The sequence below is a fragment of the Hydra vulgaris genome, chromosome 04 (genome assembly GCF_038396675.1).
Source record: "Hydra vulgaris chromosome 04, alternate assembly HydraT2T_AEP".
Classification (NCBI taxonomy): domain Eukaryota; kingdom Metazoa; phylum Cnidaria; class Hydrozoa; order Anthoathecata; family Hydridae; genus Hydra; species Hydra vulgaris.
Genome location: NC_088923.1, coordinates 36,769,492 through 36,841,580, shown reverse-complemented (window position 1 = coordinate 36,841,580; position 72,089 = coordinate 36,769,492). Strand labels below are relative to the sequence as shown.

The 72,089-nt window shown below is 27.7% G+C and overlaps 5 protein-coding genes across 14 annotated transcripts in view; 3 read left to right on the top strand and 2 right to left on the bottom strand.

The window, feature by feature from the left end:
- Positions 1–10,615, top strand: part of LOC101239749 (otoferlin) — a 209,604-nt gene extending 198,989 nt beyond the window's left edge. For 3 of the 6 annotated variants that reach the window (XM_065796214.1, XM_065796217.1, XM_065796218.1), the window contains 6 exons: positions 1,704–1,845; positions 1,944–2,043; positions 2,648–2,767; positions 9,010–9,145; positions 10,101–10,248; positions 10,350–10,615. In XM_065796214.1, coding sequence (XP_065652286.1) covers positions 1,704–1,845; positions 1,944–2,043; positions 2,648–2,767; positions 9,010–9,145; positions 10,101–10,248; positions 10,350–10,379 — 676 coding nt within the window. In that variant the 3' untranslated portion in view covers positions 10,380–10,615. Of the gene's footprint in view, positions 1–1,703; positions 1,846–1,943; positions 2,044–2,647; positions 2,768–7,284; positions 7,433–7,565; positions 7,714–7,829; positions 8,020–9,009; positions 9,146–10,100; positions 10,249–10,349 lie in introns of those variants that run through there. The other 3 variants (XM_065796213.1, XM_065796215.1, XM_065796216.1) reach the window with 1 other exon arrangement.
- A 7,889-nt stretch (positions 10,616–18,504) lies between these two features.
- On the top strand, positions 18,505–33,735 carry LOC101234926 (growth/differentiation factor 6-A). Of its 4 annotated transcripts, none has more exons than XM_065796209.1 (3): positions 18,505–18,713; positions 30,732–31,296; positions 32,385–33,735. In XM_065796209.1, the coding sequence occupies exons 2-3, from the start codon at positions 31,005–31,007 to the stop codon at positions 33,272–33,274; spliced, it is 1,182 nt and encodes a 393-aa protein (XP_065652281.1). In that variant the 5' UTR covers positions 18,505–18,713; positions 30,732–31,004; the 3' UTR covers positions 33,275–33,735. The 4 variants fall into 4 exon arrangements, with proteins under 4 accessions (XP_065652281.1, XP_065652282.1, XP_065652284.1 ...); XM_065796210.1 differs by lacking the exon at positions 18,505–18,713 and adding an exon at positions 27,745–27,900; XM_065796212.1 differs by lacking the exon at positions 18,505–18,713 and adding an exon at positions 30,322–30,448.
- Positions 33,736–43,269: 9,534 nt separating this feature from the next.
- LOC136079076 (uncharacterized) lies at positions 43,270–45,555 on the top strand. Of its 2 annotated transcripts, none has more exons than XM_065794802.1 (8): positions 43,270–43,444; positions 43,720–43,753; positions 44,119–44,207; positions 44,302–44,407; positions 44,788–44,893; positions 44,979–45,067; positions 45,181–45,288; positions 45,408–45,555. In XM_065794802.1, exons 1-5 carry the CDS (start codon positions 43,437–43,439, stop codon positions 44,800–44,802), a joined length of 252 nt encoding a protein of 83 aa, XP_065650874.1. In that variant the 5' UTR covers positions 43,270–43,436; the 3' UTR covers positions 44,803–44,893; positions 44,979–45,067; positions 45,181–45,288; positions 45,408–45,555. The 2 variants fall into 2 exon arrangements, with proteins under 2 accessions (XP_065650874.1, XP_065650873.1); XM_065794801.1 differs by having other exon boundaries at positions 43,272–43,444.
- An 11,018-nt stretch (positions 45,556–56,573) lies between these two features.
- On the bottom strand, positions 56,574–59,028 carry LOC136079382 (uncharacterized). Its single transcript, XM_065795117.1, has 2 exons — positions 58,104–59,028; positions 56,574–57,820 (listed from the first exon to the last, which is right to left on the bottom strand). Exons 1-2 carry the CDS (start codon positions 59,026–59,028, stop codon positions 56,574–56,576), a joined length of 2,172 nt encoding a protein of 723 aa, XP_065651189.1.
- Positions 59,029–64,370: 5,342 nt separating this feature from the next.
- Positions 64,371–65,399, bottom strand: LOC136079381 (histone-lysine N-methyltransferase SETMAR-like). Its single transcript, XM_065795116.1, has one exon. It carries the CDS (start codon positions 65,397–65,399, stop codon positions 64,371–64,373), a length of 1,029 nt encoding a protein of 342 aa, XP_065651188.1.
- Between the last annotated feature and the right edge of the window lie 6,690 nt (positions 65,400–72,089).

The window sequence follows — 72,089 nt, the reverse complement described above, 5'->3', positions numbered from 1 at the left end:
TGCATTAATTCTTATTATTGAAATTTATTTAACGATAAAAAAATAAATTTTTTTAATCTAGAAATGTTAAAATGTATGTTTAAAAGTTGTTTGAAAGATGTTTGTCTAGTACAGTCTAGTTTGCCTAGTAGTAGTATTTTGTTAAATTCAAGAAAATTATATTTTTCACTTGACTTTTTTTTAAGTTTTACATTCCATGAAAACATTGCATGTCAGTCATTATAATTTGAGAAAATTTACTGTTATATAAAAAAACCCCAATTTTATTTTAATTAAAACTAGAATTTAAAAAAAGTCACAAACAAATAGTTTTTATTTGAGATAAAAATTGTTAGAAACTTTGGTTAAATGCGACTAAGCACCAACTTTGAGAATTTAAGTGCAAATTAAAATATTCCAAAAACATAATTGCAGAAATTTCAAATTAAAGTATAAACTTGATTGCAATTTAATTAAAAAAAAAAAATTTACAATATGAAAATAATCACATCAGTTGAAAATATCTCAACCAAAGCAGTTTTAAAATTTTTTAATGTTTAACCCAAGGTTTTGAAAAAAAAGTATTTAATGGAGCTGTAAGCTATTTTTAGTACAAGGCTTAAAAAGTCTAATCCCAGGATTTTGGAGTTGTTAAAACCGCAGGATCATGATATTTGGGAACCCGGGATTCTCAATGTTAGTCTTTAAATAGCATACTATTTCCTGGTTTTACATTGGTTTTACATTGGTTTTAAAATGCTTTGATCCACAATCTAGTTATACTTTTCCCTAAAAATCTCATTGAGTTAAGCATTAAGTTTTCAATAAAAAATCTATTTGCTATAAATTCAACTAATAATTGGTGTTTTTAAAATAAAGTAAAGGTAATAAATATTAAGTGTAAAAATTTATAACAAGTACTGTCAGAAAAATTACATTGCTTTTTAAATGACCCTTCCTTTTTTTGAAGTCATTGTATAATAATCTCTATTTTATGTGCAATATTTTAAAAAGAAGCCTTGTGGCTGAGTTAAATCTTTTGCAAAATATACAAAAGCGTTATTGTTTTCTATTGATCAGTTTATCACTCTTTTAATGAAATGACTAGCTTGGTGATCACCAATAACAAATTTAACACTGTTAAGACGCTGCAGTGTAAAAAATAACTGAAAAATCGATTATGTCAGTTAGTTGATCCAAACAGATTTAAACAGATTTATTTTTTGGACACATTTTTAAAGTTTAAAGATTATAAAAGTGATCAGAGATTTAAAAAAAAAAATAATGTTCTCTAATGTAAAATTGCAAAACATTATAAATATACTTCTTTCTTGGTATTTTTAGATATTAATCATTTAAATTTTTCTATTAATGGATATTCATATATATGTTTGATTATTTTTTAATTTTATATTTCAATAGAATTGATATTTTCTATTGAATATTATTGAAGTTATTTATAAACATTTATTGTATTTTTTTATAAACATTTATTGTAGTTTTTTAGATTATTATACTTGTTATATTTTATAAAAAAATAAATGAAAACTTTTAAAGATTTCTTTAACATTTTTGAACATGTTTTAATAATGCTATTTCCTTAAGAGTTTAAGTAATTGTTTCAATCTGATGCCCTTTATGGCATTAATCTATTTAGCAGACCAGAACTGTGTACTTTAATACTTTTATTACTTAATTTTTTTTTAACTTTTTTTTAACTTTAGTTGGATTAAAGGTTTGCAGAAAAATAGTCAGTCAACAGATGTCCACTATGCTAGTTTGACAGGAGAAGGAAATTTTAATTGGAGGTTTATTTTTCCATTTAAGTTCTATAAAGCTGAAGAAAAAATTGCTATTGTTAAAAAGGTTTGAATCAATTTCATTGGTCATTGCAATTTTATTAATCTTAAAGACTTTCAGAAATTAAACAAGAATTCAGTTAATTTGTTTTTAAAAATTTTTAGGCTTCTTTGTTTTCATGGGTTGATTGTGAAGAAAAAGTTCTACCTAGATTAATTTTACAGTGTTGGGATTCAGATATTGTGTTCAAAGACGATCATATTGGTGATTATTTTTTTACTGATTATATTTTTATTTGTTTAATCTTTTATTATTTTTTTATTTCTACTAAATTTATCATTTAATAATTTTTTTATTTTTATCACTGCCTAATGTTTTGGTCTAATGCTTACTGTTCTTTCTTAATTTTTTTTTTTTTTCTTTCTTTTTTTTCTTTCTTATTTTAATGTTTTTTTCTGCTTTTCTGTTTTTGATTATTGGCTGCTTGTATATTTATATATTATAACTTTATTTTAATTTTTTTGTTTTTTTAAACTGGTTATTTTTTATTTGGGTAACCAGTTGGGTTGTAAAATCTTTCCATAGGAAATGTTTCGGACCCCAAAAAAATATTTAAATTAAAGTTAAGTTTTTGAAAAACTATTGAAAAGTCTTTCTGAAAAGCTCTTTTTCAAATTTTTTTAATTTCAAACTAAAATGATTTTAATTTTTTGTTTCTGATTATTGGCTATTTGTTGTTTGTTTTTTGTTTTATTTTGATTTCTTTTTTTTTTTTATAATCTGGTTAAAAACTGGTCAAATTAATTATTTTTTATTTGGGTTTAAAATTTTAATTTATTTATTTTTAATGTTTAAAAATTTTTTGAAGGTGATCTTGAATTAAACCTTACTAGCATACCTCGCCCATCCAAAACATCAATGCTGTGTGATGCAAAAATAATGGAAAACGAAGACACAGAATCAATTTTTCGGAAAAAAAAAATGAAAGGTCAGTTTATAACAAGCGTTTTTTTTTACTCAAAAATTAATAATTCTTAAAGTAAAAATAAAAACAAAAAGTATTTAGGAGTTGATTAATCAGATTTTAAATGTATTAAAGGTGCAGATCATTTTTAGAGCTACACTCATTACTTTATCACACCCTTTTATCACACCCTTTTATACAATCATAACACCAGATTTATAAGTTATTAATTTTACTAATAATTTATAAATCTGATTTCATACTTTTTTTTGCTTACATTTAAACAAAACTTTTTTTTGGAATATAAGTTTAGGCTAGGAGGTATTATTTATTTTTAAAACCAAAAAATCCAGAGATAAGTGTTGAAAGTAAGGTCATATTATAACTGCTGTTGCAACCAAACATTCAAAGGGAAACCAAGCATTAATCATTCTGCCACTCAAAATTACTAATAATTAGTTACCCTTTTAAGTAAATTTCCCAGAGAAATCAGAAGGCTAACCTTGATCATATTTATTTATCTCGAAACTTTATTTTTTATCTTTTTTTAACTTTTAATGACACTTCAAATTTTTTTTAGTATTTAACAAGCATAAATTGATAAAAATTCAATTTTAATAAGATTTTTAAGCTATGCGTTTATTTCTAATCGTAATATATAAAAATGTACACTAATAGTTAAAATGACAAGCTGGGTACGGGAGGGAAGGGGAGGGAGGAATGCTAATGGGTAAAGTATTATTTTTTTTAGTCCATTTTTATGATTAGTTCCATTCTACATTTTTTTTAGTAGTGTTGTATTGATTAATGTAACAAACTATTCAATTTCAACAACCTAAAAGTGTGTTAGTTATGGTTACGACTTTTTAACCTTTTGTGAAATAATAATTTCCTGTGTCTTAAATCGATGACCTTTGGCTCAAAAGTAATGAAACTGGGTTTTATTTTGATAAATTTTTAAAATGGGTAACCCAAAACACAAAATTTTTAAAATAGTATATAAGTAGTATTAGCATTATGACTTTCTGAAACCTAGAACTTTCTTGAACCTTATGGAACTTTCTAGAATTTTCTGGACTGTTCGGATATTTTTTGAAATTTTTGAAACTTTTTAGAATTTTCTGGAGTCTTTTAGAAGTTTATGGATATTAGCAGTATTTTAGACTATATAAGCTTTTAGACTATATAAGCTGCCTGAGCAACGTTAGTAATTATATATGAAACTGTAGAAACTTCTATATTATTTGACTGCCATCTGCACTGTGTGGCAGATGGCAGTCAAATAATATAGAAGTACAACAGCACTTATATTACTATTATTATTGACTTTCAGAATTATATTCGAGTATTATCTGCAATCATAATGTCCTATAAGTAAAATATTTTCATTACTGAAAGAAAAAAGACGATCTGGATGATGAATCTCGTACAATTTTATTGGTCGTATAAGAAAAAAAGAACCTTTCCACTTCACTGGAAGATAACAGCAGAATATCACTGGAATGGCTCTGCAGTGAGAGAGAAAAGATTGTATCATCTTCAGATTAAAAGCAAAGGACAGGTCGGGTATACAACTGGGAAAGCTGCTAGTTCGAAAAAATTATCCATCCGTTCAACAGAAGAAAAATTCTGAATGTCCTTGAAGCCTATATAATAACAGCAATGGCAACAGCAATAATGTCAACTTCCGAATCCGATTCTGCGGCAGAATATCAAGACTCTGAAGATTCAGAAGAACTGTCTACAAGTACCTGCAATAACTACAGCAAAAATTTATTTTTATATCTGAAATGTTCTCAAAATATCATATATCGGAAAAAAAAAATTTAAATACAGAAGTTAAATAGTTTGTTTTTAAATGATTAACTTAGAGATAAAAAAATAAAAAAATTAAGTTTTGAGTTTTTTCAAAATACTTTACTTGAACTGCATTTTATTTTCACCAATCTGAGCCAGTTTATTTTTACCAATTTAAACTAGTTTATTTCCACCTATTTAAACCAGTTTATTTAAAAAAAATATAAACAAGTTTAGCTGCCTCTGCCTAAATAAAAGTTTAGCATTTATTTTGAGGCCATTTTCTTTGTACCCTGATGTCTGGCAATTGATTATTTTTCCCCTTTTATTTAACTTTCCAGATTACCCATATCCTAACATTCTGCTAAAAAAGCAATCATGTGCTATTAATTATCTTATGAGCTTATCTATATGATTGAGACCCAACTATGTCTAGCCAAGTTAATATGGGGTTACATATCTAGTCTTTAAAATAATTTAAAAACCAACAAATTTAAATACAACATGAAAATTTTTTAAGTTCCTGATTTTTAAATAATTATTTAATTTTTGAATGATAATTTAATAGATTTTAGGGGTAAAAAAAGCAAGTGTGGCCATTTGAACTTACAACTACTGTGCATTAGAATGCAAAAATGACATAAGAACATATTTATTTCCACGTGACGACTTTAGGTGGTGAACGTTATAAACAAAATTGCTTCCATACGTATTACAATTTTTGACAATTTTGAACATCTTTTAGTAATTTTTGTGCATAGGTTTAATCAAATAGAAACAACAATAGACATTGTCATAAAATGTTTGCATATAAATGGTTTTAACGCGATTTTCTAAGCGACTTGATAAGAACTAACCTAATAAATAAAATATATTGCTTTTATTGGACACAATAAGAACAAGTTGCACCTAGTTGCCCAACATTTTCATTCATCGACTTTAATGGATATTTCAGGTTGTGTACATACAAAAAGTCCTTTGGTCTCAAGTTGTTTATTTTTCACTTTTTAGTCCATTTTTAAAATGTTGTTTTTAAAAAGTTTTTTTTTTTATATTTTTCATTAAGATGTTATTTTTAATAAGTCTTTTTTATATATTTTTTTTAATATATTGTATATTTTATATATTGATTTTTTTTTTTATTCAATAGCGATTCTATTTATGTTAAACTAAAACGCTAAAAGTTTGTTGTTTATTGTTTGTTTTAATTACTTTTCTTAACGATTTCATTTATCTAAATTATAAATTAAAGTTATAATATATAAATTTATAAATTAAAGTCTCTTTGCGTTGTTTGTTTTAATTACTCTTTTTAACGATTTCTTTTATTATTACTGCTGACCTCGTGTTTGTTTTGCGCGAACACCAAAAAATAATAATAATAAACAAACCGACAAGAAAGCAAGTTAAATAAAATGTTGTAAAAAGAGCATTAAAAAATGTTTATATTGTTAATTGAACTCGGATGAAGAAAAGTAATTTTTTTTAATGTTTACGTTTTCATAGCAATTTACGGATTCTACCATTTCGAATGCCGTAATAAGGCATGACGTAAATATTAGTAAATATTTCTTCACTAATGTAAAAACTACATCATTCTCTTGGCACGTCTTCGTAATGATTTTCTTATAAAATTCTTAATTATCAAAAATTCTTTAATGATTTCTTCTTAAATTTCGCAATGTTATCACCTCATTCAACATGACTGCCGATGCGATTGTTTTTGTTGACGTCAGAGCGACTTAATCAATAGCCACCATATACATATTTTTTGGAAATATTAAGACTTACCTTACCTTGATGACCATACCAGTTTGTGATAACTTCCCTTTCTCCTACTTCTTACCAAAAAAAAATTTCTCTTTCTAAAAAGCAGGGCTGTGGAGTCGGAGTCGTGGAGTCGCAACATTTTTAGCGGAGTCGGAGTCGCTAAACAAAATCGCGACTACAACTCCAATAGTAAAACTTCTCGGTATTGCACGTGCATGTACAAAATATTCAATTAACCTTATATTCATATTAAACCTTCAAAAAACTTTCAAATATTTGGCACATAAAAAAAAAATTTTAGTTATCGCGTAATATTTTTTAAAGAATTCAAAGAAAATTTCAGCGTTAGAGTGGAATCAGAGTTGGTCCGTTTTTTTTACGACTACACATCTCTGCTAAAAAGTAAAACAACTTTTTGACACCTAATTTGACTATATCTAAGGTTCACACAAAAACAATTACTTTTCACTTTATATTTCTTTCATAACTTCTAAAGGTTTAAGAATATGTAATATATTGTTGGTATTAAAAGGTTTAAAATGTAGATCTCAAATTGACCGACGGTTTTAAGTCAATAATTGGTTGCTAAATTGCTTCTTTAAATCTACTTTTCGACCAAGTTTGAAAAAATCTTGACGAGCTCTGATTAGCTTTGTGTTTACCGGGTGGTTAATAGAACATAATCATTGTGAAGAAGTGTGTTGCAAAATGGCGTCATTTCTACACTTTTTTTTAGGTTTCACGTCTTACAATTTATAACAACGAGTTGGTGTGGTTTATTTCATACTGTTTTGCAAAATTTTTTAAATTCATTTTTTGTTGTATCAGATAAATCATTATCATTATAAATTCGGTTCAAATTTTTTAAGTTTTGTACAATATATACAACAGCAAAGTTACTTTTTACTAAAGGTTTTCCAAAGTTTTAGAGCTGGCTACAATCGTCTTTTAAAAAAAGTTATTAACATCTATAGGTTGGTGGCCATTCATTTTGAATGAAGAATACGAGTCAAAAATTGTTGGCAAAGTTGAAGTTCAGTTAGAATTACTAAACGAGGATGAAGCTTTGGCTGAACCTGCAGGATTAGGCCACAATGAACCAAACTCTCTACCTTTACCAAAGTATGTAATATCATTAACTAAAAGCATTTTATTGAATAAATTAATTTTTTGGTTTGATTTTAAAGTAAAGTTTAAAAAAGTCTGGAAAGGACAACATAGTTAAAAAAAAATACAACTTAACGTTTTTGTTTAGTCGACCTGATGTAACAACCCAATGGTTAAAGACTCCTCTAAAAGCTTTAAAGTATTTTTTCTGTGGGCAATACAAGTTTTTCATTGGAAAAATTGTCATCATTACTGTTATATTAGCAATTATGGCGCTTTTTTTATATGCCATCCCAGTAAGAGTATTACCATTTTTTTTTTTTTTTTTATCTTTATGTTTTAATGCTTGTCGGTTTATATTTTTTTACAAACGCGTTTAATGCTCCTAATGATTTTTTATTGCGTTTATCAGGATGCCATAGTTGGTAAATTGTTTAGCAAATTTGGAAACAAAATACTATAATGCAAGAATGAATTTTACACCAGCAATAATAATGGCCTGAAAACTAAATACTACATGTTATAATCTTAAAGAACTTGATAATTCAACTCTAAAGCATTTTTTTGATTCTCTTAAAGGCGTGGTTAAATTACCAGTAGTGGCGTGAGTAAAAAAAGTATACTTTTTAAATACAGAATAATAACAAAGAAAATGAAATATTTTCCTCAACAACTTGATATTTTACAAATGATGTTAAGTCTTATACGAAATGATGTTAAGCGAAATGATGTTAAGCATTGTACGGAATGATGTTAAGCATTGTACGGAAAGTAGTGTTTCCAACTTTGAGTTTCCAACTGAAAAATTGATTATTATTGAGCTAAAACTAAAGAAATTTGTTATTACTTGATAATATATTAAAGGATTATTTAGTTTAACAGGGTATACATCACAGTATTGTAGAGAAGACGGTTTATCTACCTGTAATTGATAAAAGTAATAATCCAAGTTTTGTATAGAAGTTTATGGTATATTATATTAATTATGTAAATATTATACTATAATCATAATAAATATGAACTATATTAATTGTAGGTTTATTTCTTTGTTACATAGATCAAGAACTATTATCGTTACTTTTATTCAGCATTTTATTTTATGTCGAATAATATCAAAAATAAATAATGCTTTTGCTAATTATTTTTACAACAATAGAATAGTACCATGAACTATTCCACTCATAGTCATGAAAGAACGAATCATTCTGGGTCAATAGTCACATTATTTTCGCTTTGAACATTTAGAATATGTTATCAAAATTTATAAATTGTTGCTTTTATTTTTAAATTTCGAGGTTTGTGCAGCAGATGTGTTTTTTGTATTAAAAAACTTTAAAGATTTAATTATATCCCAAAAAAAAGTTAGAGTTAAAATAGTATCATAATTATTGCTATACTTTATATATATATATACTTATATATATATATATATATATATATACTTATATATATATATACATATGTATATATATATATATATATATATATATATATATATATATATATATATATATATATATATATATATATATATATATATATATATGTATATATATATATATAATATATATATATGTATATATTTTATTAAGGTTGGTGGCCGTTTATTAAAATTGGTAAGCTAGTTGGAAAAGTTGAAATGGAATTAACTTTGTTGACGGAACAAGAGTCAGCGGATGATCCTGCTGGCTTAGGAAGAGAAGAACCAAGTGGACTTTTATTTCCAAAGTAGGTGTAAACACGTTGGCAAATTTAACAGGAAGTTTGGTGGGTAACCTACCAAATTTGAAGTTTAGTTGGTTGACCCACCTTGCTCGTTATCGCAAACTTATGCGACCAATTATGAGTAGTTATAAATCTGAGTGAAACTATTATAATATGTAGTTACACCATTTAAAAAAAGGTGTAACTGGCTATATTTATTTTGCCTAAAATCAACACAGCAGAGTATAACTTTCAGGTTTTTTCAATATATCAGACCTTAGTTGCAAAAACTAAATATACTTTCAGACGTATTTATTCTTAGCAACATTATCGAAATTCATGTTCAAAAACAATGGCATCAGTTTAAATATAAAAAGGAAGGAAAAAAGCAACAGAAGGAAAAAGAAGTTGAGCTGACAACAATAATTGTTGACAGCTGGACAAAAAAAAAATTTTAACATATTGTATATCATCACAAATAAATAATAATTATAACATAGCTGTCCTAGTTTATTATGTAGCATTATTGATTTAAAAATTGTTAGCGGAGGAAATATAGTGAAAGTTGGTTTATTTTTGAAGCAATAAAATACTCTGTTGTGGTTAGATGTCTAAGGCTTGAATATAGGATTTACATATTTATAGGCGGATTTAGATTTTAGCCTATTAAGTGAAATTGATTTTAAAAGTTAAAAATTGAAATAATAAAATTACTTATAATTTATTTGTAATTGAAACAAATATTTTTTAAATTCTATTTATAATTATAGACAAAAAATAATTATTCGCAATTACATTATGGTATTTAATGTATGTAATTAGTATACTGTCTCCAAACATGGTCATTAATACTAATGGCCTCTAATGCTAAAATACATAGTTGTGAGAGCCAGACCTTCCAGTGTGTAATTTAAAATTTTAAAATTATATATCTTTAAAATGAATTAAATTCAATTTTGAAAAAAAATCTTCTTTATAGCCGCCCGGATTTAATGATGAACTGGCTTATTTTACCGATAAGAACTTTAAGATATGCGTTATGGGATTCGTACAAGTTCAAGATTGCCAAAGCGGTTTTTATGTTCATTTTGCTTGCTGTCTTGAGTTTGTTTTTGTATTATATGCCGGTAATGTTGTATGCATTTTACAATTGTTTGTTTTTTATAATATTTCAATACATTAATATGTTTTGAACAAAATAATTTTTACATTACATGGTTTTTTTTAGAGTACGATTGTAAAGAAAATTGTTGAGTAGACATATGGTGTTTGATTACGGGTGTCTCTCGGGTTTAACTCTGTTAAATGCAGATTTTTTTGCATAATTTTTTAACGAATAAAAGATGACTTAATTTAAATAAATCATCTGCTATCCGTTGACTCAAAGGTCTATTTGATTTTTGTTCTAATATATAAAAATAGCTTAATTTGTAGTTTGAAAAACGTAATAAAATTTTAAGCGTGTTAAAAAATAGTTAATGTAGGAAAGCAAAATGGTGTTTTTTGTTTGTGTTTTTATTTCTGACTTGTAAACTTTTTATCCTCGATTAAGCACATTTTTAATTTTTTGTAATTAAAAAAAATAAATTATCATTATGGACAATATTTCCACTGATAACAAGCAAAACTATGTGTTCAAAGATTCATTAAGATAATCGGTAAGACTCCAAAGAATAGGTTAATACAAATTAGCTTGAGGTATTATTAATCATATTGTTGACTTATATTAAATAGTTATATTGTTGACAAACTAGTTATAAAGAATACACATCTAGTTTGTTTAAAATTGTTAATTACTCATTTAATAAAAAATACATTTTAAATTTTAAGATGTTGGCGTGTTGTCTAAATGCTGGTCTTTACTGTAGTATTTAAAAAAGTAATAAATTAAAATAAAGAAAAAATAAACTGTCCCAAGGTATATATATATATATATATATATATATATATATATATATATATATATATATATATATATATATATATATATATATATACACGCACACACACAGTACTGGAAAAATTATTATGGGTTTTAAGAATTGCCACTAAGTTCCATTAATTGAGACATCCAAAAAGTTTTCAGTGGACAATGATATTCTTTTTTTTTTAATGTATATACAGTAAAGGGACTATTTTATTGTCAAATAAAATCCATTTAGATCTGTTTTTTTAATTTTAGTCTTATTTAAGGGCTAGACAAGAAAAGTTGCTGAAATTTACCTGTAAATTCTGAAATATGTTAAGTTGAGTTCGCGTCACTTTCTTTTACTCTTTGTGGTGTACGGTGTACTTAATATTTACTTGGACTCTACAAATTATAAAATGTGAAAATATTTCTTACGAAAAAAAAAGTACACCAGAAACGGATTGCATTTTCGAAACCACCGTACTTTATTCTGTTGTGACCTAGATTTTGAAAATATTCTGTCGACGTCTTTCAAAAAGTTTTGGTGTTCAAAATAGGTAACTTCCAGAGATGGTGCAAATTTTAAATTTTGTTATATTGATACTGGTATCAAATAAGAATGTTGTACAAAAATTTACAATGATAGGTGCCTGGGAACAATATTCATCTGAAAAATCATGAACCATTGTCCCAAATGTGGAAACAAAAAAAAAAAAAATTTTTTTATGCAATATCTTAAAATAGATCAAAAGTGATCGGGAAAATTAATTTATCTATATAAGATTTCTTATCGTTCATAAATGGCAACAAAGGAAAGTTTGAAACCCCCTCTATTTGAGGGGTTGTCAACTTTGTGAGGTCATAACTTTTGAATGTTGAAATTGTTTTTTACTAAATGCGAATTTTACAGATGAATTTTAGTCAAATTTTATTGCCTCCTTCTCTAAACAATATTTTGACTTTAGGGCCCCAATTTGAGGATAATATTATTCACAAACTCTGACCATCATGATTTTTTTTTAAACATGTTATTTGTGTTAATTTGAAAATGGATATCTGGAGGTTACTTATCTTAAAGAACAAAAAATCTTGAAATGGATGTCTTAGTATATATTCAATTGTTTTTTAATTAGAGAATGGTTTAAACGACACATGCTTACATTTATACTTATTAATGCTTACATTTATACTTATTAATGCTTACATTTATACTTATTTCCATTTACAATCAATAAAAGTTTATAAAAGAAAAGCATATATATTATAAGATACTTAAGATATTAAAGTAAAAATGTTAAAGAAGGTATGTCGGTAGTTGTACGTAACAGTGGCTTTTAGCAGACTATGTGGATAGTCTTTAGGCTACTAGAAACTTTGTATCCACACTCCCAAAGCTGTTTAAAAATCATAATGAACAAATTCAGAGGCCTGTTCAGACCAAAAACATAATCCTTTATTTGGATTGGATTTTTACGTAAGGGAAAGAAATTCACATGTATGCTTGATAAGAGCAAGCACTCGTAGACCAAGTTTAGCATAAGCATCTTTGTATTCGTTAATCGTTGACTCATATTCAGGTAACAAACTAAACCAAGAAATGCAACTTTAACAGATTTTAAACATTTAAAGGAATTAACTATAGAAATAATATGTTAATCTCTTTCCAGTTTGGAAGATTTTATTAATTCTTTTAACACATGCATATTTCTCACCAGTTTTGTATAATCTCCACCTTTAAATTAACCATTATGCAGCTTAGGCCTTTGAAAACCTAAAATTTGGTTCCACTGGTTTGCCGACAAGGTGGCATCCATAGATTACAAATGTTTTTCAAGATTATCGTAAAATCTGTTTGCATTTCCACACAGTAAATGAAGTTTCATTGAAGCAAGAATTTTCAATAACTTTTATGTCATCAGGCAGATCAACCAGTAAAAGGTTAACGCAATCAATATAAGATGCAGCTGAAAGCCTGGATTACTTAAAAATCTTTACAGAAGGCTTTAGAAGCATTAGCTAATGAACGGATACCTCCTAGAGTTCTGAGCTCACCATAATTTTTAAAATCTTGCATTTTTTCTTCGCTGTTGCACTAAAGGCGAGGATGTGTTGATGCTGCCTTTTCCAAAAAATATTGACCATTTCATATTAAATGCATAAAAAGTATTTTAAACTATTTAGCTTTAAAATAGTGATAATTTTCTCAAGATTTGAATGAGATTCAGCACGTTTTCTGTTTTAAGCCAATAATAAACAATTTGTTTACGCCACCATCTTTGTATTTTTCAGTACCTATTCCTTCCTCATAGCTAAACCTTTTTTTTTTGAAATTACATTCTGTCACTTTTTCTATAATGTTTTAAAAAAATTTTAAAATTCCGCCTCCAACATCAAATACCCACCTTTAAAAGGTAAACTTTCTTTCCTTTATTACTATCTCAACAAGTCCTTTAATGTTTTTACAATAAACCAACTGTCTGCAATCTTTTTCAAAAATCATTTCTTTAACATTAATATTATTATTTAAATACCTCTTCTTCCCTTAGCTTCTCTCTTACATTGCTTTCAAATAACTCTCTTCCCTTCCAGCTCCTAAATATACAAAGAACTTTGGCTCTTTGTGTATTACTAAGTTTACAAGTGTTTTTAACTTTGTTTATTTCCAAAACTAGGATTTTTTCAGCTGGAAAAAGCGCTTTCAAAGAGCATTTGTTTGTTCAACGACAATAATATCTTAATATCAAAAGAAATTTACTTTCATGTTTTCAGTTTTTATATTTCAAATATTTTATATATATTTCTTCATTTCAAGTTAAAGATATTAAATCAAAAATGAACGGTTACTCCTCCCTTTGTTAAGTTCTTCTGTTAAATTTTTTCTTCTCGTTGTGAAAGTGTAAGGGTGGAACAATCTTCGTCCAATAACAACCCTACAACTTTTACATATTTTTATTTTTCCAGGTGATGATGCCGTTACTCTTCCCAACTTGATTCTCCTCTATTTTCATATGTTATTTTTGAAGTAATTGTAGTTCGAGCAATTTCACAAATGCCACAAACACAGAATAATTGGTTTCTGGTAAGTATACTTACTTTGACTTTTGAAAATTCATGCGGTTTACTAAGAATGTTTTTCCTTTTTCAAGTCTTTATAATGCTTTTCTACATTTAGTACAAATGCCATTAGGAAAGTTCTCATTGTTCAAATCAAATGATTTTAAAAAGAAGTTATGTATTCTGTTCAATGTCACACTTCCTTCTTTAACTTTTGTCATACCTGATCCTTTTAAATAAACAAATTAGGCAGACTAAAGCTCTTTTATTTTTTTGAAAGTTTTTAATGTTTGGCATTTTAAAACGATATGAGCAATACTTATCAATTTTTTTATTAGCTATTGCAGTAGATAAAAAATGTTCATAGAATCTATTGATAAATTTTTTTTGCGGTATACCACAAGGAAGTATAAAAAACAGAGGAATGCTGTTTATACATTTAACTTCTAATGGAAACGCTTTTTTACCGTAATTAACGTATTGTTTAAAATTTTCCATAAAATTTGGGCCCCAAAGGTCCAAGTATGTGTTAAGGAAGGCGGAAATAATAGCACTTAAAAGAAAACTCTACCATTATGAACTCGACTAAAATTCATCGATAAAATTCTCATTTAGTAAAAAATTATTTCAACATTCTAAAGTTATGACCTTGTAAAGTTGACAACCCCCTCAAATAGAGGGGGTTTCAAACTTTCCATTTTCAAAATCTAGGTCACAACAGAACAAAGTACGGTGGTTTCGAAAATGTAATCCGTTTTTGGTGTACTTTTTTTTTCGTAAGAAATATTTCCACTAGGGTGTGCATGCCAGACATAGATGAGCCGTTGAGCATGAAAGTTGGATGCAAGAAGATTGGTCCAAGGTAATCATTAATTTAGCTTTCTGTTAGATCTCTGATAGTATTGATTTCTTTTAGTTTCATCATACTTTTTTACTAATATCAGTAGGTGTTAACTTGTTGATCATGACTATTAATGTAATGTAACCATAATTTCTTTGAAACTTATCATGCATTTTTTTTTGCTCAGGTAGTATTCTCAGATGAGTTAACAATTGCTGTGTTAGATGATATAATCCAGACAGTCAGAAGAAGGCCTGGAGAGGGGTTTAAACCTGAGTGTCTTAAGAAAACAATGAAGTTCCCCACTGGTATGTGATGCAATATCCATCTATCGAACAAGCCGTCACATATTTTGGAAGGAATGATGAACCAAAGAAAGTATATAGAGGTGTTGGAGAAACGTTTAGTTCCTTAAGTCAGAGACTGGTTCACTGAAAAGGAATGAAAGTTATTTGTGTTGCTGATGACCATTATGTTTTTTTGTATTTATCAAATACAGGGTGAATATTTTAATTTTTATGTAAAAAGATATTTTGGTGCTATTTTGTTTCTTAAAAGATGGTTAATCCAGCGACATTAGAGACATTCTAATGTCTCTGGGTGAATCCAAATATGTCAACATTGAAATCAATATCCATTGTTTTTCCATTAATTTTTTAATTCTAAAAAACTAATCAACCATAATTATTTATTTTAAATATTTGCAAATTAGAAATGTTTTTTTTTTGCATTTGTATTTAATAATACTTATGTCTCAAGGTTAATTTTAATTTTTTAATTCTAAAAATAAAAGTTTTAGGTATTTTTTTATTTTTATTTATAAGTTACCTAAAATGAGTATACTTCTTTCAAATATTATTTGGAGCCTACATACTTTATAGTCTTTTTTTCTGGGTTATTGAAGATTATAGTTACACAATGTCAAAGAAGACTCGTGATGTATTTCTCCTTGGATATAAGGATGACATAAGAGGTGCTAAATTACCATCAAAAGGAGATGTTCTCAGCTACTCTCTACATCTTCACAAAGAGAAAATTTTGACAATTAGAGAAACATCAAGTGATTGAACAAATTGCCCAATTTTGGGATAAAGTTAGTATTCCTATGGTAATACTAGCTCTATCCCAAAATTGGGATAGAGCTTTTTATAAGAACAAGATCATTAAGAAATTTGAAAAAGTTTACCAGCAACATGCTCTTCTCAAGAAAAATTGATTTAGAAAATATAAACCCCAAACGGTGAAAAAAACAGCTTTCAAAAAAGATCTGAAAAATTTGTTTGATGTTGCACGTGCAAATGCTCTTACTGAAACTAGATATGAAGAAGACCGTGATTTTCTCCTTGCACAAAGGGAGCATGGAAGTATACGAGTTATGGGATCAATTGATAAAATCTTAGATAGGTCTAAAGTTTTCGACAGAAATGCAGTGTTTGTTTAGAAAAAAACATCTAGAGCACTTGGACAAGATGTACAGACACTTAATGTAAATAGATCCTCAATATATAGAGAGAGCATAAAGCATGGTGCCAAGATTGATGACAAACTGAAAGCTGAGTTCAAAACAGATGTTCTATTGGTAGTTCACTGGGATGACAAACTAATACAAGATTTGAGATCAATTGTTCATGTCGATAGACTGCCTACTATAGTATCTGGTTCAGGTGTTAAGCAATTGCTTACTGTTGCAAAACTAATCAATGGAGCTGGACAGTCTCAAGCAAATGCTATTGCTACTGGTTTAGAGGAATGGGGCTTGATTAAGAATGTTATTGGTATGCCATTTGACCCAACAGCCTCTAATACTGGAAGAAAAAATGGGGCATGCATTCTCATTGAAGCAAAACTTGAGAAAGACCTACTGTATTTTGCATGTCGTCATCACATCTTGAAGGTGGTATTTGAAGCAGTATTTTCAGTTCTCATTGCAGCAAGTAAAGGCTCATACATATTGCTATTCAAGAGATTCCAAACCCAAAGGGAGAGCATCGACAAGTCCCGGTTTAAGACAGATGTAGATAATGAAATGTTCCAACTTATAGGAGATCAGAAAGCTTATATCTTGAATTGGGCTCAAAGTGCACTTAAAAATTAAAAGCAGCTTAGAGGCAATCAGGAGCTTGATCCTGATTGCCTGTTTAAAAAAAAATTGTCATGAAGGATCTGACATTTACGCAATTAATTGGCATTTGTTCAATACATAATTCTCTAGCTAAGCTAATTATAAATATCTTATCTGTATCTGTAGCAAAACTTATTTACCAATGCATAAAAATTATAAAGAGGCAGTGGTAAACAATACACAACTAACACAAAAAATGGAGATTTCAGCGTCTCTATACTATTGTTTAACGAACGAATAGGAGAGCCAGTAGCTTACGGTTGATGCTGCCACCGATTGGAAAATTAAAAAATATTAAAAGTATTTATCATTTTTCCCCACTTGATTAGTTTTTGAAAATTATTTATTATTGTTTATCACGTAAAAACTGATGTCAATGAAATAAATAATTCAATAAAAATTTATATCACAAGAAAAGAAAATTTTAAAACCAAAGAAAATACAAAAACTAATCGATATAGAAAAAAAAACTTATTTTTGAATTAAATTTCAATGTCTATTTTGATAAAAAATCACTTTTTTCTTTTTTAAATAATTTCTCTAAAAAGAAAAGAAAAAATGGAAAACTAAAAAACTGTACATAAAAAAATTAACTAATCAATTATCGGTCTGTATTTTGTATTTCCATAAATTTGTATTGGACAGTACAAAGATTAATTTTAAAAAAAAAGTGCATAAATTCGTATATTCAAAACTTGGATAACAAACACCTAATAACTAACATTACCAAAACACAAATAATCTTAACCAGACTTTTTGAATTAAGTTGTCATGACAACGATTGCTGTTACTCTATTGTTAGCTAGGCTATAAACGATTTATGTATCAATATACTTAAAAATTATTTTAAGTATGTCTATCTTTTAAAATCTTAAAAAAGGAATATTTCATTTCATTAGAATTTAAAAAATAACAATATTCAAAAAAGTGACTTTTAAATTTTTTAATACTATCATTATCATTATTACCATTACCACTGTTTAGATATTTCTCAATATGATTTTATATTCACGTGAACTATATTTTAAGAGTTAAGGTTTTTAAAAACCTTAACTTTTAAAAAATTTGCCATTTTTTCTTTAAAAGATTTTTGTCGTAAACAAAAAAAAAAAAGTTTTGTAGAAATTTTTTGAAAAGTTGTTTAAATTGTGGGTTATTTTTACTACTATTTGTAACGATGCACTTTTTTTCTGTAAAACAATAAATTTAAGTTGTTGTTACAGCTTACAAAATGTCAATTTTATGAGAAAATAAAATAACTGCCCAAATATATATGTCATTTATGACAGCAAACAAATAGTGGGCTTAAGACAAATGCAAACTTTCCACCTTTTCATTATGATTAGTACCGTAAATGTAGATGTATGTAAACGTTTTCATTGAATCTGTTAAAATATTTTTTTCTCCTAATTGACAACTTATTTAATAATTTTTGTTTTCAATAGGCTCAAAATTTCATCTTTAAATAAATAGCGATTAGCGCACTGCCTCGGTGTTGTTTATGCCTTAAGGGCTTGTTTTAAATACATCATCAAGTGTCAAGGCTAATGTTACTTCAAAGCAGAATTACATAAGTTGTTAAAAATATTTAGCATGCTTTAAAAAAATATATTAAAAAAGAATGATTTGGCTCCTTCTGTTAATAAATCAATCTTCAGTTTTTTTGGTATTTATTATTTTATTTGGTATTTATGATTTTTTTTTATATACCTTTAGTATTTACTCTATTTTTTTAGTTATTTAAACTATTTTTCTGAAAAAAATGGTAACAAGGTTGTTTTTTTTAATTACAAATTTAAATCTAAAGAACTAAATGTTCTCACAGTTTTTGGTAATAGAGGAAAATTATTTGCGAATGGCAAAACCGTTATTAAAAAAGCGTTATTTAAATATTTAACAGAAAATATTTTTGATTATATTTATTTTTAAACACAAGTTCGATTGCTTAGTAATTTCAAAGTTTACTTGGGTAGAAAATTTATAAATATTAAATCATTTAGTTATTCATTTCAGTTCTTTTTAATGATAAGTTATATCTGTGCTGAATCAAATCTTATTTCTTATACTATTTATGCAGTTGGGTAGTATGCTTCCTCGGACAGTTTATTTATTTTTTGACCGATTTACAAACTATCAGTTTTGTTGGTTTTTAAGGTGTTGATTAATTATTTTAAATATTAAAAAAAGGCAAATAGATATTAAATTTTTTGTAATTCAATAAAATGCGCGCATTTCGTAATAGTAATATTTGATAACCGACCTTTTAAAAAGAGAATGCTTTTTGCTACAAAAAAACAGATTATAAAATCAGGATTGGAGTTTGTACAGGGTTGGAGTTTATGCCTCCTCGGTCGCTTTTTTTTGAAAAAAAACCTGTTCTAAAAGAAAAGATGTTAGTAATTGGTAAATAATAAACAAAATTTAAATTTTAATGATTCTTGTTGCTAAAGCAACAAAGCCTGTTTTGAGAACTGTTTGATAAAAATAACTATACACTATATAGCTATTCTAGTCAAAATATAGAAATATATAAATATAGCCGTTCTTGACAAAAATATACTATATAGCTATTCCTGTCAAACGGTTTTAAAAATAGGCCTATATATATACACTAGTCTGTATAGAACATAAACTAGTGAAAAATATATCCTACAATTTAATTGGAAAAAGTTGATAAAAATAGAATAATAAAAACAAGTGAAACAATAAAAAAATAAATTATAAAAATATTTATATTTGTTAATAAATGTTTTTAATAAATCAAAATTATTAATTTACTTATTTAACCGATTTTTTAAATGAGTTTGTTTCATTGATTTATCACAATTAGTTCAATTTACGTTAATACTAAATATTTACTTTAATTTTATAATTAGCTTATTAAATGTATAAATTATTATACGTATGTGTAAACATTCGGTATGAACGAACATTTTAAATATACATATTACTCTGTTTTGTTTTCTATTAGTTTGTCGCTATTAATTTTTACTTCGTATAAAAAAAATTAATTTATAGTACAAATTAATATATCGTACAAAAAATATGCATAAAAAATATGATCTATTGCAAGCTTGCTAAAACCACTTTTGTTTTGCAGTATTGTAAAATAAAATGAAAGTATCGATAAGAAAAAATTAGAAACAAAAATTATTCATGTCGGGTAAACGATTCGAAGATAATATCAAATCAAGAATATAAATAAAATACTTGTTTGTTTTAAATTCAACAGCGCGCGAAAAAGTAAATTATTAATTTCAACATTGATTTAAGCATGAATGCCCCAATTAAATAAGTCATAAATCAACAAAAAATAGAGATGTCAATTTTGACATATTAAAATGACGTAAATACTTATCCTAGATTATCTGCTGATTACTCATTTTTTGGTTATATTTGTTTAAATAAGTAATAAAAAGCAAAATAAATTACAGAAAAATGGGTTAGAAAAGAAACTTTATTTGTGCAATCAACTGTTTAAAGCACAAAATATCCAAAGAAAAGGGAATAAGAAACTAATCTAATGTCTTGTTTTTATTATTATTTTTTTTTTTTTGAAACGTTTTTTACTTGGATATGGAAATAATTTACAAATTTCATTAAAGGATTTATTTTCACCATCCTCAATAAAAAATGTATAATTTTGGCACGACATCATTCAGAAAAGAGTATCCTTTTCTTTACCAGGCGATGTCATTATAAAGATCAATTATAAGCATTATAAGCATCAATATCCTCAGAATCATCAAACAAATTTATTTAAAATGTAATTGGTTAGTAGCTTCTTTCATTAACACATACACTGCTTGCACATAGGGATTGGGTAAACCACTACTAATTTCGTCATATGTTGTTTTGGCTATTTGTGGTGGTATATTTATGCAAGAGAAAAATATCTTTTTGCACTTTAACCTTGACCAATCTCTCCAAATGCATTTGTTTGCATATTTATCTCAAAACTATTTCTTCTTAAAAATAGGATGTGATTTACTGCACTCTTTCGAAGAACAAAATATTATTTTTCAACTACATTCAGAGCAGGAAATATTAAAAAACTAGGTAAGACTCATTGTCTTGGATAAAAGATGTTCAGTTTTTATGGCTGCAAAACAAACAGGGTATTGTCCAACTTTAATCATAAGAGGCAAGAGAAGATCAAAGTCTATAAAAAAAATTACATCCAGAGATGATATATATATATATATATGATATTTAAAAAAAAATCATTTTAGGTGAAATCTAAATGTTTATATCAGGTTTTAATCCTGAGATTTTTGTAAAAACAAAACGTCGCTAAGGCTGTTACTATAGCTTTAGAACTCAAAAGTCTTTATCTAAAAGGGTAAATTTTGTTTTCAAATCAAACTAAGTTTTAATGAAAAAGACACCCCAAAGAACTCAAAAATAAAAATTTTTTAATTAAAAAAAATATTGAAAAAATGCTTATTTTTCTTTTATTACCATCATAAATATATATACCACCTTACCAGGTCACCTATGACACACCTTGAATTTCCGGATTGCTTAAATTCTAGAGATCTAAGAGAACTTATCAAAAAATAAAAATAAAAATTTGAACATTTTTTTATTAAATTTGGAAATAATGCTTATCAAAACATTCCTAGCACCCTCTGCCGGAAAAAATACTTTTTTATTTCTATGTACACCTTTTAAATAAATCGTTTATTTCAGAAACCCGTCGACTGACATTTTTTTCAAAAATGCTATTATTATTGATTATGAATGGTCAACTTTAGCCACACCGTTTTATACTAAAACACTGAATTATCAAGCTTTTCGATGGTTTATTTTTATCCTGAAATTTCGGTTTGTTGCAGAAACCCTTGAGATATTTCAAGTTTTTTTATGCTTTCCAAAAATTTGAAAAGTGCACTTGACGGGTCTGAAATAAACGATTCAAATATTATAATTCTAACTTTGATGGATTGTTTTAGGTCAAACAATTCATCAGAGTAAGTATTGTCAAACAAACAAACAAAAAAGTTATTTTTAAAAACTTTTAAATAACTAAATGATTAATAAATTAGATACAACACAATACATAGCTAAAAATATTTCAATAAATTTACAATTTAGCTATTGGCTAAATATTATTGAATTATTTTTAGCTATTGGTTAAAATAGCTATTTATTGAAAAAAAAAAAAAAATTAAATTTATGGACCATAAAATTATGGACCATTGTTTACAGTTATTTTAATGGAAAAAATATTTAACTTTTCAAAAATTTAATAGGGGAAAGTCGGGTAGCCCCGGACGGCGGGTAACTCCGGACGCTTGATATACAGCTTAAACTAAAGAAGCTATGTGGTTTTAAATACTACAAAAACGTTATTTGAGTGAAAATATGGCATATGCAAAACATGTATCATAATATGCCGAAGCGATTAGCTGGGAGTGCAAGATATTGTTTCCAACCACCAGAAGAGCAGTGTATCATCATATTTGATTCACATATTAATACTTAAATATTTATGTAAACTAATAACTTTTTATTGATTAAAGATACATTTTTATTAACAATATTTATCATAAAAAAAAATTCGTTTAATACTTCAATTCACTGATTTTAAAACTAGTATTTGTGAATGAGATATGATCGGGTGTCCGATACGGACACATATTTGGTGGGTGGTTCCTGTCAACTTATTCCGTTTACATATTAAAAATGAGCAATTTTTTTTTTACATAAATATTAATAAATTTAATATAGTACACAAGCCTTTAACAGTAATTTATTTAATTCCAATAAAAAGACCTTAGATTTGAAAAAAGTATTTTTAAAGTGTTTATTTTCATTAGTTAAAAGCTAATGGTTAGATTTCTAAATGATGACATTTTCATTTCCATTCCTTACTTAACAGAGGCAATTTTTAAAGGCGATTATTTTTAAATGTGTTAAAAACAGTCCAATGCTAAATAATTATATATTATATTTGTGTAACACTGGTAAGAAAAGAGGTAAAATCATGATTAAACTATGTGTTCGGGGCTACCCAATTTTAAAACATGCTTTTTTTCTAATATTTTTTTTTTTTTGTTTTGTATACTATTAAGGTAGTTAATAATTGTTTTTGTTTCTAATTCGATAGATAAATGTTTATACTTTTAAAAAAGTTTTTTGACACTTTGTTTTCTGTTTAGTACTTGTGTATAATCTATTTTTTCTTAAGTGTCTGGGCTACCCGACTTTTTCCTACAGCAAAATATTTAATTTTTCAGTTATTTGAATTTATAAAAAACCAATCAAAACAAACGGCTTTCGTCGTTCAAAATTAAGAACTATTTTTTTAAGCTTATTTATAACAACACGAAATTGCTTTTTCTTAAATTTTGAAAAAACAATTACTTGTTATAAAACTTCGTCTCATTTAAGATAGGATATTCAAGGGGTATTCTGCTGTCAAATTAACCCCTCGGAATCCCGTTTGAGAAATCTTCATTCCAAATATATTTTTCTTTTTCGTTGTTGTCTTAAATGTCACAAATATTAGAATCGGTTTTTCTTCAATCAACTAGTTTATGATCATTTACCAAAACTAAAAAAAATGGGTTCCTGAAATTTTGGTAAAATAAAAGTTTACCAAATTTAAATGAAATTAAACATTGTTTAATTACATACTTTTATCATTTGTAATTTGTAAAATAACTAAAAATCCTGTATTTTTTACTTTTTTTTTCTATTACTTAAACAGTTTTTATAAGTTACTCTAACAAAATAATTAACATATGTACCAACTTTCAGCTAATTAGACAATAATTATAAAAACAATAAAAATAGAAAAAACTTTGTGGTAAAGAGGCATGAGGCAAAGTTTATCAAACAAAACGTTTAGTAAACTTTGATAAAAATTATCTACAGAATTTCAAGTTTTACAGAATTAAAGAGTTATCCGGAGTTCAAACTTTTTACTTTTTTTTCTTTGTATTAATTTTTCTTAGAATTCAAAAAATCAAGCGTTTGTGAGATACATGGTGACATCTTAGATTTTTTTACCGTCATATTGATGTTATTATAATTATATACACGTGAAATTGCGAAGTTTTAATGCCTAATTAACGTTTCAACTAAAAGTTTTACAATTGATAAGTTGAATTCTTTTTTCAGTCACAATTTAATCATTAGTCTCGCATCATTTAATAACTTAAGTCATTATATCAAATTTTTAAATCTTTATGAAGAAAGAAATAATCACATAGTTATTGAAATGCTAAAAATTAGTTTCATGTTTTATCTTCATATATCAATGTCTTAAAATTAAAACTAAATAAAAATTGATGAGTTATTTTTGAGTCGTTTTTTTATTTTAAAATTTATTTTGATGTTGAAGTTACACGGAGGTGGTTTTATCGGTACCGGAGTTTTATTTTGTTTACACTCTTTACGTGTCGTTATTTGTCTGCTTCGTAGCATATACATTTAACATAAATAAAAATTGATGAGTTATTTTTGAGTCGTTTTTCTATTTTAAAATTTATTTTGTTTACACTCTTTTAGCGACATAAATAACGACATTCTTTACGTGTCGTAAATAACCACTCGTTTGGTAAATAACCACTCGTTTATTTGTTCAATATCAGGATGCAATTTTACGATGTCTACGTTATAAAGTTTTTAGGCTTTCTAGACAGAAGATTTTCCTGAACACTGTTTTAATAAAAAATTCTCTGTTATCAATTCTTTTTACAATATTCATATGTATGATGTTGAAGTTACACGGAGGTGGTTTTATCGGTACCGGAGTTGAAGCTGGAGGTTTTAAATTCAATTTACGGGGGTCAAAATCAAAATCGGAGGTGGAGTTTGTGAACAGAACAAAACTGTTTGGACAATTCTCATGTAATAATAAAAAAATAACTAAGAAATCATAAATTCACAATTCAAATTTTTATTTTATAAGTTCCTACAACTTTTAATGAATTTACTAACTTTTAATTTACTTTTTTGATACTAATCTTGATATCAAATTTAAGTATTGAGATTGGAGACGAAGTTGTTTCGAATCTTATTACTCAAGTTTGGTAGAATGCGTTGCGTTTTAAATTTAGATTTGCGTTATATTCTTTCAGTTTGAAATTATTAAAGCGTAGTCGGAGCCAATCACTACTTTCAACCTTTCAATGCCCAATTTGAAACTCTGATACATTTCTAATATGATTATATACCAATGTTTCATTAAAACAATTTTTTTTTTATAAATAATATAAGTTTGAAGTATAAATTATTTTAATCGAACAACTTTTTTTAAGTTCTTGGTACAAACTTTTAAACAACATAGCAATATTGTTTTGAGAAAAAGATGAGTTTGCGTTGTCTGCAAACATTATTGCCTTTAGGTTGGATGCTTTATAGAAATCATTGGTAAAGTGGTGTCGCGACACACTCGTTGGTCCGCAGACAAAACTCATCTTTTTAACAAATTTTCTTTAATTTCTGCAACCTAACAATAAACTAGATAGCCCTTTGAACTTTGGTGTATATTAGAAAAAGAAAATATTTGAGTATAGGACCTTGTGGAAACACTTTTACTGATATTTAGTAAAGGTTTTGATTTGCGTGGTTTAGTTTCAACAATTTCATATTGAGCACGATTACTTAAATAACTTTTTTTCCTTATTGCTTATCGATATTTTTATTTTACAAAATTGCAAATCTATTTAAGAGAGGATCAACAACAAAATCAAAAAAAAAAAAAACAATTGCATATGTAACAATCATAAGATAAAATGTCATTATGATATCTAAGCAAAGAAAAGATAGTGCTTTGGCATACAAATGAAAAGTTGCCAAAACAACAAACAAAATTTCATTTATTTTTTTAATGGTCACGGTAATACACATACACTACTTTAAATATGTCAGCAGTTGAGGTTTATTCAATCAAATTGATACCAAATAACTCACTTAAACAATTAATGACACCTAAATAATCTATATATTTTATGAATAATCTTTTAGTCAACGGAGTTTATCACATAGAAAACGGTTTTAGTTTTTAATGACAATACAGTTATTAAAGTTATTTAGCAGAGACAATATTGCTTCTAAATACGGCGTTCTAAATACTAATTTAAACTTTTAACTTTTTTATATATAGATTGTAGATTTACATATAATTCTCATAAACTGTATAAATACAATTTGATCCGTATTAGCATTTTTATCTGAATTGACTAGCTTTAATAACAGTAAAATAGCTATAGTTTCCTCAGAAAAAAATAACTTTGAACGGTCCTAATTTTATCGCTTTGTTTTCTTAAAAGATATTTTTTTTATAGAAATTACTTGATATATTGATTAAATGCTTGAAGCTAATTCAAACGCTGACGCCGTTTTTTAAATGTTGAAAAGTTTTGCCTTAATTACGTAATTTGAAATAGCCTGGATTAAAGCTAATTTATATGTTTGGCATTAAAATAGTGGAAAGAGTTTATTTGCCAACTGATAAGCCAAAGCCTAAAATGATATGTCAATATTTTAGGAAAGACAAAATTTTAAGTTTTTTTTTTCAAAATTTAAATATCCCCTAAATAAATTTTGAGAAAAATATTTTTTCAAAATTTATTTCGGGGATCGTTATTCACAATTTTAATTAAATTTAAGTCACTGAATGCAACTTTAGTGTAGAGGTATTAGACTATTTTGATTTTGATGATAATATCATTAAAAAAAGACAATGCATTGTTTTTTAGGGATCGTCCATAAAGTACGTGCGCTCGGAAGGAAAGAGGGGGTCTGCAAACTGCGAATATGAGATGGGAAGGCAGTGGGTCCATTATAAAAAAAAAAAGACACTAAATTGAAAAAACAAATCATAAAATGTTGGGTAGGTAAGTTAAAAGCATAGGTACTTTTAGGAAGGTGAGAGTACTCAAAATATCGTATTGCAAAATAAGGGGAGGGGGCGGTTGAAATAAAAGCGTACGTACTTTATGGACAACCCCTTATTAAATCTTATACGGCTTTTAAACTATACCTTCTAAATTTTTTTTTCTCTTGTTATGTTTAAATTCATTAAGACGTATGTGTTGCAGAAATTATTAGAATAATATCATAAGTATATGAACCGGGTATAGCTAAATAATTATAACCGGTTCAATGTTTTGAACATCTCTCAAAAAATCAAAAGAAAACCTAAATTGCATATTTACGATAGATTTGTGATTTAGTTTATATTTATAGTATATTTATATTGTGTTAATAATGTTATTCTGATATTAAATTTTTTTTTTCTAAATATATATCTTTATTTTTAGCCAAATGTTCCTTCATTATTACCAACTCAAAGTTTAAAAATTGGTCGTGCTATAAACCAAACAAAAACTTTGTAATTTACAATTACAAAGTATTACAAATTTTTTAATTTTATGTAATGGCTAAATTATGTTGTTAAAAAAAAAGTTTCTTAAATTGTTCACCACTCTACAAAAAATGCAATAAATTCCTAATAACTACCAAAAATTAATCAAAAAATAAAAAATTTGAATAATTTCTTTTTTTTTTTTAAGCAAATACGGAAAAAATAAGAACAATAAATTATTACATAGGATAAGGGAAAAAAAAAGAAAAAAAAAACATTGACCGGCATATTCTTTCGTATTAAATAATGCGACGGCGCAGGGGATGTAAATATTTGTTATATGTTATAATTTATGACTCTCTACAGGATCTTTCAAATCAGAATGTTTTAAATATACTACAAATTTTCACATATAGATAACAAAAATAAAAAAAATGAAACTAACAACTCCCACTATTTCTTTGCATCATTTTTATCTCTCTGAAAAAAGAGCATTCATGCTTGTGCAACGTGAAATATATATGCAAGAGAAGTAATTATTTTATTTGGTTTGTATTAGTTTTATGGAATGTTTATTTGATGTCATTAATTTAATGGTATATAACTGAAAATAACTATTTGGTAACATTTTTAAGTTTTATTATAATATTATATAAAAGATCTTTTAACTTTGTAAAATTCAAATGATATTTATTTCCATAAACGTAATCTAAATATTTATCTAGTTTTCTTTCTAAACTTATTTGGCTTTTTAAATAAAAGGTTATAAAGTAAAAAAAATGTAAATAACATAATAAAAAAAAAACGCGTATATACACGTTTAAAATTTTTTTTCATAAGCAACTAAGAAAATGGGCTAGAAGTATTAGAAAGTTTATGGTTTTAGGGTTCCTGTTTTCCCAATCTAGTACTAAAAGTTTCTTAAGTTTCAATTTATTTATATTATACGTATTTCGTTCGCAATCGAATGAAATTCCATTCAATTGTGCAAATTAAATACTCATTTAAACTGTAGTTCTCTTTTGTATATAACAATTTTTAATTGTTATGTTTAAGTGACATTTAAATAAAAAAAACAACTAGGAAATATTCCTCGAACTCCTAATAAAAAAATTTCTTATTGAAAAGTAACTTAGTTCTAAAAGATTTTGGGGCTTCTACTACTATAATCTTATTAAATAAAACTTACATATACATATATATATATATATATATATATATATATATATATATATATATATATATATATATATATATATATATATATATATATATATATATATATATATATATATATATATATATTATTTATATATATATATGTAATTTATATATATATATATAAGCCTATTATATATTATATATAAAGGCCTATTATATACTATATATATAGGCCTATGAGGGGCCCAGAGACTTGCTGCAGATGTTCTGCAGTAGTTAATTTTTTTAGATGTTCCAAATTCGCCTGCTACAAAAAAAAGTGTATTTACATGGCCGACGACATGGGTTTCGTAGTGGACGGCATAATCGTCAATTTCTAAAAAAGTCCTCTCTATCTAGAATTTTTCAAAAAAAAAAAAAAAAAGGTCCTTTAGAAAAAATATGAGGGGGGAGGGGACTAGTTCCCCGGCGTTGTCGGCCCTGATTCATTACATTGCACAAAGCAAATATTTAAACACAAGAAGAGAAAAAAGCTTTGGATTCGGTATTAAGTCTTTGAATATTATCCCTAGTTGGCTCTACCAGTCATTCTAGCAGCATAAGTCACCACAATTAATTTGTTTATGACGTAAATTTAGCTAAACCTTTACTACATTTTATTATTAATTACTTCAACAGCTACGATTTCTGTATTTTAGTCAGAAATGTTTAAATTTTTTCTAACATTACATGGAATGTTTCTTGCTACGCGAAATGCAAAATTCGGAAGATACAAATTCAAACTATTTTGAAGCACACAGTATTGTGCTTTAAAATAGCTTGATAATAAAGGTAATTTGTACAAACTACCGTTACACAATCAGTGCTAAAGACATTTTCAGTTTCTTCTTAAATATATTAAACAAAAATATTTGTTATATTTATTTAGATTCCTGGTATTAATGAAAAAGGATTTTTTTTTGTTTTGTTTTTTTTATTGTTTTTTTTTTTAATATGCATTATAACACTACTATATATAATAATACTATATATAAATATATATGTAATATTAGTGTTATTATTTTTCTAGGATTTTTTTTGTGATGTCCCTTAATAGTGATGATCGGGAAAATCCGACCTAGATCCACATTCACTGTGTTTCCCTCCCTACAAAATCTCATAATGGTAGATGCTTAAAACTATTTTTATTAGTGTAACTTGTAGACAAATAGATATTTTACAACAGCTGTTGATACCTCGGATAAGGTTTAATATGCAAGTTTTACTCATTGATAAGGATTTTTTATTTTGATATTGTTAAAAACTTCTTTTTTAAAATGTCAGAATTTTTATTTTATTTTATTAAAAACATGGGTTTTTATTTGACTCCTCTCTGCAGCTTATCTTTGTCTAGCAAATCAACTTTTCTTTATATTTGCCCTAATTTATGTTTATATTTAAGTGATATTTAAAAAGTTAGGAAAACCTAAAGAAATAAAAGTATTCATTTAGAGCAAGAAAAAAGCGTCATAAGATATCGTTGGAAATAAATCTTTGTTTAGTTCATTGATATCTAGTTCCGATTCTAAGATTAGGAATTAAGATTTTTTCATCTTTTATTTTCCAATATGACTTTTTTTATTACCTTATTTGAGTCAAATAAGGTAATAATAATTAAGTGTATTTTATGTAATTCAAATATTGAGCTTACAAATAACCAAACTTTAAGAACAAATGCGCGTAGAACTTTGAATTACCATTTGTTACTAGGACAACCATCAAGATAAGTGAAAAAATAAATCTCCTTATACGCGAGTTGCAAAACTTTATGGCATCGATTAATCTAAACAAGATTTTTTAAAGACGCTTATCTTGTATTGTTGAGATTTCAAGATTTATATAAAAAAAACTTAAAGAAAATATTTTGCCAATTAATATCGGTATAAGACTTTGCATTTTTAATTAAACTTAATTGAGATCAGTAATAGAAATAGCACGTTGTATAATTATATCGGTTTAAGATAATTTCTGTTTACAACTATGTTATACTTTTGACTAATTGTTCATTTGCTTTTCCAGTTAGTTTAATATGTTACTATCAATATTTTTAATTGAAAAAACAATACAATTATGTTTATTTAATATCTAATATCGTTTACAAAATATATTTCTCCAAATCAAAACTCAATAAATATCTCCATAACTTTGTTTTTAATTTTAAAGGATGAACTTTGTTTGGAAACAGGAAGATACGCAAGCTAATTAGATGACATTGAATAACGGAACCTAAAGATTTGTAGAAATTGTATTTTAAAGCCTGCGGCAACTGCTATTTACTCTGGATTATAGTAACGACATTTTTTTAAAGGTTTATTTTCGATCGTGAAACATTGACGCTGCTACTCTCTTTCAACATTGAGTGTACCTTGAAATAGCAGAAAATTTTTTTTTTTATATAAAACATATAATTATTCAAACAAAAAATTTAGCAATAAAATGATTCATACGATTTTTTTGCTTACAATTTCTGTGTTTATTGTTCATGCTCGTTTGGACAAGGAAACAATATTTCCACGAGAAGAAGCCTATCTTAAAAACGCAAGCGACTTTATAGATAAAAGTACAGAAAGTTTACTTAAAATCTTCGGGCTAAGTTCCAGCACAGTTATATCAGAAAACAAAGAACAACCGCATAAACTTATGGAATACATTTACAAAACGTACACTTCCATGTACGAGCGTGGATTACCGTTGTTGGCAGACACAGTACGTGGTTGTACAGACCTCGGTATGCACTAAAACTTTATTATATATCGCGAATTATTAAATGAAAATTTAATTAATTTTTGTCAATGAATGTTATATATGGATGGTTAAGCGCCAAACCAGCCTATACAACAAAGTTGAAAAAAATTAGTTTATATTAAAAAATGATTTATGTAGTGTTTCTTTGCAAACACCAAAATACTATAATTAAAATTTCTAAGTGCACTGAACTGCAATTACTTTTAATTTTTTCATTTTTAAAGGCTTTTGTTAAAGACTTTTAAACTTTGCGTCAAATTATGTCTTTTCTTAATTTTATAAAATAGTTCTACATGTTAAACTAAATTTAGTCCTCCTCCCGCGCCCTTTTGTTAGAACTTACAACTTTTTTTTTAACTGATTCAACAGTAATGCTAACTTTTTCTTATTTTAATAATTCTTATTTCAAGTTAAAATCACAAATCAAATTAGCTTGATTAAAAGAAAGAGGAGATTTGTTACTCGAAGATTTCTCTAAAGTTTTTAGAAAGTTCACTGTTTTTTATATCTTTAAATAGTATAAGTTCTATAAATAACATTAAAAAAAAATGGATTTAATAATTACTTGCAGAGATTAATGAAAACGTCACATCATAGATAAGAAAAAAATTTTAAAATATCATAAATTTTAAATCAATTAATAAATCAACAAAAGACTTTAAATGACAAAAAAAAATTAATATATTTTTGTCAGGTGGATTTGATTTTATTTTTAATATTTATTCCCCTGCGGTTAGTCTTAGCTATTTTTTTCTTTAAAAAGAAAATATTTAAGTTTCATTTAAACAAAATCACAAACCTCCGATAACATTAAATTTACAAATTTTTTTTAATAGTAATTTTTAAACTTTTAATTAGTTTTAAATCAAAATAAAAAATGAAACTAAATGCAAAAAATTAGTTTTTTCTGTATAGATTTAATACTTAAATAATTATTTCAATTACTTTAAATTTCACAATGCGTTTAAATTTTTTTTTTTAAATCCGTAAATGTAATGGTTTTTTTTAAAAAAGTGTAAAACTTATGGTTTTTTTAAAAAAGTGTTAATGAAATTCCTTTTTTGTTTTTAGGAGTAACTTCGCGTCGTTTTGCTAATTTTCCATATGTTGCCTATAAATTCGAAATACCTAAAATACAGCAAACTGAAACTTTGATTAAAGTTGAACTAAAGATTTTGGTCAGGTTTTCTGATTTCGAAATTGTTAACTTAAATCGAAATTTTTTAAAACTTTATTTATATGGAGTTTTGAAGGGTAATAAACAAGAAAATCCGTTATTGATAGAGCTAGCCACTAAAGTTGTCCCACCTTCAAGTGGTCGTGATTCTGTTTGGATTACATTTGAAGTAACATCTTTTTTACTCGCTCAAATTAGTCAAGAGGCACAAAAAAAGTACGTAAAGTTTGCACTTAGAATAAGGTCAATGCACGGTGGTACGACAATTCCTCCAACCATGGTTGGAGTTCATGATGCGACACATCAGAAAAACGTGACAGAGAAAAATCTTCTAGTTTTTTTCAGTTTAGATAGCGTTAACAAAGAAACAAGAACTTCTGTTAGCTTAAGAACAAAACGCGGTCTTGCTGATATTAAAGAAAGCGAACCAAAAAAAATTAAAAAAAAAAAACACCATAAAACATTGAACAATGAAATAAAAAAATGTCGAAGGAAAAATATGAAGGTAAACCTTTCAGAATTAAAATGGGACAAATGGTTTATGAATCCAATTAAATTTAATGCTTACTACTGTCATGGAAGCTGCGCACATCCACTGACAATTACAACTGATAACCACGCAACAATTCAAAGCATGATGCATAAATTAAATAAAAAAATTGTCGAGCCACCTTGCTGTGTTCCAACAGAGTATGAAAAGTTGGTAGTTTTATATATGCAAGAAAAAACTCCAACACTTCGTTTGGTTAACGGACTCATTGTTAAAGCATGTGGATGCAAATAACGTTGTTTAAAATCTCGACGTTACAATGACGTAACGATGTTACAACAGAATAACTGCCTAAAAAATTACGTGGAAATGCTTTACTTGAAAATAATATCGAAGCTTAATTGCTCACATTTCAGTGGCCTAACGCGAACTACATTTTAAAGCTCAAACTTTAATTGTTTTAAAGATAAGAAAATATTGAAGATATTTAACTTTTGAAAAGTTAAGATAACTGAGCTTCATTTCAATTTTAAATTTTGATAATCGAAAACTATTAACAATAGTTAAAATAAATTAAAACAAAGTCTGTATATTTATATTTAATATTTGAGATAACTTATGAATTTTTTTGTTAAAGTTTTCTATTTCATTATTTATTTAACTAGAATTAAAATTTTTATTTATTAGTAAAATTTTTTTTAAAACAAAGCTATTTTTTGTTGATCGTTAAAAAGTAAAATCTATATATTTTAAAATGTTGTCATTTATCATTTTCCTTTAAATTTTTAAAAAAGTTTATAAACAACAAAATAACAATAACTTTTAGCTATTTCTCTATGGCTCGTTAATTTAAGCAGTGTTGTCAAGTATTCGGTTGTTGTTTTTTTTTAAAAAAGTTCTAATGAGTTAAGTAAATTTAGCGATGAGATTTAATGATAAGATTTTAACGAGATTTTAACTCATTTAACGATGAGATTTAATGAGAGCGTAAATTTACTTTTATTTGGCGTAGTGGTCGTTGCCATTGTCAATTCGTTAATTTAAGCTTCGTGTCATTTGACTTGTTACAATTTATGATTTTGTTATTTGTTACCAGATTAGTTTGTGCATTGATTATCCAGCGTGCATTATTGATTTGTTCTTGAATTTTATTCATTTGTGCTATTTCACATTAATATGGCATAAGTTATGAAATATTTAATAGAAACGATTAAAACACAATATAATTAAATGTATAAATAAAATTTTTTTAACATTTTTTTCGAGACGCATGCCCGTAACTATAAATTCTAATATTTATAATTATAAAGTTTAATATAATAATAGTAAGTTTAATATATAATTATAAAGTCTAATATAATAATTATAAAGTTCTAATATTTAAAGCTTTTAATTGTTTATTATTATTTTTTTTTTGCAGATTACTAAAAGTCGTTTACTTGACTTTATAACAAGAATTCCGCTAAAACTTAGTAACCTGTTTTAATATAAAAGTAGTTTGAGATGGACAACTTGTGCATCTCTTTATAATTATGGAATCTTATATGTAAAATTGTGTATGTGTAACTATAGTCATATTTTATTAGTAAAGTTGCATGCGCCATAAAAGATACATCGTCGGACGCTTCATATTCTTGAATCTGTTGCTAATTTTTTTATTGAAAGTTGAGAGCTGGGTACAATTTGGTTATTTTACTGGCAAACCTGTTTCCGAAAGAAACACAGATTCATACAACAACAAACACAACAAAATTGGTTACAAATATAAGGAACATAATCTAAAAAGCATTTCAAAACGGTTTGTTACAAGCTTAAAACTATTGTCTCACAAAGCTTCAGAAGTGTGCATTCGTCTTTTTGATGAGAGCATTGAAATTCCATCCCCAAATTAGTCAAAAAGCGTAAAAAAATTGGGCAAAAAAAAAACAAAATAAAACAGCAACTAATAATTTACTAAAATAAAAAAAATGAGATTAAGAAAAATTTTCTTAAAAAGACGAGTTAATAAAGAGACGAGTTAAAAAAAAAAAGAAAAAATTTGAAACTACAAACACAGTACATGATTTACCAGTATCTGGTTGACTCAAAAAGAAAATCTATTGATATGTCAACAAAGTTTATAACCAATCCGAGACTAAGTAATGCTGTTTTGTTTAGGTTGCTTTACAAAATATTATTAGGTTGATGCACATTTATTGTACATTTTTAAGCGCCACTATTTAAAGACTCAGTTGACTTTTTGTCAAATCTTGTTTTATAATTTTACCCTCCATTATTTTATAATTCTCCATTATAAACATAAAAACCAATCTTGAGTGTATTTTCAAGTTTTGTCCATTAATAAATACTGACTTCAAAAGACGTACAATAATTATGCATCAACCCATTAGTTAGTATACACTACTACTAAAATAAATAAAATTAGGAAGCAAACAAACAAAAAAAGACCTTAATCAGGAGTTGTAGAGAACTTAGTTGGTTATCAAACGAAAATTGTAAATAAAAATTGGACGAAACTACTTTTGTCCATATTCAAGTAAATGTGATAAAAACCATGTAAAAACCTTTTTTTGTAAAAGTAGTCAAAAAAAGAAGTAAACTACATTGATTGCTCAAATTATTTATTGTTACTTGTTAACATGATGATTGTATTATGCATCTATTGTAATCTTTTGTTTGTGCTTGACCAAAGACGTATGGATTACCTCGAATATTCATATTTATTGGAGTATTTATTATGAATATTATTATTGTTGTTATTATTATTATTATATTCAACTATTTGGCTTGTTCAAAAGAAATCTATTTGGAAAATCGTGAACAATATATGCAAAATTTTAAAATGCGAATCAATCGTGATCCTAAAATTAGAAATCCTTAGAAAAATAGAAATCCTTAGAAAAACTTAGACTCATTTAGTGGCCAGAAGATTTGCTGGTGTATAGTATCAACCAATGAAGAAGGCACATTCTAAAATATGGTCTTCTATTCTAAAATAACACATGCAGCCCAAAAACCAAAAAAATAGGTTAACAATACTTAATCATTACAAAGTTATTGAATTGATTATTTTAAATATTCTTCCAAATAACATTGGGAATACAAGATTGATTTAACAAACTGTGACAATCAAAACAATAGTCTCTTTAATTATTTCACCATTCAATAAAACAGCAAAATATTAGGCCGGGTGACTAAAAATGAGCAATTGCTTTTATTCAGTAATTGGTCAGCTTTACGTTAATTAAAACTTCAGCAGTTTTCCTCAAATTTTTATTCACGTAAAGTTAGGCAATTTACTCAGTAATTGTTCAGCTTTACGCGAATAAAAACTTAATAAAAATTCCTTAAGTTTTAATTCACTTAAAGCTAACCAATTACTAAGTAAAAGCTATTGCTTACTTTTATTCACCCGGCCTATTCTTTTCAATGTCAATAAAAAATATTTTGTTAAGTTTGATTGCATTCAAACTTTTATTTGTGTGTATGCAAGTATGATATTTTTTTAAGAAATTCAAAAAATAGTTAATTTTTATTTTAAAAAAGGAAAATTAAGCTTAATATATATTATGTATATATATAAAGGACTTAAGGACGGTCCTGTATATATATACATAAGTATATATTTAACATCCGTATTTAAATATACCGCAAATAGTTAGAAACGGTTCTCAAAGTTGACCTCAAAAACGCAACTATTTTGGCGAAAAACTTTTTATTTTATTTTATTGATTATATACAGTTTTTATTTATTTATTTTACTTAATTTTCTTTTCTTGTTTTTTTTTTTATATTGCTTTTTGACTAATTTATTTTGGAATAGGCGCAGTGATTGTTTATACATCGACTGATTTAGCCATTAGCGCACCAGTGTAAAAATATACAGAGTCTTTGAGAGAAAATTTGGACCCGTGGATAAATGGAATATTTTGATTTCTGGCCTTCTTTCTAGAATTTTAGATTTAAAATTTATAATTAAATTTTTTGAAAATACCTCTTTATTAAAACTGTTTTGTCTTTATTAAAAAGTTAGCCAAGTCAGCCAACATTTAACCAGTCTATTTACAAACGAGCTGCAAAGGTAAAAACGCACTTGGTGACTACGCTTTATCTAAAGAAGGGTGGCATACACATACAGAATATCAGACAGTCGCAGCTATGAATAAAGCAAATTAAATTAGTTTGATTGTTCTTAAACCTATCGATAAAAATGCTCAAACGTAAATGAGCATTAAGAAGTATTAGAAGATTAAAACTTGTGGGATTCTTATGATTGTTGTTGGGACAACGAGCGTAGTTACCTGCAAGAAGACAGGATTTGTTCTTCAACTGCACTAAATGTTAAAGGTTACCCTAATCTAAAAGTTTTTTGCTGCCAGCATCATTTGTTTGATTGCTTTATTTAGATTGTCATGGATACCATGGATGTCATGGACAATGAAGTCCATTGGTGAATTTAATTTCCAACAATCAAGTACAAATTTAAAACAGCCTTTTGCTCTGGTAAAACATAAGTTTAGCAAACAGGTGGAGAGACAACATGACGTTTTTTTACCGTTTCAATTGTTCAAAACATCAGCAAAGCATAATCGAACTCTGTTGCAATTCATACCTATCGCGTTATTATGATGCTTGAAATCTGCATTAAGCTGCGTAAAATATTTTTATTCATTTCCTACTTATGGACCTTTTACGACAGCTGTCAGGACAATAATGATCAGTTTGTTTAGATTTAATTTAGACTTTTTCCCCTCAAAACCATTTTTTTAGAAATACTTAATGTATTCAATCTCAGCATATTTAAACTATTATATTTTTTATATTTGTTAAATGAAAATAAGCTATTCTCCGTCACCAATTAAAAATAATTTATCTCTTTCTGTAACTTTATTAGGAAAACAAAAATGCATTGAAAACTAACAATTTGCAAAACAAACCTTTTTGTTGCACTTTCTACTTTGAAAACTTTTCGTCCATTGAAAAGCATTTTTTCGTATTATTATGTTGGAAAATGTTGGTATTATTACATTTTTTAGAGGTCTAAAGAACGTCTTGTGTTCACTGGAATAACAAACAGTTTCAGTTTGCATAAATAGTATTGAGGCAATGATTATAAAAAATATTTTCCGTAAAGCCAATTGAATAGATCTTTTAAAAGATGCCTAAAAAATTTTTATTTCAAAACAGACAATCAAACTATCTAGTAAATTACTAAGATTCAAAATTAATTAAATTTAATAATTTATTTTTACTTGTTTTTAGAAAAGCTTATTTAACAGAATATATGCAATAGTTAACTATTGACCTTTAATGCAATTTTAAATGGCTTAACTGCAAAACAAACTCTTTTGGCACATTTATTGCTTTTTCATAAAAGTAAATAAACTGGATTTATTTTTAATAAACTATTTAACTAAAATACTCATTGCGTCACTATATTAATTTTTTTTTCAAAAAAAAAGGATTACTTTCTCAACGCCACTAAAACCACGATAATAATTTATAACAATTATATCAAGGCTGCGATACTTTTCTAAATTAATTGAACATATAATGTATAAATGAATTTTAAAATTTTGGTTTTAAAACAATTATTCAGCAAACCATTCTTTTACATATGCTAATAACTCATGTAGCCAATTTAATGATGACTATTTGACATTGGAAATTTTCATTTTCAACAAAAAAAAATTGGTATACAAATCTTGATTCTAGGAATTCTTATAAATGTAAATTCGAAAGTGAGCAAAAAAACTTGGTTACTATCAAAGTTAATTCAAATAAATTTTCGTATTGTAGGGGAGACCGGGGCTAGTTGACTCGGTTTTTACTCTATAAGCTCTGTAGCCCTAACGGCACATTTTTTTGAAAATATTAAAGTGTAGTCCCAAAGAGTATGAATTTGGGTAACTTTTAAAAGTTACATTCATTTACAAAAAAAAATTCTTAAGGGCCTTCCCGGGCCCTCAAAAAAAAAAATTGCGCTAACTTACCCCAAAAGTTACAAAAATGTGGAAAAAAAACATAAACCACAATATCTTTTATGCGCATGCGCAAATCCTTACAATACTACATTGAAAGACGAAATGGTCAACTAGGAAGGTTTCCTAAAATTATTGGCACTTTCTGATGAAAGACTTTGCAGATAAACGCAATTCGTCAACTTACCCCTGCTGCCAACTAGCCCCGGTCTCCCCTACGTAATACACGGTTCCGTAAACCGGGGTAACTTTGGCCAGTAGGGTAACTTTAGCCATTTTTAAAAATTTAAATTAAACTTCTGTAATTTTTAAACAGTATAGTAACGTTTTACTATTTTATTTTATTTGTAAATGCAAATATTCTAACTTAAATTTTGATATGAAGTTTGCTGCAAATGCTCTTTACTCTAAGTGAAAAAGAATAAAAATTACATCTTGTTAAAAAAAAATCAAAAATTGTAAAACAGAATATTGTCTGGGCGAAGGTAAAAATGATAGCTAACAACTCAGTTTTTCTTCTGTTTTAAAGACAAGAGAAAAGTTTTTGGCTCAAGTAACAACATTCTGGTTTTTTTACAGGGTGTTCAAAGTTACCCCGTAGGTTTATACTCTTTTGGGGTAACTTTGGCCAAGTAAATAGTATTCATTTTAAAGTAGTCTGATCATTATTCATTATAATTGTCCAAATAATTTATTTTAAAAAACAGTTTATAGCATAAATGTATTTTAGGATTTTAAAAAAAGTATATTTTTTTGTTAAACTTTTTGTTGTTGTTGTTGTTGTTGTTGCTAAATCATAAAGTTATCAACTTTATAACAAAATAAAATTTAAAGACTCTTAGTGTTAAATTTAATTGCAGTTTAATAAAATTAAATAATAGTTTGATAAATTACTACATTGTAGTTTGCTTGAGTTGTTTATATTTACTTTTGTTTAAAGCATAATGCCTCGTAAATATAACAAGCATAGTGTTGGAAAACGTGCATACAAAACTTGTTCTATTACCATTCTTTCGAAAGAGTGTATGGGTGCAATTAATGAAGGTACATCTATTCGTCAAGCCTCAAAAAGGTTTAGTATATCAAGAAGCACTATACATAATAAAATGAAGTCAAAGCATAAAAAATGCATTAGTGCACCAACCATATTTACTTATGATGAGGAAGGGTTATTTTTATCTCGAATCAAGGTTATGTGTGATTGGGGATTTCCATTAAATAAACTTGATGTTAAAATGTTAGTAGCTGGTTATTAAAAATCGCAAAATTGTACTGTAAAAATATTTAAAAACAACATTCCTGGTGATAATTGGGTCTCAAGTTTTATGAAACGTACACTGTTAACCCATAGAATTGCACCAAATATTAAAAGAAAATGTGCAGCTATAAACAAAGAACAATTAAAAATTTATTTTGGCAATATTAGACTTGAGCTTGAAGGATTTCACCTTGTAACATTTGGAATTAAGATGAAACAAATTTGCTTGATGACCCTGAAAATAAAAAAAGTTGTTATAAAACGTGGAACTAAGTACCCTGAGAGAATAATGAATAGCAGTAAGGCTTGTTTCTCTGTAATGTTTTGTGGAAATGGTGTTGGAAAAATTCTTCCACCATACACAGTTTTTAAAACCACACATTTATACGATTTATGGATAAAACATGGCTGGTTTGATAAAGTTACTTGTGAGGATTGGTTTTTTGAAACATTATTGTCATGCGTTAAGAAACAATTTGGGAAAAAAGTATTAATAGATGACAATCTCTCTTTCCATTTAAGTCATAAAGTTATTCATTCTTGTGAAAAACATAACATTAGATTCATATGTCTTCTACCCAATTCAACCCATTTACTTCAACCTTTTGATGTTGCATTCTTTGCACCTTTAAAAAAAGCATGGAGAAGTATACTTCTGGATTGGAAACTTACTTCTCGTGGTAAAAGATTTGCAACATTACCAAAAGAAGATTTCTCTAAGTTGCTGAATTATTTAATGACATCCATTAATGAATACTCGAGAAAAAAATTAATAAGTGGATTTAGAACTTGTGGTTTGGTACCATTTAATCCTAATGCTGTGTATATTAAATTACCAAGTGAAAACGTCTTGAGTCCTCGTAAAGTTTTAGACCAGAGTCTTTTAGACATATTAAATGAGAATAAAAATGAAGGTGGTGATAAGAAAGATGTTACACATAGTAAAAACAAGAATAAAAAAAACATACCCAAAAAAAGACTTAAAATTGAACCAGGATAATCTATTTCAGTAGAATACCATAGTGAAACAGAAACAGCATCTGAAAGTGAATCAGTCTCTATTGAACTTATGATAGAATACTGAAGAGATGCCTAAATTTAAAAAAAAAAACAGAGTTTATGTTTTAGATTGTTTGTTTATTCTTTAGTACTCTCTTATTTTTTGCTTTTTCTGACAATTAATAAAAAAATAATAAAAAAAAATCAAATTATTTTAGCTAATATGTTTCTTTAATACTGTTTATATTTATTTTTATTGTCTCTTTTTTAATTTCTTGACATATTTTAGGTACCCTTTTTGAAATAAATGCTAACTGTAAGTTTAAATTACATTAAAACTTATGATTTTTTTTACAAAACTTGTACTTAAAGTTTTGTTTTCCACCGGAAAACTTTTCCAGAGACGATATATATAGTTAGTGATTATTTTGGAAAGTTGAAAAGTATTATTCAAGTATATTATTAGTTATATTTTTGTTTTATAAAACAATAATATTTAGTCTTTTTTTTGCTACAGTTTTGGTTCACGAGTAATTTAATAGAATCTTTTTATACCCTGTTACTCCTAATCCTTTATTAGTAGTTAAAGTATTCTTTAAAATAAGTTCAAAGTCGCCATATGGTTTACTATATAATATAACAAGAAGGGTTTTTGATCTATTTGTAAATCTTTATTAGACTGAGAGGGTGGGATGGAGCAATAATATCCTAAATCTAGTTAGCAGACTGGTAAGGCTATTGAAGACCTGAAAGCAAAGCTATTTACTTATGTCTTGAGTGGCTGTCTTCTTCTGACTACATATCTTCCATTTCCTACTCAGGATATTCTTCAGAAATAAAATATCATTAATTGGATAAAATATCCTAGCAAATTTGATTTCAGCTCTGATAATATATGCATCATTGCAATAATTTGTTAAGTTGTTGCTTTTTTTTAGTTATTTAGGTCCTTCCAGAAGTTCGAACGGTCATATTACAGAGCACTGAGGAACAACACTTAATTAGGTAGTTCAAACCTCATTCCTTACCAATGGATTGGTAGGTAATGAGGCGTAAACTTCCTTGTTAAACTCTATCCAAATTATCTTAAATTTGATCCAAATGTGTATTTTTACATACTGGTGGAAAAGAGTTTAATGCCATTACACTAAATAGTTTAAAGTCATCAATAGATTGTGTTTGAAGAACTAAAACCGTCATTATTACTCATTTTAATTAGATGTTTTGCATGTTTTTTACAGCAATAACCGGTTTGTTAACTCAAAATTTTTTGTTCTGTATACTCTTGTGTATATATTTTGCATAACAAAAGTTAAGTTTTGAAAACCGTGTATTGTAAACAAACGCGGAAAACTGTAATAGAATATCGTATCCGCCAAGAATATCGTATCCCCCTTAAGAAAATTGAAAACGCAGATGCGATTTAAAATTATAGTGTTTAGAAGTGCACCTTAGCCGTCCGTAATAACAAACAAATGAGTTTTTTGGAAAATTTTATTGATTTATAGCAGCGGAAAATATAAATTTATAGTAATACTTTATAGTATAATGTATTAGTTTATGCAATAAAATTTATACAATACATATTAGCATTTTAATTCTAATACTTATTTTGAAAATGAAAATGCTACTCTCTCTCTCTCTCTCTCTCTCTCAGATATATATATATATATATATATATATATATATATATATATATATATATATATATATAAATATATATATATATATATATATATATATATATATATATATATATATATATATATATATATATATATCTATCTATCTATGTATATATATATATATATATATATATATATATATATATATATATATATATATATATATATAAATATATATATCTATATATATATAGATATATATATATAAATATATATATATATATATATATACATGTATATATATATATATATATATATATATATATATATATATATATATATATGTATATATAATTAAAGCATATATATATATATGTATATATATTATTATAGTATAAGTCTATTTATTTATTTCGTTTTAGTTCATATATTCGAATATATGAAATAAGATTAATTTTTAATTAAGTTTACATATATACAATGGAGAAATTATTGGTAAATTGTGTGTTGTGTAAAAAATCTACTGATAATGATAAATATCATTTTGGATGTTATAAATTATGGGAAAATGATCTGCTCAAAATTTGCAATACATGTGCAGGTATACAATTTTTTATGTCATTTTTGCTAAAGTCAATTTTTGTGGGTCAAGTATGTGTAATTTATGTCACTGTTACTGTTAAAAAATGCTTATTTCTTTCGGATTTAATTAAGAAAATTGAATAATGAAAATAGCTTCAAACAAGTATTAAAACATAATGTCAAAATTTGTAAAAATAAAAAAAAATAGCCATTTTTTTAATTTAAAATTTTTTAGTAATTAAGTAATGTTATTTTAGACTTTTTAAAAATGAAGTTTTATTTATTGCCTTATAGCTATACAGTTATAGACATATTATATATGATTCAGGTATGAAATCAAAGCGTAAGTTTTATTTTAAATTTTACCAATATTATGTTAACATTATTGTTTTTCTTTTGTAAACTTTATCAAGTATTTGTATTTCACTTTTTGCAGATAATGTAATGATATATTTTGTAATAGACATAAGAAAACATAATTACAAGATTCTTTTTTTTTTTGAATAAGAAATATTTTTAATGTGTGAACAAGGCGTTATTTTCCAATGTTTACCAACCAATGTTAAAACAGCTACATGTTTATAATTTTCAGTAGCCTCTTTAGTGTTTTAGTTGCACAATACTGAACATTTGATCTGATGCTTCATTGTATTGTAATTTCTATAATAAAATTTAGAGGCTTTACTTTTTAAGATTATCAAACCACATGAGAAAACAATCCATTATATCAACCCTCTTGGTGAAGCCAAAGCTTCTATACCAAAAGAAGAAACAAAATGGAAGTATGAAATCAATGATTTTAAATTTTCCAATTTGAAATCAAATTCAAAAAAAGATTTTCAAAAAATTTAAATAATTCTTTTGTAAATATCTTAGTAGTTACTTGCTGCAAAGATACGGTGTTGACGAGAAATTCAAGCTAGTGACATCACCACATGCGTTACAAACAGACAATTTATCATGTGGAGTCTTTTGTCTTAAGGTAATTTTATTGAAACATACATAGTTAGGATAAATTTGAACATAATTTGAAAAAATGAAAAGTACATTAAAAAATGTTGACTGAGTGTCAAAGCCTAATAATTTTTAAACAAGAAAGATAAGGCAAAGGTTTAAATGAGATAATAAGAACTTAAAATAAATCTGCATAGTCATAGCACTGCATACTAAAACTGCAAATCATAGATTTACAGTGAATGGTTTCACTGTTAATTTATGGTTTGCAGTGAAACCATTGAAGTTATGAAGTCATAAGATTCAAAAATTTACTTAAAACGAATTAATGAAAATTGACAATATTTCTTTTTAATTGTAGTTGTATCATTTAATTAAATCAGGAGTTTGTAAAAAAAATTTTTTTAGTTTGCTGAAAATTAAATGAACAGGGAAGAGTTGGTGCTTAACTTTCCAATTGAAGATGTTATAGAGTTTAGAAAGAGAGTGGTGCATTTACTTATTGATAGAGGAGGTAATTTAACTGTATTTGTAATTATGACAGAAAATAAATTAAAAAAAAAGAAGCAGTAAATGGTGGTGCATGTTTAAATTATTAGGTCAGAGAAGTTGGCAAGATAAACTTTGTCGAATATGTGGGAATAAAGTAGGACCAAACACACAGCAATTAAAAAATTTAGATAAATGGGTATATGAACTAATTTTGCTTCCGTTTTCTATTATTACGTTTTAAAATTTTATGTTTATTTTTTATCAACTAAAAGACGGTATATTACCTAAAAAACCACTACTGTTTTATAGATAAAATGCAATAACTGCATTCCAAATCAATGGTTTCACTTGGAATGCATTGGTTATGCTAAAAAAACAAGTGCTTTATTTATTTGCTCAAACATTTCTCTTGCTAATGTAAGTTGTTAAAAAAATCGATTTTAGTTTTTTTTGCTTTATCAACTTTATACTTAATTTCGTGAAAATTTTTGAATAAATAAAACAATAAATTATTTGGACTAATATCATGTTTTTAGATATGTCTGCCACGATGAGACTTGATTTCGAAATAATTGAAACTTTAATTCTTAAAAAATTATTTTTTAAAAAACGTTGTTATTGTTAATTGTTTTTTAAAGCCGTTCATATTGACAATTGTTCACATTGACAATAATTATTTTTTTATGTGGGAAGATATTTTTATTCAGAATTTAATTCGATTCAAAAAATTATAGCAAATCAATTTGATTTGCTATAATTTTTTTTTATACCTCTCGTATAAGAATTGTATTTCAAAAAGAGGTTAGTAAAATATAAGATATACTATTAAATTTTACTTAGAATATCGTATCCCCCTTGTGTAACATTCGTTTTTGACATAGCACTTAGTAAATTATAGAATATAGTATCAAATTTTTGCTTAGAATATCATATCCCCCACATATAAGAATCGTTTTTGACAAAGAAGTTAGTAAAATATAAGATATACTTTTATATTTTACTTAGAATATCATATCCCCCTTGTGTAACATTCGCTTTCGACATAAAACTTAGTAAAATATAGGATTTAGTATCAAATTTTTACTGAGAATATCATATCCCCCTCGTATAAGAATCGTATTTGACAAAGAAGTTAGTAAAATATAGGATTTAGTTTCAAATTTTTACTTAGAATATCATATTTCCCTCGTATAGGAATCGTATTTGACGAAGAAGTTAGTAAAATATCGGATATACTTTTATATTTTACTTAGAATATCATATCCCCCTCGTATAAGAATCGTATTTGACAAAAAAGTTAGTAAAGTATAGGATTTAGTATCAAATTTTTACTAAAAATATCATATCCTCCTTGCGTAATATTCTTATTCGGCATAGAACTAAGTTAATTATAGGATATAGTATCAATTTTTTACTTAGAATATCATATCCCCCTTCTATATAAATCGTATTTAACAAAGAAGTTAGTAAAGTATAGGATACACTATTATATTTTATTTAAAATATCATATCCCTCTTGTGTAATATTCGTATTCGACATAGAGCTTAGTCAATTATAGGATATATCAAATATTTACTTAGAATATCATATCCCACTTATATAAGAATCGTTTTTGACAAAGAAGTTAGTAAAATATAAGATATACTATTATATTTTACTTAGAATATCATATTTCCCTTGTTTAACATTCGTTTTCGACATAAAACTTAGTAAAATATAGCATATAGTATCAAATTTTGGTTAGAATGTTGTATCCCCTTTGTATAATAATCGTATTTGACATAAAACTTAAGAAATATAGGTACATTATTATTTTTCACTGAGAATATTATATCCTTCTTGCATAAGAACTTTATTAGATATATAATTTAGTATAATATAGGATATAATACCAATTTTTTACTTTAAATAACATTTATGCATAAATTCGATCTTACTTTTTTACCATCTATAAACATTGTTTATGTCCGATTATTCTTTCGGACGGCCTAGGTGCACTTCTAAGTGCTATAACTTTAAATATCGTCTGCGTTTTCAATGTTCTTATGGGGGATATGATATTCTAGGCGGATACAATATTCTATTACAAAACTCACAGACCATTATGCCTTATCATCAAGAAACACTGTAAAACATTTGTTTACAATACCAAAATTTAGGAACCAAAATAAAAATTGAAATGCACATAATGTAAACAAATCGTATTAGGAATATAAAAATTCTAAAAATTTTAAAAAGATAACATGTATGACTGTTTTTAGATTTAATATATATTTTTTTTTTTAAATATATTTTTCGTCATTTTACTTATTTTACAATGTTATCTATAAATTTAAACAAATGTATATAATAACAAGCTGACTGGGGCAAGTAGAAGTCAAAATGACTTATTATCAAGCCCCTTTGTAAAATACAAAAAAATACAATTAAATTTTACATCTTCCAATATTATATGAAAGAGTGAAATTAATAAGTTTAAAAAAAAAAAAATTTGGTTAGAAATTTTAGAAGGTTAAAAAAAAACTTAAAGTTAAAAAAAGAAGAAATTTAAGATAAAGTTAAAATATAAAATAACAAATAAAAAATTGCAAATCTGTACATATTCGTATACATATTAAAGACAATAATCAAAAAAAAAAATTTTTAATTCGTTTCATATGCATATACATATTCAATACAATATTAAAATTAAATAAAGTACATAAAAAATTAAAAATACAAAATTATTTCAATTTTTTTTAAAAAAATGAGAGAATGTACGTAATATTTAAATTTAGTAAGTGTTTTTTATAGTTCTTTTAAATGTAGCAATAGATTTTATTTTTTTCATATTTTCGTCAAGAACCGAATTCCACAAGCGTGGTCCCCGGCATATAGTCGAGAAGTCAGATTTTTTGAGTGATGTTTGTGGGATGTAGTAATTACTCATTGAATGTCTTGGGTCATATTTATTATGATTAATTCGAGTGAAACTTTTAAAAAAATATTTTGGAATCATTTCATTTTGAAGTTTAAACATAAATAACAAGTTATGGTATATATTTAGTTTGTATACATTTAGAGGATTTATTTCCTTGAGTAACGGCTCGGCACTTTCGCATCTACTTGCGCCCAAAACTAATCTACTTGCTTGCTTTTGTTTTGTATAAATAATTTTTAGGAAAGATAAATGAATGTTTGCCCAGGCAATATTACAATAGTTAATATGACTATGTATAAATGAAAAGTATAAATTTTTTAAACATAAATTATTTAAAAGATGTTTTGTCTTGTACATAATCCCCAGGGTCTTCGAAACTTTGTTCTCGACTAGCTTTATTTGGCTTTTCCAATTCAAATTCTCATCGAAAATTATTTCTAGTATTTTCATTGAAAAAACTCTTTTTATTTTAATATTGTTAATTGTTAGTTCAGGTAATTTGAGTGGAAGGTTCTCGGATTTAGATGACTTAGCAAACAAAATATATTTCGTTTTTTCAATATTTAAAGAAAGTTTATTTGCTTCAAACCACTCATTAAGATATATTAATTCTGTGTTTACAATATAAAAAATATTTTTTAAATTTGAGTCAGACAAGAAAACATTTGTGTCATCAGCAAAAATAATATAGTTAAGTATTTTTAAAGACAAATAAATATCATTAATATAAATTAAAAACAGCAGGGGTCCAAGTATTGATCCTTGGGGAACTCCGCAATTTATTAATTCAAATGGGGAACATGTTAAGTCATATGGTACTCCTTGTTTACGATTTTGTAAATAACATTGCAGCCACTTTAAATTGGAGTGATTTACTCCATAATTGTGTAGTTTATAAATTAGAATCTTGTGGTTGACAGTATCAAATGCTTTTGATAGATCTAGAAAAATTCCGAGTGTATAACTGTCGTTATCAAAACCATTTCCAACCAAAACCAATCAAAAGCAATCAAAACCAATATCATTATTTCTTTAAGCACGTTTTTTATGAAAGACTTATTTTCTATAAAGAACTAGCACGGACCGTAACTTATGTAACTTTGAGTAAATTTTATACTGATATAGGTTTGTTTAAGATGCTGTTTATTTAGTAAATTCCACGATTGGTATAAAGTACCTACACTTTTTGATAGTTTGTTGCCATGTAGGCAATATCTTTATTCCAGCTAATATTTTTTATCGATGAGTACGCAAAAGACAATACTCTATTTTTTTTAACGAATAGTTTAAAAATGAAATTTTTTTGTTTGTTTTATTTAAAGGAAGAAAGAAAATTTTGAGGTTTTTTTTTTTGGAATTATTTGAAAGTTTTAGTGTGTGTGTGTGTATATATATATATATATATATATATAATATATATATATATATATATATATAATATATAATATATAATATATAATATATATATATATATATATATATATATATATATATATATATATATATATATATATATATATATATATATATATATATATATATATATATATATATATATATATATATATATATATATATATATATATACACACACACACATATATATATACAATTAATTTTTTTCGAAATTTTACATTTCATTTATTTCACTTTTAAAAATTTATCACAAAATGTAAATATTAGTATAATATTAAATATTCGTGATATCAAATAATTGTTTATTTAAATTTGTATAATTATAAATATATAAATAATTTTAGATATTTTGTTAGTAAGCCAATAGGAGCTTGGTGATGAGACCAATCAATGAATTTTTGTCTCGGCCAATAGTACTATTGTGTTTGTCTTTTATCTTGTAAGCTATATGTATCTAATACGAAAAAATAAATAAATAAAAAATTGTCGGGCTAGATACTTTATTGCGCGGATATGGACAAGACCACTTTTCCGCCTTTTTTTAATTATATGTTTATATGAGAGTTTTTAGGTTAGGGATACCTTTTGCCTTTTACTCACGAGTGGACATTAGTTTTTACTAAATTCTCCATTGCATGAAGGATAATTTAATGAAAAATAAAATAAACATCAGTTGAACAATGTTTAAATTCTATAAAGATTGCTAGAAATTTTCGTTAGCATTTGTAGTTTTTTTAAAATGGCTTGTTTAGGTAATCTTATGTAATCTGAACAATAATTAAATAAATTTAAAAACTTTTTTTTGACATTTTTCTGTATTAAAATTCCAATTGTGTAAGTAATTTTTAGATTAAATTATAATATATTTGTACACCAAATGAAAAGTATTTTTTAGTTCACTTTGAAAAGCTAAGTAAAATAGTAAAATTTAGATTTATTTGGTTTATTTATTTGCTTTATTTATTTGATTTATTTATTTGCTTTATTTATTTGATTTATTTGGTTTATCATTGAAAAAGTGTTGAATATTTTTTTTTTTATTGAAAAAGTATTGAACATTTTGTACAATATTTTTTTAATAATAAACCAAACAAACTAAGTTAAATAAAAGTATTTGTTTTGAATTAATTTTAAATATAAAGTTTCCGAAAAAGTTTTTTTTGAAATTTCGTGCATTTTTAATTGATTTAATTAGAACTGTTGCATAACTTATTGTAAAAGGCTTAAACACTGAAGGTTTTACTTCAAATAAACAGAAAGGAAAAAACAGATAAATTACAAAAGCAATTTTTTAGCGTCATTCAATCGTTAATCACCGCTATTTATGGCATTATCTTTTGTAATAACTAATTAAACATTGATTTTTTCATGTAGACAGGTTTATTTTGCTTACTAAGTGAAGAGCCCACATTATCGCAGATGTCATCATTCCATATTATAATTTGAATAAGTATAAATTTTCTTTCAATTTATCTTTTGATTTTTTGACGGAAATAGAATTTAAAATGTTGCACTGGTGACTCGGAAAAAAATATAAAGGATATAATTGATGATAATGTACTTGATGCAAAGGATATACTTGATTATAATGCTAAACTAATTAGCCTCTTTTTATCAAAAATTAATAGTTTGGTGACCTTGCAAGGTATATAACTTTGAAAAAAAATGATAAAAAAGTAAAAAATCTAATATATCTAAAAAATTGTAATGCCTAACTTGACCTAAAGTTGTATTAATAATGCAATCTTTAATTATGCCTTGAGGTAACAAAAACAAAGAATAAAAATAGCTTTTTTTAGAGAGGCAAACGGATAAATTTAACAATAATAAAATGAAAAAAATTCGCTAATTAGTCACCACTAGGCTAGCAAGTCGGTAGCTAGTCCATAATTCATTTTGCAGTAAACTATTATATTAATTTTTTTATTATGTATATAATAAAAATAGTAAGAAAAACACTGTGAACGTCCTTGATAAATGCTCTTCTGCGGTGATCTATGTAAAAATTCTAAGGTCTTCTTTGAGCACCTTAAAAACCTGGAGAAAATAAAATTATAGAACATCTGTAATGCAAGTTTTTTTTACTGCATTGATTATTTTAAATGCATCAACAAACTTTATAACAAAACTCAATTTAGGCATTTTATAGCAATTCTTCTAGAAAAGAAACAGTTTTTAAGAGCTGTCTTAATTATTTATCATTGTATTATCCTTCATTGATTGATGGACGACATATGTTATATTTGTTTGATCAGTTGGTAGCTTCCAAAAACAAATATTATTTTGATTAACGATGGTTATTTAATGTCCTTGTTAGTATTTTTGAAAACTATGTAACTCAATGATTGGTTACTCCATGGTTACTCCATGATCAAATGATCATGATCATCAAGAAAAACAGTTTTACACAACTTTTGTAACTTGTAAGTTTTTATTTTCGCAAAAAAAAAACAACTAAGAATTTGATTATGATTAATGGCATCGAACTTTTTTGTTGGGTATTAAGGTGTTCCAAATAAACATATCGGTCTTATCACAGAGTACCGCGGAAGAGTATTTAATTAGGAAGTTCATGTCTCTTTCCTTACCAATGTTGTTTATTGGGCTAGAGCCGGTTAGATTTCTGGCTCAAAACTTCTTGCTTCTGAGCCACAAATATAACCACTGCGTCACGATTGCTTTTAAATTTATTATTTCAATGTCCTAAATTTCCTGTTTTTAGAAGTTTTACGCAAAAAATGTAATTATGCCAACACTTTGGCTACAATACCAACAATTCATGTATGACAAACAATATATGATATTTATTTGTTTGCTACTTTTAGCTATCATATGCAAAACAAGATATATAATCTCATACCATTTTAACCTTTTTTTAAAATAATAATTTACTTCAGAAGTAAATTATTATTTTAAAAAAAAGATGAACGAATAAAATCCAATAAAAAAGGACGAAAACTCTTTCCTAAAAAAAAACAATCGCGGTAGTTCTTATAAAGCAATGACAACAAGTGTCGATAAGCATGGATGTATCTACTGAAGGTTATAAAATCACAAAAGAGAAGATTGTATATTGGTAATAACTGTTGCAAGATGCAAGAAGATTTTAACAAGCAAAAGGTTATGTTACAACTGTTTTTTGTGTTTTATATTTATTATGGACACTCCACGGCAAACTCTCAATCAATAGGATGAAGGACATGCAATTAAAAAAATCACACGTCAATTTGTCAAAATAGGATTACCAAAATGGTTGTTAATTTTGAAAATAAAAAAAGAACAATGTCAATGGTGCTTTATGCGAGTGCAACTATTCATCGGACAGTGATTGCAAAAGTAACGGTTAAAAAAGCAAGGATAATATTTAAAACGGGTGTTCAAATTTCAAAAAGTATGTACGTAATATTCTGGTATTGAATAGAGTTTTTTATTCGTAATGAGTTTTCGCAAATGTGTGGTTTAGAAATGCGTGGTTTAGAATTTACTTGGATTGTCAGACACAAACAGTAATTCAATGTTCCACCAAAAATATAACAAAAAATTGTATCAAAATAACAAAGGTTATTATGAAACTAGAATGTTCTGGAAAAAGGATGTTGTTAAACAACAGGGATTTGGCTATTAAATGATTAAAAAGTACATTAACATGAGTGGAAAAACTTAAAAAACTAGAGCAATATCATGAAATAATATTGGAGGTAGTACCAGAATAACCTGCGGGTTAAATTATTCACTAAACTCCTCATCAAGTTGTAATCAAAAGAAACGCTCAATAAAAAATAAATAAAAGCAGTTTGTAACTGTTTTTATTTATTTTTTTATATTAGCTGTTCAGCTTGAAAGACGCTTAATCACATTCCACTCAGTTCCAGACGAATGTCTGGAAGTGGGGATACCGCTGCAACCTTTAACATATTGATATACTCTTAAAATATTAGATAAATAAACTTTGCGTTTCAGATTGTAATATAAAGATATTTATCCAAAAACAGTGTAAGTCTTGGAAGAAAATACTTATGTCAACAATCTTCAAAAAGGCGGAGAGACGGAGACAGAACTTATAATGTTTAAAAATGAATCAACACAGCACTTTAACAAAAGCTGGATTCCAGCTGAATAAATAGAATAACAACGTAAACAAATTGGATTACGATGTTGAGGTCAAATCAACATAAATACTAAGACTTCATTGAAATTAGGAAACAGATCAGCTTTTTATTTAATTTGCTGTTTGTAACGGAAATAAATAATAATTTGCTGTTTGTAACGGAATGATAAAGGAAAATTGTTGTCTGCTATTAACAATGTTTTGACGTATTAGCATTAAGTTATCCTGTATAAATAACCGAAAAAATACAGTCAGTTATGCTTATTTAAAATTGGATGCGATCATGAAATACTATACGAACTTTTGAAAGACTTAACAAACTGGATCAGTTTGGTAATCAGCATTAATGCAACAAAAGAACTCTTTCATTTCCGCGCAACTTTGTATCTCAAAAAACCTATTAAGGTCCGTGGATTTTTGGATTCAGGATTTTAGCATAAGACTATCGTTGGTTATATAGAACTATATATATTTAAAAAAATGCGGAATAAACATAAGTATCGAAAAGTTCTAAGGGTATCATCTTTTTAAAAAAAGATTTATTTACAATTGTCGTAATAAAAAAAAAATGATTGGACCGATAAAAGCTAAAGAGATGATAGTGATGGAATTGGAAAGTATTAAACTGTTTACGTAAATTCCGATGCGGAACTCAAGTATAATGAAAAATATATTTATTTACATTAAAAAGATTGTCACACGAAAGCGTTGGAGTTATTGTGGGTACACGGAGGAGTAGGAGTTATCGTGGGTAGCATATAACAAAGCTTCTAAATACCAAAAATGAAAGTCTCCATGAAAAAGGTTATTCAAGGATGCAATTTGTGTAAGAGATAAAGAGTAAAACCACTATTACCGCCAACAAAAGCAATGGTACTGTCAATTTTGCTCCAACCACTTGTCAATTTTGCTCGTCCGCTAAATTATGTATTGTCAGAAATGTTAATTAGGAAACTAACTTTTCTGACTCTATATATTTTAGCACCAGCACAAGAGTAGTCTATCTAAAACTTGCCACGATCTAACAGCATAATTTCTAAAGATTTTAAAGGAGTTTGTTGTATGTAAAGGATCACCTCAATGGTAATTTAATCAGCGAAAACCCAAAAGCATTTGTGGCAACAGGAAAATGGTTACTTACATTTAAAGATGAACAAAAATATTGCTACACGAGACATAAAATGGAAATTTAATCTATCAGAAGCACCTTAGTGAGGAGGTTTATTTGAAAGATTAATTGGAATAATGAAGAAAAAATTTATGCTAAATTTTATGAATTAGAGACATGCTAAATTTTATGAATTGGAGGAAGTATTGATGGATGTGGAGTGTTTAATCAATAATAGACCACTTTATTAGCAAAGTAACAAATTCGACAAATTTTATGGCAAGTAAACACGTTCAATAAAATTGGTTACATCATACAACAGAATTGGTTACAACAGAATACATCATTTAAACAATTTCTTTCTGATGAAGTTTTATAGCTAAAAATAAAAATGTTTTTAACATATGCTGAAAACATTATTTACATAATACAATGCTGTAAATTCAAGTGTAATACCACTAGTAAGTGACAGGGGCCCCGGCTAAATTTGAGGCTTTTTGCAAACCCAGCCCTGGCAAAATTATAAGATTTAGCAGGGGTTGATAGTCGAGACTAGAAAATAACTTGTAATAGTTTACATATTATAATTTTATACGTACATTTACTATTTGTTAATTAAACTCTAATTTACTTCCAACAAGGTTGAAGGCAACCAATATTAGGTTATGAGTTACTTTAAAATAGAAATTAGGGTTAAAAAGCTAGAAAACGATTAACTGATGACTTGCAAAAAAAAGTTGTATAAAAAAGGAAAACATGAAGATGGGTAAGAGTTATAAGGTTTATTTGATATGCAAGGAAAAAAAACTAGATTAATAAAATTTCTATAGCATGAAGGGACAGAAACAGTAAAAGGATGCAACTTGTTGAATAAGGCTTCTTATTCAAGAAGTTGCATCCTTTCTTCTTAAGCAAGAATATTATGTATTCTCATTTATAACAAAACTTTATGAAACTACAAATACTGAGCTTGAAAAACTAAACAATTGGTTTAAATCAAACAAATTATTGCTAAACACAGAAAAAACAAAATACATTCTTTTACATTCTAACCTAAAAAAAATGCCACCCAATTTATCTTTGCTAAATATAAATATCAAAGAAATTGAGAGAACCCAAGCAACTAAAATTCTTTGGATATTTATTGATGAGAACATCTCATGGAAAGTGCATATAGCGCATAATATGCATTAAATGTATATGAAATCAACATATTCCAAAATCTGATTTTCATGCTAAAATATAAACTTGAACATATTCCTCATCGCTTTTCAAAGAATTTCTTCCAAAATACAAAAAATGATATGACACAAGAGAAACGGGAAACTTCAACGTACCTTTTAAAAAAATAACTCTCGCGATTTTCTATTTCATAGCGTGATCCCCATATATACAACAAATTATTATCTAAAAATACTCAACTGGAAAGATCGAATAACTAAATTCTCTGAAAGCTTTACTAAAAAATCTAAAACACTAATAATTAAATGAATTTGTATTAATCCAAAAATTTTAAAATTAACGTTTAAACTAACTTTGTACCGAAAATATACAACGAAAACTCTAAAAGATAAAAAATGCTACTAAGCATGCTTATTTACAAATATGTGAACGGCTATGTATTCCCTATATAGCAAATCATGTACTAACATATTTATGTGTGTTGAAATTAAATTTACTCAACTTTTTTTTTCTGCTTTTTTTTTTTATTCTATCGAAACTGAATATAAACAGAGGGCATTTTTTAAACATTTATTTTTAAAGGAAGTATTTATATTTTAAAATGTATGTATATGTATATGCGTGTTTGCATGCATGTATGTTTATATATATATATATATATATATTATATATATATATATATATATATATATATATATATATATATATATATATATATATGGGTAGAATTCAATAAATACGGCTGCGTATAAACTTTTTTTTAAATATATATATATATATATATATATATATATATTTTTAATAATATATAATTATTTCGATATTTCGCTGATCTATCGTGATCAGCGTCATCAGGTATAATAAATAAAATAGTTACAAAGAAATCGTTATAGTAAAAACAAACCGTTAAAAAGATAACACTAAAAAGCCAAAATATAATACAAAAAATTTTCTCAAATAACTGACGTCAGCAGATTTTATTAAAAAATGGCCCCCAGGTTTTAGTTGTCACATTATCACCGTCATCCCGATTGAGAACCACATCACCATTTCTCAACTCCTGTCGAACCCTAGCTTTGCTTATTTCGAGTGACTCTCTGATTTTCCGAGTTTGATATTCTGGGGCTACAGATAATGTTTTGGGGTGCAACCAATCAAACTTACCATGGCATGTTTTGGAATGTTCAGTTGCACCCGAACTGGACCATTTTTCTTTTAAGCTGTTTTTCTGGTGTTCAATACATCTCGATATCACCTTCTTTTTAGTTTCACCAATGTATATCGAACCGCATGAACATTTTAGCTGGTATACGCCAGGGTTTGTGTTTAGTGGTAGTTTAGTTTTATTGTTGCAAAAAATATTTCTTAAATTGGGAGTTGATGTGAAAATAACCTTTATGTTTTGTTTTCGAAATTCTTTACGAAGTTTTGGACCAACAATTGGTATCAAAGGTAGTTTTATAAAGGGTTGGGTATCTAATGGTTGATATGTGGTGTTTTTTGAACCGTTTTTTAAATAGTCTATAGTAATATTATTTAGAATGTTCTTGTCGTGGCCATTTTCAACAAATATGTCTATTAGAAAATCAATTTGTTTTTGAAGGTGTTTTTGAGAGCAAATTCTTTTTGAACGACATAAAAATCCTTTGAAAACGCCAATAATAATGTTAGGATTAATGTTCGAGTTAGGTTTAAGTTGAACATTTGTAATAGCCTCCTTTCGATGTATTTGAAATTCATAAGCTCCAGAGCCTGTGTTTGTAATATTAATATCTAGGAAATTGAGTTGTTTGAGGTTTTTTTCAAGTTCCACTGTGTATTTTATGGCAGGATGTTGTTCATTAAGGATGTTCAGGAACATTTGTTGTTGTTTTATTGAAGCGAAGCGAGCGTGACAATCATCTACATATCTCTTGTAAGTTTCTGGTTCGGATGTATAAACTATTGCTAGGTTAAGGGCCATTCTTTCTATATTTTGTAAAAACGCTTCCGCCATAACAACCATTAAAGATAAACCTATAGGACCTGAATTAGGTATTACTCGGATATTGTCTTCATATAAAAAATAGCATATACTTAATGAAAGTTCAATTAATTGGTGAATGTCTGCAAGAGTAAGTTTAGTTTGAGTTTTTAAGTCATCAATGTCAGCGTTCAATATATCAATAATAACCGGAACTGCTTCGTCAATGGGTATGGATGGATATAAATTGACTATATCAAATAAACTTGAACTTCGTTAGGATCTATTATCCATTGCTTAGCTTCATTTACAAAACTATTAGAATTCATAAGTCTATTTTTATTTTTGTTCAGAGTCGGTTGAATAATTTTAACAAGATAATCAGATGTTCGATAAGGTGGTGTGTTAATTATTGATACAACGGGCGCATTGGGTAATCTTTTTCTGGTTTGTGAGCTTTAATCATTCCGTAAATCCTTGGTGGGTTACAATCTGATGGATACATTTTAAAGTATGTATTTGTGTCTAGCTTACCTTCTTTTCTTAATTTGCACAATTGTCTTTGAAATTTAGTAGTCAATGTGGATGTTGGATCATAATCAATAATTTTGCTATTTTTTATTTGTTCTTCTAATTTGAGAGATGCATCATTTTGGTTTAATAATGCGAAACCTGTGCCTTTATCGAAAGGGTATATCTTAATATTAGAATTGTTTTTTAATTTGTTTATGGAAAGACGTTGTTGCTTAGTTATATTATCTTTTAATTTTAATTTTAGTGAATTTATTAAAATTTGTGAACAGTTTTGTCGTTGAGTTTCTGCCTGTGTTGGTTTTTTAAGTTTTTCAAGTTGTAAAGCGCAAGTTTCGATATTAGTTATAATATCCATATAAGGAATTTTTTTCTGCAGTGGTACAAAATTTGGACCTAAATTGAGTAGCTCAGTTGTCGATTTATCCAGAGTAACATTAGTTAAATTGAGTATAGCAGGTTTAATAACTTGATTGGGAGGATCAAAAGTATTTTTTATAGTCGGTGTAATTTGTAATTTATAATATTTTTCTTTCATTTCCGTTTTTTTCTTAATATAATTGTAATTTTTTGATTTGTTGGTTATACTATTAATTAACTCAAAATCGTGTAATCTTACTTTTGTCTGAAGAAATATATTTAATTCATTAATTAATTTCTTACTTGAATATAATCTGTGTTTGGCTTCGTTACGAGCATGAATTAGTAGTTTTTTACTGTATTCCTTCATTATGTTTTTTGCTTTTTTAGTATGGATTGGAGTTTTTATTTTAAACGATTTTGGAGTTATGTTATTGGATAAGCATTTTTGAAGAAAAACGAATTGATTTTTCGAGTTCGCATTTCGTATCTTCAAATCTTGTAACTTTTTGGTATCATCGTAAATCTTTTTGCCGTAAAAAGTTGTAATATAATCTTTGATAGTCATTTTCTTGTTATACGTTAAAATATGGGTAGAATTCAATAAATAAGGCTGCGTATAAACTTTTTTTAATATATATATATATATATTTTAATAATATATAATTATTTCGATATTTCGCTGATCTATCGTGATCATATAATAAATAAAATAGTTACAAAGAAATCGTTATAGTAAAAACAAACCGTTAAAAAGATAACACTAAAAAGCCAAAATATAATACAAAAAATTTTTCCTCAATGTAATGTTACTTTGGTATTCAGCTTTATTCCTATTTTTCCACTTGCTATTCCACATGTTTGAGTTCAACTGAATTAAAACGCAGTATTTATACTGCTTTATTACACAAACATGTTAATCCAATTAAATATGATTGACGGATGAGACAATGCGGACAATGCGGCTCAATAACAAACCCACCCACGTAAGTCCTACTAAATACGGCTTATCTATTATGACATATCTATTGACATCTCCATTCAAAAAATAATAAGACGTATTTATAGGACGTATCTACTCTACTTAGTCCGATTTCCGGTAGGGCGGCAGCGCCCACTAATTGAGTTAATTAGTTATAAAATTTACCCGCAGGCCCTGCCCGCGGGTAGATCTTTTATATCTAACTAAATCGCAATATAATATTTCTAGCAGCATCAGCAGCAGCACGATTAATCTCCAATGTAACGACCACCTACTCCAAGAAATTGATCAATATAATAATCAGCGTTTTCATGTAAATGATTACCGGCAGCAGCACCACCAATAGCAATAAGATTATGGAGCCAGGAGGGGAAATAATATTTCGATTATCTTGTCCTCTATCGTTAAATATGTTTCTAGCAGCATTTGCAGCACTATAATATTAATATATTATATATATATTATATTATATATATATTATTGCTATAATAATACACTATAGAAAAGTGGAAAATATCTATTTTTTAATGGAAAATATCATATCTATTGACATCTCCATTCAAAAAATAATAAGACGTATTTATAGGACGTATCTACTCTACTTAATCCAATTTCCGGTAGGGCGGCGGCGCCCACTAAAGGAGTTAATTAGTTATAAAATTTAGCCGCGGGCTCTGCCCGCGGGTACATCTTTTATATCTAACTAAATCGCTTAGGGCGCCGCCGCCCTACCGGAAATTGGATTAAGTAGAGTAGATACGTCCTATAAATACGTCTTATTATTTTTTGAATGGAGATGTCAATAGATATGTCATAATAGATAAGCCGTATTTAGTAGGGAAGGATCAAACATTCCGCTTACCACCATGGATGTAATAAGCAGCAATTCCACGGACACTACCACGGACATTCCGCAATTATTTCATTTTGAGGACTGGCCGGTTCTTGCGTTAGTTGAAAAAGTTCGGCATTCTGGATTTCCGTGGATAGAAAAGTATCTTCTGAAAAATCGTCTATAGTCCCAGGCAAGTTTACCGTCGCTTTTGCACAAGGCGTGGACAAGATATTGTCCGTGGAATTGCTGCTTATTACATCCATGGTGGTAAGCGGAATGTTTGATCCTTCCAAAGTCAGCAACCCAGAGTTTTTTTCCATCTTGGATCGGCAATTCATCATCGACATTGAATATAATGTGTAAAGGACGATATGTTACTTGTTGCAATTCAGCTGTATCTTTTAATAGAAATGGCTCTGCAAATAGAGGTTCAGAGGCTCTTCTAATAAATTCTTCTTTTATAATGTTACTTTGGTATTCAGCTTTATTCCTATTTTTCCACTTGCTATTCCACATGTTTGAGTTCAACTGAATTAAAACGCAGTATTTATACTGCTTTATTACACAAACATGTTAATCCAATTAAATATGATTGACGGATGAGACAATGCGGACAATGCGGCTCAATAACAAACCCACCCACGTAAGTCCTACTAAATACGGCTTATCTATTATGACATATCTATTGACATCTCCATTCAAAAAATAATAAGACGTATTTATAGGACGTATCTACTCTACTTAATCCAATTTCCGGTAGGGCGGCGGCGCCCTAAGCGATTTAGTTAGATATAAAAGATGTACCCGCGGGCAGAGCCCGCGGCTAAATTTTATAACTAATTAACTCCTTTAGTGGGCGCCGCCGCCCTACCGGAAATTGGATTAAGTAGAGTAGATACGTCCTATAAATACGTCTTATTATTTTTTGAATGGAGATGTCAATAGATATGATATTTTCCATTAAAAAATAGATATTTTCCACTTTTCTATAGTGTATTATTATAGCAATAATATATATATAATATAATATATATATAATATATTAATATTATAGTGCTGCTGATGCTGCTAGAAACATATTTAACGATAGAGGACAAGATAATCGAAATATTATTTCCCCTCCTGGCTCCAATCTCGGTTCCGTTAGAGATCGCTCTCCTATTCCATCTCAACCTCCTAGCAATCAGCAGCAAGGAGTTGATCGTGTAGATGCACCTATGGCTGATGATAATGGTGCTGCAGTTCGTAATGGTGTTGTTGCAGGTGGTAATAACAGTGCTGGTGGGGCTGGTGGACCTACCATTCCTAGATTTCATGATCCTTTATACGATGATGAATCTGAAGTTATGACATTTAAGACTGCATTTCGTGTTATGGCAAAATCAGAAAACTTGGATAAAGGTAAAGTAATTTCTATTCCATGGGAATTTCTTACAATGTGTCATTCTGATGAAAATTTAGCACGCATATATGATTATGGTGCTTCCTGTTGGGCACCTATCTCTGCTGAATGTTATATGAAAAATGTTAGAAATCATGCTGAAATATCTATTGGAGCTGGTGGATTCTTACCTGTTGGATTTAATCATATTCGATTGCGTTATATGCGTCAAGATAATTCATCTGTTTTACCTAGAACTGTACCTTTTACATCGACTGCTGCTCTTACACAATGGTTTAATGCTACCGCGCAACATGAAGATAGTATTGTAAACGAATTACGTAAAGAATCATTAATTATGACGTATGATGAAAGTGCGGGTTCACTTGGTATTAATGGTGTTACTGTGTCTGTGAAAATGTGTGGTGCTCATGATATTTAGGTTGAAAAAGAATTAAATAACGGTGAACAATTTCATTGGCAACTTGATTATCCTCCTGGTCCTAAACGTACTATTCGTGAGTTAATGGAACAGCCTTATCAAACTCTTACTAATAATACTGGAGTTAAATATAGTTTTTTTGGTGTTCCAAGAATGGATTATATGTGTGGCTTTCTGCAAAACAAAGTACCTATATTAGGTGGATTTAATCGTGGTGATACTGCTGGTAATATATTAAATATTGCAAGTGTATCTAAAGATTTACTTACTATTTCTATGCAATTGTCACCTGATGATTTTTTTACTAATAGTACTAATTACAATGATGCAATCATAAATTTACTAATAATGTAAGTTTGGTTCAAAGCCAGTGGATTCCTGCAAATGGCATTCCTTATTATGATCCACATCAACAAAAACCTATTTAATTGCAATTGGAGGTTTTTATGAATGGAGATAATATACAAGCTTATCGTATATATTATACTTTAGAATTTATTCATAAAATTCGTGCTTGGAGAAATTTTCGTTAAGGCAGCAATCTTTTTTCTTTTTTTCTTTTAACTACTTTATATATTATTAAAAAAATATATATTTAAAAAAAAAGTTTATACGCAGCCGTATTTATTGAATTCTACCCATATTTTAACGTATAACAAGAAAATGACTTTCAAAGATTATATATATATATATATATATATATATATATATATATATATATATATATATATATATATATATATATATATATATATATATATATATATATATATATATATATATATATATATATATATATATAAACTATTTCCTTAACTTGATTCTCATTTCATTCAAATCTAATATGTTGTTTTTATTTGTTTTTTATAATTTTATTAATTGAAAATTTTATCATGCATATTATTTATTTTTAAAATTATTTTTTTGTTTTATATTTTTACATTTAAGTTAAAATTGAAATAATAACTGTTTTAGGCATTCTATACTTTTTAACTATTTAAAAGTTAAGAAACATTAAAAATTTGAATATTCTCAGAGGCGGGTCACATTTTTGATGAAAAAAGAGCTCAATTGTTGCCCACACCTGGATAGCAACTCTTTTTGCACTACAATATTTCTAAAATTTTAGAAATCCTTATATAAGTGATAACTGCAAATAAAATTTGACAAAGCTACAATTAAGCGGTCTAAAATAATTTTATTTTTTCGGTTGTTGCGTTTCCTGTGGAGACTTGCTCAAAGTAGTGACATTTTAATATAAAAATAAAAAATACTTAGAACATCTTATAGCCTACTCCTACAAAGCAGTACTGCTACATTTCATTATCTTATAACCTGCTGCTACAAGGAAGTGCTGCTACATCGACTGAGTGTTTGGCCTAGGGCAGCAATCTTTTTTATTTTTTTCTTTTAACTACAATTTCTAATGTTTTAAAACCCTCTACTGACGAGCGAAAAAATAAAATTATTTTGGACTGCATTACCTAAAATTACATTGTGTTTGTTAAGAATTTAGATTTTTTACCTCGGTTTACCTATAGTTCTTCATTGCCCTGTAGCACAATGATTTTTTGATTTAATTTACACAATCTGTGTCACATGTCTTAAAATAAAAGTAAAAAATAAATTCCGGCATTCCGGGGTGAAATATTTTAATTCCGGCCGAAACCGGAGTTATCTAAAAGTTGCAAATTCCGGCCGGAACAGAACTCCGGTACATTCCTAGTTAATTTAAAACCTATTTGGGAAATTATTGGAAAACTCACTAGCATACAGGTATTAAAAACAAGTGCATTGCCTAAATTTATTAAAATAGATGATGAAGTATCGTATGATCAAAAGCAATAGCGGAGGAATTGAATAAATATTTTGTATTAGTTGGTCATACTTTGACCCAAAAAAATCCTGTCGTGAGATACAAGAAAAATGTTTATATTTTTCCATTAACTTTGTTCTTAAAGTTTTTTGACGTATTTGAACTTTCTTTTAAATCAAATAAACGGTGAAGACTTTATTACAACGTTATCATCGACTCTCAGAATTTATCAAAAATACCTTATTTAAAATTTTTTTAAATAAAGAGTTTTTCTTGAAAATCTAAAAATAACCAGAGTTTTACCATTATTTAAAGACGGTGGTGCAACAAATGTTTCAAATTATCTCTCGGTCTTTTCTCTATTCCTGGTTGGTATTTTATCAGGTAACCAAAAAAGTTCGTGCGGTTTTTCCGTATATAATAAAAACACACAAAACGACAAAAGTAAGTACATTTATTCATCAAAATAGTCACCATTAGCATCTAAAACCTTTTCCCAACGTAAAACAAGCTTATTTATTCCACTTCTAAAAAATTCTCGGTCCTTTGAGTCTATAAAAGCTTTCAACTCCATTTCAACCGCGTCCTGGTCTCGGAACTGCTGTCCTTTTAAATGATTTTCCAGGGAAAGGAAAAAATGGAAATCAGTAGGGGAGAGGTCTGGCGAGTATGGTGGATGAGGCAAACTCTCCCAACCAAGGCTTTGGAGCTTGTCCTGAGTCACGCGAGCGGTGTGCGGTCTCGCGTTGTCGTGGAGAAGCAGAACTCCTCTCCTATGCACCAGTGCAGGCTGCTTTACAAGCAACAGGTCGTGAACTCGTTGCAGCTGTGCTGAGTAGACCAGTCCAGTAATGGTTTGGCCTGTTGGGAGCAGCTCGTAATGCACCACACCAGCTGTAGTCCACCAAATGCAAAGCAAAACCTTCCGCTCGTGGAGATTGGGCTTGGGTGTCTTTGGGATGGGGTCATCGGGGGACAACCAATGGTAGCAACGCTTGGTATTGTTGTACACAATCCATTTTTCGTCGCATGTCAATAAACGATCAAGAAAAGGCTCAACATTGTGGCGTGATAAGAGTGATGTGCAGATCGTAAGCCGTTGCTTCTTGTTGTCGATCGACAATTTGTGCGGAACCCACCGACTCAGCTTCCACGCTTTCCCAATCGCATGCAGATGCAGGCGGATGGTTTCAACACTCACAGCAAACCTCACTGCAAGTTCTTGGCAAGTTTGGCTGGAGTCAGACTCGACAGCGTCCTTCAGTTCATCCTCATCAACCAACAATGGGCGTCCAGAACGCGGCAGGTCTTCGATGGATTCATCTCCCGAAGAGAATCGCTGAAACCACTTCTGTGCTGTGCGTTCACTTACTGTACCTTCTCCAAATGCTGTGCAGATGTTTTTGGCCGCTTGTGTTGCATTCCTTCCAAGTTTGAACTCGTAAAGTAAGCAAGATCGAATAATCGTTGGTTGGGTTGCCATCCTTTCTTTACACAAAACTTTTCCTGTAAGCTCGTTACAAGCCTACACTATATATGCAGCAACTGCGCGTGACACACGCGTTCTATTACGCAACAAAGCTACTTGCCTTGTGCGATGTGGGTGTTGTAAAAATTGCTAAAAACAATTCAATTACCAAAAACCGCACGAACTTTTTTGGTTACCTAATACCACTAATAAACCAAATTTCCCGCAGTATTGCTGTACTTTTTGTTTTAATAGACAATTGAAAAAAGCTGATTGAAAAATTCTATTTAAAAAAAATTGAATTTTATGAAACTAAAAGAAATGTCTTGATGCAACTTAAAGGTTATTTAACCAATTTTTAGTTTGCAAGTTGTATTACTGTAAAAGATTTATTTACTGTAATGCTACCGTCTCTTCCGATTTATTAGATACAACTTGTTGTCGAAGTATAGAGCCCTGATGGACCATTAGAGACTATCATTATAGAATCCCTTCTCTCTACTTTGCATTAATGATCTTCATCCAATTTTATAAATATCGTGTTTGCCTATAATACTAAACTCTTTTTATCTCGTTTCAAATTTTGAACATTGAAGAAAATTTGTTACTGATTTATGAATAAATAAGTTGTTTGAATAAATAAATAAGTTGTCACTAAATGTTAATAAAACAAAATGGACACATTTTCTTTCAACTTCTAAAAAAATTACTGCCTCATAAGGGGCTCTTACTTTATATAGACGAAATTAAAATAAAAAGAGAAAAAAATAAGCTTTTGGGTATCTATGTAAACGAAACTTTACGTGGAAGTATCCCATTGAACTTTTGTGCACCAAAGTTGCAATAAGTAAAAGAATAATGTATAAAGCTAAAAATGCTTTAAATAAACACAGTTTAGCACAATTAAATTTCTCTTTCATCCATTGCCATAAAAGTTATGTAAATGTTGCCTCAAGTAATGCCATTGAATTTTCGCATGCCAGATCTTTCTTATTTATTTATTTTTCTGTTTACATCTGTCGTAAAATAAATACTACATTTTACAAGAACAAACAAACAAGGCTTCTGAAAAAAGATCAATTGATTTTATCATCAGAATCTTTATAATTTTAAAAACAAAATAGTACAATAAATCATACTATAAAAGCTGAAAATATAAATCTAAAGAACTGCCGTAATAATAAATCTATAATAATAAATATATAAAATATCATAATAATAATCACGTATCAGTAATAATCACAAACCTGTTATAAAAATCTATAATTGAAATAATTGATAACCCATAATTGATTAATCATCATCATACCAGACCTCTCTTATTGAAAATAAAAATTCTCATTATTTGTCAGCTGAATAATTGTAATATACCTTGTTTTGTGCACAAATGTGAAACCAAGGTATGTAAAAACTGTAGCTGTAAAAAACAGTAATGTAAAACTGTAAATGTAAAAAACAGTCTCCTATTTCTTTCCATTATATATATGCCTTGAACGATAAAAACAAAACGCAACCATTTTCTCCAACTAATTTTAGGAGACTATGTATTTCATTCCGAGGAGGATTTCTTTGGAACAAAATAGTTTTAAAAAATTTTGCTTTATCCTTTGAATGCAATTACCTTTCATTCACGAAAAAAATGAAAGAAATTATTTTATCTTTTAAAGACATATTTTTATATATTTATCTCTTTTATAACAAATGAATATATATATGCGGTAAGCATTTTAAATGTTTTATATTAAAACTAATCAATACAAAAATTAATTCAATATTAAAATGCGGTAGTGGTGTAGTGGTAAAGCACTCGCTTCATAAGCGAGAGGTTCCGATTTCGATCCCCACCACGTCCCTAATAGTAACGCGCTCAACTTGTTTCTCCGCACAGCGGCCTTGTTCGTCAAGTTTCGTGTTTCGGAGTTATAGAGTTAAGAGAGGGTTATAATCAATATTAAATAGCCTCCTCATTTGTAGTGGCCTTCTCGGCCTTGAGGAGGTAAATAAAAAAAATATATATCTTTAATTTACTCACTCCCAACAAGGCTGTAAGCAACCACTGTTAAGTCGCGAGTTACTAGAAAGCAAAGAATAAAAGTTAAAGATCAAGGAAGTGATTGAAAGAAGGCTTGAAAATTAAGGGTTATATCTAGGGGGAATTTTACGGTGTGTTTGTGTGTATGTTTGCGTGTGTGTGTCAATAGGAGGAGGCGGGAAGGAGGAGGGGGGGAAGAGAGAATGATGCAACCCTTACCCCCAAACACACGCACAAAATTATCCTCATCTTATTGTCAGTTTTTTAAGGAATATGGTCGGCTAGTTAGTCATTTAACACATTTCAGTCGGCAGATATTTAGTCTTGAGGACTATTTATAATTTTATTTTTAGAAAACAGTCAGCAGTTTTTAAGAACTTGCCCGCCTCCCTCCCCCTTTTATTTATAGAATTGCCCCCTGGTTGTATGAGTGAGGAAAACATGGTGGTGGAAAAGAGTTCCAAAAGGCTAAAGTGCGGGGGAAAATGCTAGGGAAAAAAAAGTTTCTGGATCATGCTGGGACAGATTCAGTAAAAGGATGCAACTTGATTAAAAGCTGATTCAGTCAGAATGAGTTTTGGTTGATGTAACTAGAGATGATAGCTCGTTTGAAAAACGATCATGATGATGCAACTATAGAACAATGGGAGAGAGGCTCAAGCTTACTGGAAAAAGCAGATCCAACTACGTTTACAATGCATTTTCGAACCTTGTCAAGAAGATGAAGAGCATCATTAGAAAAACCAGCCCAAACATAACGACAATACTCCATTCTGGGGAGAATAAGAGATTTGTTGAGGTATAAAATGGAATCAGGAGTAAGATAATTACAAGCCAGATAAAGTGAAACAATCTAAACATAAAAAAAAGAGAACCAACTTTTAGCAGATGCTAGCTTCGCAAACGTATATATGGTCTCCAGGAGAGATCATTAGTAAACGATAATTCAAGAAAACGTAAAAGAAGTGGATTTAGTGAGAGGGCTGCCAAATATTAATAATATGTTGACGACAGCATTAAAATAGTAATTTGTCGTAATTTTGTAAATAATTGAGTTTTGTTAGAGTTAAAACTCACAAGCCACTACAAACCCCAAGCTGTTACAGAGATAAGATCAGACTCAAGATGGGCTGTCTGTTTTATGCAATTGAAAATAAAAGGCTTTTTCCAAGACGGTTTTCAATAAAATTGAGTCGTCAGCAAATAGAGTCACTTTAGATTTTTAGGACGATCTTTAATGTAGATAAGAAACAATACAGGACCAAGGATAAATTTTTTAGGTACCCTAGAAGTTACTTGAAATAAAAAAGACTGATGGGTTTGATCTAATTGAGGATGACTTTAGTAAAGTGGTTTGAAAGAAATAATTTTATAAGCTCAAAGGCTTTCCCAGATACATCATATAAAGCAGGCTATAGCAAAAGACCAGCATGCTAGACTTTATTAAAAGCTTTAGATATCAAGAGCAATAGCCCTTGTCTCGCCGCCTATATCTATAGTGCAACAAAACCTATCAGTCACAGCAGTTACCAAGTCAGTCATTGAACAAGAATATCAAAAACCGTATTTGTCAGATAGGAATTTGTTAAATTTAAGATGGAATGTTAGAAATTTGTTGAACAAACACTCAAAGGTCTTGTTACTAATAGATATAAAAACTGATCTAAAATTGTTGAAGGATTCAGAAGTTGAAGTTGAAGGATTCAGAATATTTTCCAGAGTTTTTAAAAAGTTGGAACCACAATTGTCATTTTTCAGCAGACAAAAAAGGAAGATTCAGTCAAGCACTTGATAATAGTTTAGAAAGAATTGAAAAAAATTATGGAGTACACTTTTGTGATACTATGACAGGAATGTTGCTTGGATCACAAGCCGTAAATGATTTTAAATAAGGTATGACTTTAGCAACGGTAGCGGGAGTTATATGGGTGTGTAACAATGGGTTAACCTGTTTAACTAGAATGTCAGCAAAAGTATGGCCATTAGATTTAAAAGTCGAATTAGTAGAAAAGCTCTTTGCAAATAGTTCTGCCTTCTCTTTAGAAGAGGTAATAAAATCAGAACAGGGGCGGCTTTAGCATTTTCTGGAGTTTGAGAACTTATAGACATGGAGCAAACTTCAAAGATATATATGCTTATAGCTATGTCAAATAAGGATGCTTATTAAAATGTCTTTAAAGTTTAGCTACACATGTACAAACGCGTGTGCAACAAGTTGATAAAATAGTTTTTTTACTATTTTTAACTAAATTTATATTCATTTATAAATTTAAAATTTCATGAAGTAATCTCTTAGCGTTCAAAAATTATGACCATTTAAAATTAGTAATCTACTCATATAACTTTTAAACGCTAAGAGATATTTATAAGAAGTTTGAAGTTTATCAATGAATATAAATTTAGATAAAAATAGTTAAAAAATTTTTTTTATCAACTTGTTGCTCTCATGTTTGGGGCAGGTCTAGGTAAAATTTTAGGGTTTTTTTGTTCCTAGGCTCCAATTATTGCAATTTTTTGCATTTCATCTTTATTTGACAATAGTATAAACATATAAAAGTTTTGAGTTTCTTCCATCTCTAGAAGTCTCAAGCATCAAAAAATGATGCATTCACCCTTAAAAACCAGAAATTTGAAATGGAATGTAAGACTTACCTTTGTTAATGACCTTATTTAAGATTTTCCAAAGTCTCTACAGCCTACTTCTGATATAAGATACGAGGTTTTAGTGAGCTTGGAACAATGTAGCTTAGCATCTAACAGCACCATTTTACATTGATTTCTTGTAGTAATAAACAAAACATTTGTCCTCAAAATAGTTGTTTTTTTGAAAAAGATGATTTAAATTAGATGCTCCACAAAAGATGAAAACCATGGAGTAAAATAAGGCTTGACTTTAAGTTAAACTTAAAGCTTCCATACATGCTGAATCCAGGAGATTATATAGGACTCCTACAGCCCCGTCCTTATCCATGTTCAGCCTAGGTAGCCACTGCGGGGCCAGGGCGTTTGGAGAGGCCAGCCAACGAGAAATCAATTTTTTTTCTTTAATTAATTAAAAAAATATTTTTTAAATGAATTATGAAAATTTAAAAAAAAAATTAAAAATTTACTTCTTATACTTTTAAATATATAAAGTCATTTTTTGTATACAAGTTGGAGAAAGAAAGCTTGCCTGCTGCATTGATTACACCAGGGATGACAAAACTTTTGAAATAAACGTGTAAAATTTGTTACTTGATAAAAGTTTGGATAAAAGGTTTCAGCAATATATATATCCCCCCGCTTTTCTCAGGTAAAAGGTTTCAGCATTAAAATAAAAATATAATTAAAATGATTTGTTTTAACGTTTGAAAAGCAAAAATCAGGCAGCGTAGTACAATGAAAAAGAAAAAAATTAAAAAATTCTTTTCTTCTAAATTCTTTTTTTAAAAAGTAAAGAAGCACAAATAGTTTTTTATAAGTAAAATTATTGAAAATATTCTATTTGCTAAGCTCGACCATTAACAAGGATGAGCCTAATAAGAGAAAGTCCGGAGGCATAAGAAAGAAAGAAAACATTTAAAACAAATTACAAACCTTAATGTTGTTGCGTCCTTGCCAAAGTTGCAAAAAGAAAGTCTGATGCATTATCACAAAAGACGTTGGATGCAATGGACTCTATTAATTAGTACATAGGAAAAAAATTAACTCAGAACGTCAAAGTATTTTCTACCAAACCTGCCAAACTGGTAATTCAAAATAATGGCCTGATTAAGTTCATCGCAAAAAGAGATGTTAACGTCACTGATTTTTCAAGGTCTGAAACCCGTGACGATGCTGGAATTTAGCAACGCACATTAAAAGAGTTATTTTTTCAAAAACTAGTAAATTGACAAAAGAAAAAACGCGATTGTTAATTCACCTCCTCAAGGCCCAGAAGGCCAATACAGATGAGGAGGCTACTTAATTGTGGTTATAACCCTCTCTCAACTCTTTTACTCCGAAACACGAAACTTGACGAACAAGGCCGCTGCGCGGAGAAACAAGTTGAGCGCGGTACTACCAGGGACGTGGTGGGGATCGAACTCAGAACCTCTCGCTTATGTTTAATAAAACCTTGCATATATTTTAGGAAAACTAAGAGTTCTTTAGCAATCGTCAATTTTGCAACAGTAAAGTTTCTCATAAGGCAATAAGTGAGCATTAGCAATCAGCTGAACATAATAATGCCTTTTCTATCTTTGTCAATCAAAGTGATAGCATTTATTTATCGGCGAGATTTATCGCAATTTTGTTAAACAGTTTCAGAAAGAGAACGATTATTGGAAAAATGCATATTTTGCTCTATGAATAGGTTACTATTAGGTACAATTATCAGAATCAGTTATTTTAAGATCTTAGTTGTAATTAGTATTTGTACAATTAAAATATGCGTTTAAACTTCAAAGTAGCCTTAAAAGAATATAACTTCTAATAACGTGCTTGCAACAGCCGAGCACGTTATTAGAAGTTATTAGATTTCTCAGAAAAATAAATCAGCTGTTGACGACCGTCGTCATATTCATCTGAAGCACAATTATGATAAGATACAACAAAGTGAACAAAAGGCTTCAAGTTGTTGAAATTGACTTACCAGTAATATATGAACTGTATAGCTCTCTATCTATTTTCGTTCAAGAGGTCAGATCAAATTT

Coding starts and splice junctions, on each gene's coding strand:
- LOC101234926 (XM_065796209.1), top strand. CDS start 31,005: ATGATTCATACGATTTTTTTGCTTACAATTTCTGTGTTTATTGTTCAT. Junction 31,297..32,384: donor ACGTGGTTGTACAGACCTCG/GTATGCACTAAA, acceptor TTTTGTTTTTAG/GAGTAACTTCGCGTCGTTTT.
- LOC136079076 (XM_065794801.1), top strand. CDS start 44,803: ATGAACAGGGAAGAGTTGGTGCTTAACTTTCCAATTGAAGATGTTATA. Junction 44,894..44,978: donor TTTACTTATTGATAGAGGAG/GTAATTTAACTG, acceptor TTAAATTATTAG/GTCAGAGAAGTTGGCAAGAT. Junction 45,068..45,180: donor TAAAAAATTTAGATAAATGG/GTATATGAACTA, acceptor ACTGTTTTATAG/ATAAAATGCAATAACTGCAT.
- LOC136079382 (XM_065795117.1), bottom strand. CDS start 59,028: ATGACTATCAAAGATTATATTACAACTTTTTACGGCAAAAAGATTTAC. Junction 57,821..58,103: donor GTGCAAATTAAGAAAAGAAG/GTAAGCTAGACA, acceptor TATTTGATATAG/TCAATTTATATCCATCCATA.
- LOC136079381 (XM_065795116.1), bottom strand. CDS start 65,399: ATGGCAACCCAACCAACGATTATTCGATCTTGCTTACTTTACGAGTTC.